The sequence below is a fragment of the Salvia hispanica genome, chromosome 3 (assembly GCF_029641045.1).
Source record: "Salvia hispanica isolate PSC_SH4W2 chromosome 3, Shi_PSC_v1, whole genome shotgun sequence".
In the NCBI taxonomy this organism is placed as follows: domain Eukaryota; kingdom Viridiplantae; phylum Streptophyta; class Magnoliopsida; order Lamiales; family Lamiaceae; genus Salvia; species Salvia hispanica.
In genome coordinates this window covers 17,289,301-17,339,995 of record NC_142694.1, presented here as the reverse complement: position 1 = coordinate 17,339,995, position 50,695 = coordinate 17,289,301, and the positions used below count along the sequence as shown (strand labels likewise).

Here is a 50,695-nt window from a genome sequence, read left to right as displayed (position 1 = left end):
GTCAAAATTGAGATATTTATTGAAAGACGGAGTAAGTACTAGTACAATTTAATGTGAATTTCTGGATAGGAAATTGTCAACTAGTTAAATGTAAAATATAAATTCATAATTATTGTATATACTAAACTTAGTATAGTCTATATAAATGTATAAGTGCATAGTATAGATCTTATTTACAACATTATCAGTTTACCGCTATACTTAATGAACGCATGAAAAACCTATGTTAAAAAATCTAAGTGTGTGCCATATCATAATAGAGCAACGTCACTACATTTATATTATGATATGACATACATTTAGATTATAAAAAATCGAGATGCAAAAACTTATTTTTTAATGAACAAAAATCGAGATATAAAAAATATGATAAACTTATTTTATAATGATAAAAAACGATTTTTGTATCATCAAAAACCTATGTTAAAAAATCTAAGTTTGTGCCATATCATAATAGAGCAACGTCACTACATTTATATTATGATATGACATACCTTTAGATTATAAAAAATCGAGATGCAAAAACTTATTTTTTAATGAACATAAATCGAGATATAAAAAATTATGATAAACTTACTTTTTTAATGATAAAAAACGATTTTTGTATCATCAAAAACCTATGTTAAAAAATCTAAGTTTGTGCCATATCATAATACAGCAACGTCACTGCATTTATATTATGATATGACATACATTTAGATTATAAAAAATCGAGATGCAAAAACTTATTTTTTAATGAACATAAATCGAGGTATAAAAAATTATGATAAACTTACTTTTTAATGATAAAAAACGATTTTTGTATCATCAAAAACCCATGTTAAAAAATCTAAGTGTGTGTCATATCATAATATAGCGACGTCACTACATTTATATTATGATATGCCATACATTTAGATTATAAAAAATCGAGATGCAAAAACTTATTTTTTAATGAACAAAAATCGAGATACAAAAAATTATGATAAACTTATTTTTTAATGATAAAAAACGATTTTTGCATCATCAAAAACCTATGTTAAAAAGTCTAAATGTATGTAGTGACGTGTCACTACAAAAACTTACTTTTTAATGATACAAGAATTAAGATGCAAATTATTTTAGAAAATTATAAAGAATAACATAATTTAGGAAGAAAAAAAAATTATGAAATTAAGGATAAATTAATTTAATTTTTTGCTTTTTAGGACGCTTTCATTTACGTCCTCTAATTTTTGTTAGAACACCAATAATAAAGACTCATTTTAAAGTGTTAGTGGCATATTTAGAAACACAAATTAGTGTATTTAATTGCATTAAAAATATCCTTAACTAAAGAACTACTCAACTACCTTGAGGCAACATGAAAAGAACGATTTAGCTAACTTGGGATCGAAGGAGAGAGTGTAACTCTATGTGTCAAAATATTGTATACTTGTATTCATTAGCCAAATATACATGAATTCACTGCCTTTTATTTCTTGATATTCCAAGTGAACAAATTTTCAGCAAAAGCCAATTACTCGAATGTCGACCCCATACTATCTGCTCGGCCTAGTCTGCATTTGTATAACTGTGTACCACCATATGCCCTCAATCATAATAACTCCATGTCCATAAGTGCTCTTCAAATATCTCACGATCTTAAACTGTAGCCTCTAGATTATCAAAATGTCGTCGATACACAAATTTATTAATCATATGTATGTTATATATAAGGTTTAATGCGAGATATATAAATTAAATTTCCAACTAGACGTTGATATCTTCTTCAATCAGTTATTTATGCTCGTTGAGTTTGACCTAAAGCTCATATACAACATTATAGAGTATAACAAAAGTCGATCTTAAACATCTGAAATTTTAAATTAGCCGAACTAGAGCCCGCTAGTATTCGACAAACTTTAAGGCCCAAAAAATTGAAAGTGACAAAGGTCGGATTTCTACAATGAATTAAATGTATATTCGGCCCATTCTAAGGCCCACGATTGATTTTATTTATTTACCAAACATAAAACCGTCCAATCAATTTAATTCCATGCCGATTTCAATACCGAGGACCTGTGGTGTAGAAAACTAAATTGTAATTGTATAAACAAATTGTGATATTCAAATTATTATGCAAAGAATTAAAAAAAGCGCACACACAATTGTTTGGATTTTACCCATTTTGAAATTTTGAAGTAGTTTTGCATGAACTAAAAAAATCAACTTGAACATTTTTATTTTCGATGTGCAAATAGATAAAAAGTTTTTCAAATAGTTGGGATTTGAGATCTTATATACTGAGCATTTTTATTTTGGTCCAGCCGATGGTCTAATCGGTCTGAACTAAATTAAATTGTGAAACGATAATTTTGCCGATTCACTTATTGAAATGGTTTTTAAAACATTGACCCAAACATTTGAACTCGCAATTGAACAACTCGATTTTTTACTAAAATGACGTGTCAAATATGATTCAATTTAGTATCATTTTTCAAAAGTCTCACCAACAAAATGGAGATGAAGAAAAGAAAATTGAATTATTGTAGTATCTAATATTGATTACAATTTGGAACAATGTCAACCTCTATTATGTGTAAGAATTAATCGCCTATATAATGTAGAATACTAATCACCAAATTTCCACCATTCATTTTCTTAAAAACCCTAGTTTCTTGAGAATATAATTTTATTATTACTTGCATACCTGAGATCAACAAGAGTACATAAACCACCCTTTCGCATATTCAATGTTATGGTTCCCAAAATGAACCGTCACATTTAGGTAAATTGTTAAGATATGATTAAGTTCATCCACAAATTAAAGCAACTATGATCCAACACGTAGGTGGTGTTCGATTTGCTAGATAAAATAATACTAAGATATAATTTAGGATTAAGTTATGAGATTATTTTAGTTGGAGAGGGTTGGCCATCACTAATTATCACATGATTATCTACATGACTATGCAATCAGGCCATGGAACTCGAACTAAAAGATACTCCACTGAATTTCATTAATGCTTGATTATGAAAATAATAAAAGTGGTAGTATATATAGACTCTTCTAGCAACCCTATACGGTTCTGACGTATTTGCGATTCGGGAAAGAACCAACAAAGAAAACCCGAAAATGAGCTTATATCATGCTCGACTCTATTAGGACGTACACATGGGCTGCTCGGCGAACGAGTAACCTTAGATACTATTACAAATTCCAACATAGGGAAATTATTTTCACACACAACATTAATACTTACTATGACGGATTAAACATAACATTTCATTTATTGTACAGAACTCTTATTCCTTCAATGTCATCTGGATGCAAGTTCTTAGTCTGTCCAGCTCCGATCGACGGAAACATGATTGCTCCATTAACTGAACTGTGCCCAAGCCCTAAAAGGTGTCCGATTTCATGAATTGCAACGGTTTCAAGGTGAAAAGCACCCGGAGCTGGCGCAACGGACCACATCTCGTCGCCGTCGTAATGGAACCTTCCATCTGTTGGTGAAAATGCATGAGCTAGAGTTCCGCCACGGCCATCAAAAGGGGCTCCATCTCCGTGATTACCTCTAAAGAACCCTATAAGCAAATCAGAGAATTGATTGGTTGGGACTTGTGAAAAGGAAAAGTGGGTTGCAGCATCCCACTTTTGGAAGGCACTTACCACTGGGGGAATAGCATTTGTGGGATAGTTGGACACAAATCTATAAGTGAGATGGCTTTTAGGCCATCTAGGGTTTCCTGGAAAGAAACTGTAGTGAGATACTATGTGGAAGTTGCTCGAGCTCGCCTCATGTTTATTGTCACGAGGTTGCATGTAGTTGGTACCGTCAACAATATCAGGCACCCCGCATCGTGGGGCTGTCATTTCCGATATCGTTTCGTCATCTATGATACCTGAGGGTTTGATGTGGAAGTTTTTCTGGTAGGTTTTGATGGCTGATTCTAGGGTGTCATCGAAATCATCCTCAGTGGCATGGGTTTTGTTTGGATAATTGAGATAACCGAATTTCTCGAGGTAGGCTTTGAGCTCGTGGATTTCTTTTGTGTTGTTTCCCTTGTGACAACCTTTTAATGACTTGATGAAATCAAAAGGTGATGAGTTTTTGTCACTTGGGATGCTCCTATTGGCATGGCCAATTGGAGCAAGTAGGATGAAAATGAGGAAGATGAAGGAAATGGGATGAAAGATCTTAGAAGCCATGAACGAGTGCTGAAAAGATGTAAGACTGTTTTCTTTTGTGTGTGATACATGTAACTGCTAATTGCTCCTATTTGTAGACTAAAGTTTGGCAAAAGATAAGAATAGATATAGAAGAAGTCAAGGTGTAGAATTTATGTGGGTTTGTTTTTCCATTAATTGAATGGCTTTTACTTGGAATATTGGTGTAGAATATATTAATTACTTCTTCCTCCGTACATAAAAAATAGTCTCATTTATAGATGACACGGGCAGTGGCGGACGTAGAAAAAAATTATGGTAGGGGTTGCACTGTATATACTTTTATGTTTGTGAGTAATTGTCCCATACTCTTATTTTCTTTTCCAGTTTTCGAAGGATAATTATTTTATTTATCCACTTATACTTTCGGTAATTTGACTCCACATTTTATTAACTTCTGTCACTCAAATTTTATTACTCTCTTCATCCACCAATAATCGGCCCATTTTACTATTTTCGTTCATCCACCGAAATATCATATTTGATTTTTTTAATATTTTTTGTAATAAACCCCATAATCTATTAAGTCTATATCATTCATATTTATTATAAAATTAGGACTAACCTGTCACTATTTTTTTCATTCACTTTTCATTAAATTTGTTAAATATCAATGCCCAATAAAACTTGGTCTTATAATCATGAATGGATAAAAGTACTATTTCTAATTAGAATCGAAACACCTCAAAACTATAATCCTAAAGTTACAGACTCTAACCATGACTTCTTAAACTTAAATTATGTAAAAATCAATTATTTTGCAATCAATCACATCCGATATGAATTAAAATACACATCCAATCCATGACATTTTTTTTCATAATTTCATTCTTATAAAATAAATATTTGCTTAATTGAATTGAAACGAAAAAGAGTAAAAAGATGAATTAATCACCAAACTTACCAAATAGAAGTAACCAATTTTAAAATGTTAAACACGCATGGCACTACTTTCAGAACTAAAACAGCATTATTTATATATATACATGCAGTGTCAGTAACTTACTCCATCTCATTATTCTTCATTTGCATCAGTAGATCTTCCATCTGTAAATTCATTTCAGCCCTTCTACCATTCAATCTCCAAATATTTAATCTTCAGACTTCAATAACATTAATTTGGCAGGGGCTAAAGATTGTTTTTTTTTTTTATTTATTTCAAATACTCCTGCTGTGTCCGCCTAATGGGGAATTAATTAAAGTAAAATAGAGAAGAAAAAAAGTATATAAAGTATGAAAGAGAACTAAAATAAGTAAGAGAAAAGAAAAAAGGAGGGATAATGTATTAGAAAAAAATTTCATTATTGGAATGAGAGACTATTTTTTTCGTGAAGGCACAAAATAGTAAAATAAAATTATTTTTTATAGACGGAAAGATTAATAAGTAAAACAATAGAACAAATTCTTTTGATCAATGTTTTAGAACCGAGTCTGGAATCAAATCTAGTTCGCTTCTAACTCATCGGACTACTCGTCCACAAGTTGAGGTGGGGAGTACTATATAGTCCTGTATCCCATAAAAATAAGAATATTTGGGATGACACTAGAATTAATGCGTAATTGGTGTATGAGAAAAGATGAGTAGTATCTTAAAATAGTGCTAGTGGATAGTGAAACTCATATTATTGTATTGTTTAATGGTGGGTCATAGTCGTATAAGTTGTAAATAAATTGATGTATATAGGTAATAAGTTGGGCCGAACTTTCCATAAATGAAAATGCGCTATTTTTATAAGACGATCAGAAAAGGAAAGTGTTCTTGTTTTTATGAGACAGAATGAGTAGCATATATTACATGCGTGTACAAGTAGTATATAAAACATTAAACTTTAGTGTATGATCAAACACTTTACAAATTACATCAAATGTCAACAGTTATATGAGTTTACAAATAAATTTATAAGAAATAATGAAAAGTTAATTGGAGTCATCATTTACAAAAAATTATAACTGCGATATCCCTAACCTTTTAAAAGTGATGCACTGTTTCCTAATTATTTATTAAAGCTAACTACTTTTATCTAAATTAAAGTTCGATTAGATTAATAATTAAGACTAGTCACTTTTATTAAGTGAATTGAGTTTAAAACTTAGTGTAATTCAACTTCATTTAGCCTAAATTTTTTAATTAATCAACCAATTAACAAATTCCGTAATATAGAATACTTCATCGTTTCTTAAATGCAGAAACTTTTTAAACGACATAGATTTTAACGTAAAATTGATAAAGTAAGAAAGTGGATGAGAAAAAATAGATAAAATAAGAGAAAAGAAGAGAAAAAGCATGTAAAATTATTGTTAGTGGACTGTATGGTCCATTTCGTAATTGAAAATTTTCTATTTTTAAAAACATACTAAAAAGAAAAGAGTTTCTATTTTAAGAAATAGAGGGAGTACTTATAATTTTTAAAATGAAGGCAAAAATTACTGACATAGCCTTTTAAGGAAAAATATAAAGAAAATGTAAAAAATTAAAGTCTAAAAATAGTGTAAAATTAAGCACATCAAATAAAATTTAGTCTTTATAATAATATATTTATTTTTATGAGGTGCTGAAAAAAATGCAAACACCATTCTTTACAAACATTTTTTTATAGTTACTCAAAAAATTAAAATTAAAATATTAATTCCGATTTTTTATTTTATAAAAAATACTTAGCTTCATATAAAATGTCGTATTCATATGTCAAATACATGAATCGGTTCCAGTTTTTCAACCTTGATCATCTATTATTGTATGTGCTCATAAAGAGTAACATTGTTCATGGTATGAGTAGTACTGTACTAAAAGTATACTAACAAAAAGTTTGGCATATAGGTAGATATTTAATTATTACTACAATTTAATGTGAATATCGGGATAGCTAGGAAATTGTCAACTAATAATTAAATGTAAAACTTAAATTCATTACTATTGCATATACGAAACTGAATACAGTCTATATGGAGTATATAAATGCATAGTTTTGATCGTATTTACAACATTATCCGTTTACCCCCAAATTCAATAAATGCTTGAAAAGCCTACGTTAAAAAATCTAAATTTAAGCAATATCATAGTATAGCAATTATTTACACCATTACTCGTTTGAGAGTGATTCAATTAAGAAATCTCTTAATTAAAATGAGAACTTGAGAATTTATCAGTTGGAAGCACAAAACATATCGGTTTTTAATTACTATATATTTAGTTCGATTCCAATACAATAAAAATGTCATTAAAAATTTTAATTTTACATAATTCATAAAAGTTAAAGCTTCATTTATTGTTTTATTAATTTGTTTGAAATCATAGAGAAAAAAAGAACAAATCGAGCTTTGATATTTATGAATTTTGTGAAATTAAAATTTTAATAACATTTTTTTAATGTATTAGAATCAAACTAAATATTTCATCAGTCTCCTAAAAAAGGGATGTCAATCCAAACAACCCGATAAATTACATGGTTGAGGCTGTAAAATCATAACTCGAATACTAAATCAGGCTATTCGGGCCAGTCGATTCAGGCTATCGGGTCAGCTAGGCTGCCAAGTCAGATTGCGGGTCTCGCATGCCATCAGGTTGTACATATGGATGTCAATACGGCGAACCCTACTCAACGTTGCTGGTTGAGTTGTGATTTTATCGAGTTATGCATATTCAATCCTAACCGTGAAAATATAGGCTTCGGGATAACCCAGTGAACTAATCGGGTTGCAACCGATAAAATTAACATAGGATTAATCCAATATATAATGATGAAACTTCCTTCCAAAAGAGAGAAATAACTCAAAATAGGTTCAAATATGTCAAAAGTCTTATACAAAATGTTCTCATTGTTCCTTTTACCCTAGGATAGGAAAGAAGATGAAAAGACTAAAAAATGGCTAAAATCTACTGACTCTGTGAATTCCAAAGGTCGCCTCCCTCTTAAAGAGAGAGGCTTCGATCCATATTTGAGGTGTAGTGTCAATCAACTGTGTAGAAGTAGTCGTGGTGTTTGAAGTTGACAACCCATGGCCTCTTGTCCGCGTCCCATTAACCTCTTGATCAATTTTTGTTACTATTAATGTTTTGTACAGAGTGAAAATCTTTGCTGGCTTAAATGAATAATAAGTAGGAGGATGGGAAACAATTGAAAGCATCAATTGTTATGTATTAATATGGAATTAACACATATCAAATCCACAAAGTAATAAAATGGGTTTATTCATTTTCCAAGGAAGATGAGCGACAATATTTTAGAAGTATAGAGAAACCGTGAGTTTAAGGAGAGATAATAAACATTTTTTATTTCTTCATTTTTGTTTCTTATCAAATACTCTATACATATATATAATATGTAGTAGATACAAATGAACATCTGATACTCGTATCAGAGATTGGAGAAGATAGATCGCGGGTAGGGTAGTAGTTCGTTAGCGGGAGATTCCCCGTCAAGCAACCACGTTTTGCCCTAGCTAGGGTTTTGAACAATGGAAATAATGCAGGAAAGGAAAAATACGGAAAATTTAGGTAAATTTTGATGTATTGATTGATTTCTCCCAATGCACAGATTCCTAGACTATTAAAGACCTTAAGTTTGGTTTGACTCGATCATTTCGGGAAAGAACCAACAAGAAAACTTGAAATGGAACTTATAATTACGCTCGACTCAATAGTTTAATGAAAATGATTCAGAGACAATAAGTAACAAAAATACAATAAAATAATTAAAATAACTAACTTCAGCGGGAAACAAAATCCCCAAACTTGACGGGTTTCTTCGACACTTGTTTCGGACGTCCGACCTTCTTTATTCCTTCCTCTTGTCACACTTCCGCCATGGTGTCCTGCTGTAAGAGTGTCCACAATAATGTGGCACAACCACGAAGGTGCCAAAGGAACAACCATAAAAACTCTTCCACAGCCACAAAAACTTGTCCAGCCCCATAGTGGACATGCCACAGCCATAAATCACATTATTTTATCAATTGTTGGTATATTTTAATTCAATTTAGAATAAAAATTATCGGACTAAAAATAATATATAAAAAATATAAATTAATTAGAAATAAAATTAAAACCAAATATTCGTTGAATTATAGATACGAAAAAATTATACAACGAAAATTTACTAAAAACACAAAAAATAACACCGCCATTGCCTACTCGGTGGCATCATCGGAATCCGCTGCATCTTCTCCATCACCATCGTCGTCGCCGTCATGGCCGCCCGCCGCCCCCGACAACCCTAGCTACTACCTCAACCTCTGCATGAGTTCGAAGTACACCCCCTTGGTGACCGGGTCATGAGCGCTCTCATACGCTCTGGCATTCTCCTGTAGTTGCCTCATCATCTGGAGGTCCAAGTTCCTGTTCAACATCGAGATCGAGGCAGACATCAACGTGCGCGATCCAGTGCGACCGCAGAGACGCGGGAGGCTCTAGCCTCTCGGATAATGGATTGTTGGCCTTAGGGACGTCGGCGAAGGGAGAGTGTGGAGGGGGGCTCCTCATCGACCTCTTCGTTGAGGTCGATGGAACGTGAGCCGCTGCTGCTATTGTAGTTCCCGGCGACGCCGAGTCTTATCCGCTTCGGCCCACACCCACGCTCTTCCTCGCAGATGGCCCTGAATTTTGGACAACCCTGGAGAATGGGAAATTCATCACAGTAGTTGAACCTAGGGAACCCATCAACTCGATACATCTCTAGCGACAATGCCTTTACGTCGGCTTCACTGCGGCCGCTCTCAGCTGTGCGGAGGTTGTTTTCGTATATAACCGAGAATCTCTTGACGTCTTTAGTAATTCTCCCCCCCCCCCCCACTTTTTGGGGATCTGGTCCGGTTTACGCGGAGTAGCGTTGTGCGGCTTGAAGGTGTTGTAGGTCACCAGGACGCGGGCCCAAAAGTCTTGTTCGGTCTGATCGTGTCAATTGCGGCATCCGACGTGACAGCGTCCCGGGCCTTTGCCACAGCAACGAACTCCGTTGTCGAGTAGTACACGTACGACCCACCACCGTCGCCCTCGCTGCTCCCCACACCATCTCCATCGCCGCCGCCCCCGCCTCTCCCACTGCCGGTCCCTCCGTTGCCTCCACTGCCGCCCCCGCCTTTCCCACCGCAACCGGCGCCCATGACTCTCGTGGGAACCGACACCTCCACGCGTTCATGTACAGGGACGGATGATGGGGTCTCCGATAGGTCCAGACATAAAAAACCCATTATCTGATCCAATGTGAATCTATCAAAATCAGACAGAGGAGATTGGGTGGGTTGGAAGTTGTGAGAAGGGGTATCAGGATGCGGATAGTTGATCGCATCCATGTTGGGTCGGTAATCCCCGAACGCCGATTGGTGATGACCCACGTTCCTCTGAGAGGAGGACTGACCCCGAAACTGGGGTGTATGTTGCCATGGCGGGGATGTCGGTGCCCACGACTGGGATGGAGGGGGAGGGGGATTGGATCTCCACGGCTGGGATGGGGGATAGTTGTCATATCCCGAGTCTCCAGGGCCGGGGAAATCACTATCTCCACTTTGCATATTGAGACAACAAAAAATATAGAGAGTTGGAAAAGGGGTGCATATGTGTGTAAGGTGAAAAGATGAAAAAATGGTGTATTTATAAAAATAAAATCTGAAAATTCCAAAAAAATCAAAAAAAAAGCCGTGGTAAGCGCTGCGGCGCTGGACCCACCGTCGCGACCTCACCGTAAATGCGGCTCATGCCCGTCCACCCCCCACGGCCGCGCCTGCCCTCGTCCCCAGACCTCAACAATAGGGAGCCGCCGCGGCTCCACTATTGTGGACACTCTAACTCCTCCGTCTCCTTATTACCGCCGGTATGACTCGGAGTTGCCTCATCGGGCTCTGGTATATCTGTATCCGTATCAATATCCCTCTCAAATTAAATATATGCAAAAAATAATTAAAATAAGACTAAACAAATCAAATCTTACTAATCTATGAAAATAAATAATAAAGGTATGACCATTATACGGTTTAATAATGAAAAAAACTCGTACCTGAGATCATTTCAAGACCCATAAATAATTGTAGTACTACTAAAATTTAAAGTATATTGGACCGCACCAGTCACCACAGTCGAAGGCTAAGCCACATTTGGTGGAACGGGTTTGGGCAGAAACAAACAAGCGCTATATAAAAATGGTATCCACCCGTTTTCAGATTTGAAACCGGCAAAGAAGTGGGAAATTCCCAACACTCTTCCTTCATTCTCTGCTTTCATCTTCTTTTCTCCTACCTAAATAATGGTGAGCAGTTCCAAGGGAGGATCCGCCAGCGACGCCGATAATTCTTCTGCCGACGCCCCCGAATCTCAGTCCAACAGCCTATTCTCCGAGGGCGAGAAGGTTCTCGCCTTCCACGGCCCCCGCATCTACGAAGCCAAAGTACTCCCTAATTCGATTTCTTAGGGTTTTCGTTTTTACTGATTCCACCATTTTTTTTCTTACTTTCTGTAATTAGAGCTCATTAATTTGCTATTTCTTAGCTCCTTTAATTGTTACTTGAATATAATTTCAAATTTGAATTTGTGTATCAATGGAGTTTGCGGATGTTGTCAACATCTTTATATCGAGCTTGTTTCTGAGTTGGGTTAGATGTGTTTTTCTGCGAGGATAACTGTTACATTTGATTTCTTGGGATGTATGTGAAGCTCCCCCTACTTGTTGTGATAAAACTTATAAGGAGGGCTTAGATGCATATTTAAATACACAGAATTCTTGATAGGAAAAATAAATGGAGGATAATTGCATCCGAGATTCTGTTTGTGTAATGCCATTTTGTGTTTGCTTTCCCAATTGCATCCCTAACTCACTTTCTAGGGGAATGGTTTTGAATAATTACCCTTCAGGTGTCACCCTTTCAAGATTCAAATTGATTTTTCGAATATATTACCCCTTTGGTTGTGCTCTTCTTTTCGAAACAAGTCTGCTCGTACTAATGGGGCTTAATGAGTTTAATATCCACTGTTAAAACCAGAGAACTGGGACAAGAAAAATCATTCAAGCACGAAAGATAGAACGAGAAACTGTGCTTCCTTGCAATATTCATAATTCACTGTCTTCTGCTCCTAATACTTCCATGACAAAAAAATCTAGGAACCACTATCTTGGCACCTGAAGTCACAAATTTAATGGCAAGATAATTCATGCCTGCTCTCATCTTTGAATTGACGGTTTAATTTTGTTCCTTCTATCATTTCAAATCATGTGTTACTGGTACATTACTCAGGATCAGTTTATTTCTTTCTTTTTTTTTTTGTTTTTTTTCCTACAACTAGGTTTTTGCTACATATTATTTGATCTTTTGCAATTTTCTAGTTTTCTTTAGTCATGACAGTATTTTTCATTAGTTTCTCTTTTGTGCGTGTAAGGTTCAAAAAACAGAGTTCCGGAAGAATGAGTGGAGATATTTTCTCCATTACCTTGTAAGTTAAATTTCCTACTTTTCTCTATTTGCTCCTAGTTGATTTTGATTGACCATTACCCAATGTGTTTGTGACTTTCTTAACAAAGCCCTTTCTATTAATTGTGTAGCCTATCAATAACATATTTGCCTGGTCTTATTTGTCAAATGGTATACTACTATATATATGCACTCTAATACTCTAATTGGTATATTATCTTGTGCAGGGTTGGAATAAAAAGTGAGCACGCTCCCATCCCTTCACTTCCTTCTTTATTTATCAGACTTGAAGGTCCTATCTCAGTCTCTCTTTCAGTATGCTTTGTAGAACACTTTATATGTGTGTAATAGATTTACCAATTTCTTATAATGCAGTGACAAAATACCCAAATAGATATCAATTATTCAATTCTTGATCACTTTTAATTGTTTGGGTGTTTTCTGTAAATAGAATACATGGCTATTGAATGTCATTGTTTTACCAATTATATAGATTACCTTTCTTCCCTCGTGGAGTCGTGGTTCAGAATTTTGGAATCAAATTAAATATCTTCTTTGGGTAAACATATATTTGTTTTGGCCCTATGATTGGTATGTTAATAGCTGCAACTTTTTCACATTGCCGATACTGGTAGTTCTTTGGTATCACTAACTAAATGTTCAATATGTTGCCAATTAGTTGGGATGAATGGGTGGGCATGGATCGGCTGATGAAATACACCGAAGAGAATATCGTGAAGCAACAGGCCCTTGATAAGAAAGCTGGAGTGGACAAGAATTCTAAATCAGGACGTTCGGGTCAAGCAAAACCAAAAAGTTCAGCTGGTATGGCTCTGTCTTTGATCAGCTAATATCTTAGGGACTCTTCTTGACTCTGTATTTCTTCATCAGATAACATTTTATGTTTGGTGAGCTGTTTTTTTATATGGTATTGACTTAAGTTCTATTCCTCATGGATTTTGTAGATGCTAAAGTGGATAAAGAGGAGGCAAAAACCACAGGTAACTGTTTCCAGATTTCTACATTGTGTGTAATTTCCCACTTGCCCCCATCATATACTCTTCAAAAAATGGGACTTCATCCTGGTCAGTAGTTGAGTAAGCAAGTGGAGGCTAAACTAGGTTGAAAACTGTATTCTCTATGTCAATATTTGATGTAGTTAACCTCTTGATGAAATGAACTAAAGGAAGAAAAATATGGGATTTAGCCGCATAGCAATAAAAATGTATTCTGGACATATTTACCTATTCCATGTCATGAATTTGCAGCTACAAAGGGGAAAAAGCGAAAGGCTGATTCAGGGATTGAGGTTTGTTCTACACTCTCCTCTGGTTGATAGCTTGCAAATTTCACCAAAACAAATTGCGGATTTTATAACAGAAAAATAAATAAAATGTTGTAATTGCAACAATTCAAAAGCGCTGTTATAATTGCAGATTATGTTAAATGTTGTGTTATTTGCGGCATTTACCCTTAAGTATTGATCTCCCAAGTTTTTGGTCTTCTCATTTAGGACAACCCTGCAACAGAAAAACTCATCAAAATTCAAATCCCTCCCAGTTTCAAGAAGCGATTAGTTGAAGATTGGGAGTTTATTACTCAGCAGAACAAGGTAATTGTGCTTTGTTGCTAGAGGATACATTATGTAATTTAAGTAAAAATTTCAGAACAAGAGAAAAACTAACTCATTGCTAATGACAAAGTGCTAATGAGTTGGTACTGACTGCACAGATGCTAATGAGAGCAAAAAAAGTAACTCATAAAGGTTCATGCATACTTTTGCTCTTTTTCTCTTCAGCTAATGAATTAGCAAGTACTTACTCCAGGGTTGCTGTTCATTCTAATCCTTGCTTAAATAGTTGAAGTATCACATGTGAGTGTGATTATAGGGAAAACTTGGGATATCCAGTACTATTTTTCATAACAATTTTGAATAATGTTCTAACACAATCAATGGAAGCATTGCTGAAGTGTGGACCAATTAGGATATCCAGTTATTTTTCCAGGACAGTTAAAAAGAAATGAAAACCTAATATTATGCCCTTTTTCTTTATCAAATTTACAGCATTGGACCTCTTTTTACTTACGTCAAATTCAGATAAGAATGTTATCAAGAATCATGAGCTTTTTACCTAATGCTGATGATTTTTTCTTCTAGACCTCTGTCACCAAATGTCCATCAATCATTCATGTTTAAGGTTTAGTCCTTGATTTCTGATGGATATTGCTGCCCATGTTGTTTCTGCTTCCTGAATTTTGTATTATATGTCTCACTGCAAGTAAACCGTACATATAAACGTTTTCTTTGCTGCAGCTTGTGAAGCTCCCCAGATCACCAAATGTTGACGATATATTGACAAAATATCTTGAACACAGGTCCAAGAAGGATGGCATGTGAGTTTGTTTTCTCATCTGATGCAAACAACTATCTGCCATGTTATACTTTGTGAGTGAAATATGGATGAGTTATTCCTGATATCCAGTTTCAATTAGCTGACAAAAACCATCAGTTTCAGTGAATGAATGGCCCAGCAAAAAACTTTGGTACTCTGTTTGTTAATTGTAGACCATTTATTTTTGTTTGATGGATGGATACTTATAAAGATTGCACGGTCGTGATGGAAGAGAATGCATGCTTTCCCTTCAGAGGAGATGCATTAATATATAATACTCCTACTATAAAGCATGCCCAATGTTTTTTATTTCACTTTGCTTTCTTTTCAGTAATAGACTCTGAAAGTCCACTTGTTAACAGGTTGATTTGTTACAACAATGAGTGGTAATTATCTAAATATCATTTCCCGAGAATTTATTTTATCCTCTTGGTTAGTTTACCCCCATAAATCACAGTAGTTTGACTTTCTGTTCTTGACCATACCCTTAAAAGGTTGGAGCTGCAAGTAGTTTGTTTGTTAGGTAGAATCTTAAGCTATAGATATGTGCATAGTTGGAAATACACCTACTCATATGTTAACTTTAGTTGCATGGTTTTATGTTTTAGGAGTTACATTGTTTAGATCTCAGGGGAAGCAAAGAGAGATTGTATCCTGAAATGTTCAATTTTACATGGCTAATTATACTTTTCGTTTGCATGAGTGCAGGATGACTGATGTGGTTGGAGAAATTTTGAATGGGTTAAGATGTTATTTTGACAAAGCATTGCCAACTATTCTTTTGTACAAAAAGGAGCGCCCACAGTACCGAGAGGCTGTTTCAGATAATACATCTCCATCAACTATATATGGAGCTGAACATTTGTTGCGCCTATTTGGTATGCTTATTGTCAATAAGAACTTAGCAAATCATTGTCAAATATTATTTCATTTTAGTATCATATTAATACTCTTGTTTTGCCTTAATGGAATGCTTATTGTGCTGAAAATGTTCTTGTTGGACTTGGAGTTCACCTTCCTTAAAACATATTTTGACTGTTCTTTTGGTATCTGATTTGGATTGTATGTTTGTGTACTATTATATGCAGTGAAATTGCCAGAGTTGTTGGCTTATGTGAAAATAGATGAGGAGACTTTGATTCGGTTGCAGCAGAGATTGCTCGAATTTCTCAAGTATGCTGTTAATCTTATTGTTTGACTTCATGACATCTCTACTGCTCTATTTATGTGCTTATATGGTGACAAGAAAATAATTATGATCCACATTGCAATTCAATGTGCTGCAATAAGGTTGTCAACATAATGTGCGATGAATAAAGCTAAATATTTGATAGTTTCTCCTCTCTGTCTTGCGTGTTTTCTTGTAACCCCTGCTTATTGTGATATGGGCAAATGCAAGCAGCAACTGACTTGCGTGTCAACGTGCACACTGCTTATGCATGTTGCTTCTTTTTCTGATAATGAAAATTGTCGTATCGTGTATCATATATATTTGTGTTTCACTTTCAATATCTATTCCTATAGAATTCCTTATCATCAAAATATTCTACATCAATTCTTCTGGTCACTTGATTTGAGTAATGCAGACATGGTAAAACATTCACTTGGAATTCAAAGTTGGGACTTTTTATAGTATTTCAGATGTAAACCGTATTTGATTTTCCTGTACTTTACCTTACTACCTATGGTGGTGTTTGATGTAGGTTTCTGCAAAATAACGAGAGCACTTTCTTCCTCTCCGCTTATGATGGTCCTAAAATTACTGAAGGAGGTAGCAAGGGGAAGGATAGCTGACCTGATAATCAATGTGTTCTTGTCATAGTTGCTGGCTTTAATATACCGGGAGAAAAGCATCGGTATGTTTGGGTAATCATGTTGTTGTTTATAGGCAAAACACATTCTTAGGTCCTTATACTTTAGTTAAAATGTTAATTAGGTCCTTGTACAATTTTTTCGTTTTAATAGGTCCCTATACTTTTCACAATATTTTTATCAGGTCCTCGTACGATTTTTCGTTTTAGTAGGTCCTCATACTTTTATCATAACTTTCATTAGGTCCTTGTACAATCTTTTATTTTAGAGACTTTTTACATTTATCTTGGATAATAATCTAAATTTTATTAAACTTAATGAACTTTTTAATATTCCATTATTTAACTTAGCATAGTCTATAAAGATAATATCATCTTGTTATCCAATAATCTCAATAAGTTGTAGACAATAATAAAAAGATTAACCGTGATGATTGAAGATTAAAATCAAAGATTTTTTTAGAATAACTATCCGAATTTTCAATTGATTATTTATATTTATATTGAAAGATACGTTTCCCTGAATATTTATAATCATAAGATAAGTTAAATAATAAAATTAAAAGGTTCATTAAATTTAATTAATTAAATATAAATTATTATCTAAAATAAAAGTAAAAAAATATCTTAAAATAAAATTTTTTATAAGGACCTAATAAAATTTATAATCAAAGTATAAGGACCTATTAAAACGAAAAAAATGTACGAGGATGTGATGAAATTTATGAGAAAGGTATAAGGACCTATTAAAACGAAAAAATTGTACGAGGACCTAATAAATATTTTGATTAAAGTATAAGGACCTAATAATGTGTTTTGCCTTGTTTATAGGCTCTTACATATTGTTGTAGCAACATAGCACTTTATTTAGAAGAGGGATGCATAGTTTCCATTTTTCACATTCTATTTGTAAAACAGCTCCACACCATCAATTTCAACTGTAATATACTTTTTACCTAAATTTGAGACATGCCCTTGATCTTGATGTCCTTGTTTTATGATTTTAGCTCATTTTAGTGCATGCGCTCTAACACGTTTAACATTTTTCATTTGTCATGTTTAACATTATTTCAAGAGAAAAAGGGGAATAAGCTGGGTCCCATGCGCTTTGATGATTGTTGAGACCGATGCATAATGATGCAATTAAAAAAAAAAAAAAAAAAAAAAAACAATCACATAGATCAATCAATGACCATAAACCTGTAAGTTTAATTAAACTAATTTACAATAATTGAATTAAATAAAAAGATTAATTGCTGTAAAAATCTATGGTTTAGGACAATAAGCATCTGTCTCGTTCGTACTTTGGATACCAATATAACCATGGAAGGTTGTTTGAAGTGACTAATTCCTAGCTAGATCTATAGGTCAAATTCTTGAATATTGGAAGTTATAATCAAAATAGTTATTTTATGACGAAATGAACGAGCTTCCATTTTACTGGAGTACAATTAACACACAGCAATACGTCAACAATGATTGGAGGAATGAAACTTCCATTCCTAAAACAGAAAGAAAAAACTAACATGCATATCAAAATGATGTATTCATTAGATCTGAGCTAGAACAAATGAACAATGCAGAAATTGAGTTGTAACCAATATTTGTATTTCTTGTAATCTAAAAACAAAACATCTGATCTAAGTGTAAAACAATGGCTGGATCACCACTCTAAGAGAGAGAATGCTGTAAATCTCATCCAAGAGCAAACATCGATCATGAAAGAACACAGATGGAAACATCTATCATGAGTACAGAGTGTAAGGAATGCACCAATTTGGCTATTTCAAAGAGACCATCCAGTGCCCGAAACAGAGTAGCTTCATCACACTCGATCAAAAACATCTTGCCCAAATTAAGTCCACCCCTACTTTCAATGTATAGAAAATTGCTGCATATTCTTCATAGAAGCCGGCTGAGAGACTTAATTAGCAGTTTCAAGTTCTTTCTTGTGGCTTCATCCCCGGTAAATCCCAATATATCGGAGCTTATGTTCTGCACACATGGTTGCTGGTAAATAAAACAATAATTTTGCAAAAAGTATAATGATAATAATAATACGTTCTAAGCATCGCGACCAAGACAGAATCTAGTTAAACATACCTCAATGTTCTTCAGTGTGAAAATGAGAGTGTAGATAGACTTCTGAATTAGTTCTGTGTTCTCTGGAGTTAATATTGATGATTGGACCTTTCTGCATAATCCACATATTATGCATCATTAGCTGATTTTCAAAGAACAGATGATGAAAAACCTCAATGCCATAAACATCATCTATAAGGATAAATTATTTGGCAAGAATCTCATGAATTTTGAAGCAACTTATAGTTTCAAGTCATGGGATACCTATGTCAAAAAGATTTGTAGACTAGGTTAAGTAAATGACACGCAGGGAAACGTGCAATCATTTTCTTTTTGATTCGATTCATTAAAACAAAAGCTGGACACAGCTTCAAGGTGTATAAAAAAAGAATAACATCTATTGGACTATCAATGGTTCAATGTATAAAGTATTTGCGTAATTTTACATATAATATTTCTTCTTCATCTCAAAACCAAACTGAAGACTAAAGTCTACCTCAGATCCTCAGAAGCTCGTGTAAGGCTTTTGGTTAAATTCTTGGCTTCTTTCAGCAAACCACTATCATGAACTTCAGCCAGTATAGGTTCTACATCTTCAGCTAGAGCTTGAATCTGAGAAATCACTACATCAGAGACCGGATCTTGCATGAGATACATTCCATGTAATTTAGATAGAATAGAAAAAAATATTTTAAGATTCAGAGCAAGATATTTGTTACTTTTGCAGTGTCACAAATATTAGTATCACTAGTCTATCAATTCTAAGATAAAAGATTGGCTAGTAGTATCTAACTGAGATGGCACACTGTAAATTTTTAATAGTGAAAATGCCACTAAGCAAGCCAAAAGAAGCTGACTGTTGCGATGATAATAGAGCAACAGTAAGGTAACAAAAAGCACGTGGACTGTACCTTTGTAAGCAAAGGCCTCGCCTCTTCAACAACAGCAGCAATCTGCTCAGCCAAGGAATAGGTATTCGCCACACCTATTCCTTCAACTTCACGCCCGATGCGAGTAAATATTCCAACCAATGCATCCAAGCTCACCCCCTGGCGCCCCTTCAACTTTTGCCTGTCACACACAATAAGACCCTCTTTAACACAACCAGCATGAAGAGGCCCAACCGATGGCACCGGAATGGGATCTTTTGGTGTGATATCAATGAGTGTTTCCATAAGAAGGCCGGATTGATTGACTTCAACCACCGAGTTCCTTGGTATTATTACTTTATCATCTTCAATCTGTAAGTATCAACATCAATAAAACCTCAGTGATTTTCAGTACACACATTGAAGCCACAAGTGGAAAACAAGCCTCACCTCAACTATAGCCTCAATATTCCTCAACGAGGGGTTCACACGAACCACATTGCCAACATTAACCCCTCTAATCCTGACAGGCGTTCCGGTGCAAATGCCAGAAGCCTGATCGAACTCGAAAACAGCCAAGTACTTGTTAAACTTTGATCTCAACTGAAACCCCCTCAACCAAGCCAAGCTAAATGCCAACAGAAACGCCCCAGAAATGAGGAACAAGCCAACTCCACCCTCCCACACGCTTTTCCCCCCAAAACCGAAATCACTCAAAGGCCTCAGAGTTTGCTTCCAAATTGCCCTAGGAACATCCAGAGCCAGAGAGAGGAGGCTCTTCGATTCACTCTGAAGGTTATGATCCGCATCAGCAGATGATGAGTTGGCTCTGATAGTAAGAGCTTTCCTATTCCTATTTCTAAGAGGAGTAGTCAGACAGGGCAAGGAGCTCAATGCAACATACTCTGAATTAGGTTTCACAGAAAAAGATCTCAGAAGCAAGGAATTCGTTTCCATGTTCAATTCAACTTTAGACTGAGAACTTATAATTCAATCCAATAGTTGACGATTGTGGATTTCTGGATACTATCCTCAATCATTGACATTGATCAACCGCTAAAAGAGTTGCTGAAATGAAAATTCACGGCGTGCATCAACCAAAATGCAGTAGAAATTAGTGTAAAGTAGCTGGTGAATGCAGAGGAAATATTAAGAATGATTAAATTATGGAAAGCTACAAAGGAAGAGATACCATATAGCTATTTGATTGAGGTTGGAAGCTCCGGAGAAACCAATCCCTAGCCTGAACCCCAGTGAGTGATAGAGAGAGAGAGTAGTGAGAAGGTCGCAGTGACGAGAGCTAGAGTGAGATATGGGCTGGGCCGTTTCGATAAGTCAGAATTTTGATTTGAAGCCCATATGCGTGATACTACTTTAATAAATAAATTTAAGTTAGAGAGTTTAGTTTTAGTTGATTATAAACTTCACTTTTAGATACTCTCTTTTCGTCTATAAAAAAAAATTTCATTTCTGAACTACATGAATTTTAATATATAATTAATAAAAATATGGAAAAAAAATAAAAAAAGTTGGTAAATAGGAGTATGAAAGAAAAAGAAAAAGTGATAAGAGATTAGTATTAATTTTGATGGACAAAATGAAATAGAAAACTAGGATTGTTTTTCGGACGGGGGGGCATATTAAATTTATAATGAAAGGTGAATTAAGTGAGTTAGAGTAATGTGAACTCATTTACTAGTAAAAGTATAATGAGATTCAACAGAATGAAACGACAAAAACAAATTCCTATTATCATATAAAGAGAGTAAAATCTCATCTTTAAAACAATGGTAGCGATTTAAATATGACTTTTTATAAATTTGGTTAATTTATAAATAGTTTCTCATCATACAGATTTTATGTAAAATCGATGGCGAAGTGGTAGCCGACTCGACATGAGGATTAAGGTGGATGAGTATCCATGAAGTGCATTGGATAATATACTTATGTATTGGCCTAAAAATGCTCACCTAGGATATAGTATTATGAAAATTGTCAACCAATTGGCATGCAATTTGCTCCGATCAAACCGGCCTAGCCCAAAAACTCGGGTTCTTATCACGAGCTTTAAGAATATGATAATTACTTTTAAATTACAATTTTAAAAATAAAATTTATTTGAAAATTTTGGTTGGGTCGAGTTTGGACTAGGCCCGTTTGATAGAAGCAATTTAACTAATCGCACGGCGACGAGTGATTATTATTATTATTATTATTATTATTATTATTATTATTATTATTATTATTATTATTATACATTTACTGCAAAAGAAATAGAGAAAAAAAGTCAAATTAGTTGGTCAATATTTGAGGTTGGATTTTGTATTTGATGACGAATTCTCAATTCCGGTATTTATAGTTATGGGACGTTGTTTGGTCCTACACGATTACTAAATGCTAGTACTACTATTCTGTGTTTACTGCAAGATTATTTTATTAATTAGTCAAAAAACTATACTACTACATATTATAAAGCAACCTTAATTAACATTATTAATTTAATTATACATGTGAACCCTTACCGAGTTATGATATATCCAACCTCGATTAAATAATAACAGCAAACAGAAAATAAGAAAACGAAAAATAATGTCATTAATTACAATAAAGGTGTTGTGATCTTGGGAAAATCGATGTGTCTTTTAGTTGCAAAGGTGTAGTGTGATGGATTTGTAAATTAATCTCATAGTTTGAATAGATTTATCAAAAAATCTTATAGTTTGATTCGGCAGTGGTGCATTAAGTGCATTGCGATGTGTTTACTGCAAGATTATTTCTTATTGTTGTTTGTTTGATTTTAGCTTGGAACTAGCCTGCTCGTTAGCAAAAAAAAAAAAATTTAAAATAAAGCTCAAATCGACGTATTGTGCTATTTCGGTAATTTCGGTAATAACTTTCACATTCTTTTGAATGTGAGAGCATACAATTATTGAATAAAGGATAACAAAACAAAGAATTCTTCGCTAAGAAACTACAGAAAATAATAAATCAAAGAAAAAAAAATGATCGAATTGAATATGTGGTTAAAAATAATAAATAAATAATAATAATAAATGAGCCTTCATATGCATAGATCTTAATTTAATGTCCAGCCCCAGGGCTCGGACCCGAATCCTTGACTGCTCCGAGCGGTTTAGCATCTGTATACTTGTTTCCTTCCCCAGGGCTCGGACCCGAATCCTTAATTCCTCCGAGCGGTTTAGCATCCGTATACTTGTGTCCTGCCCCGGGGCTCGGACCCGAATCCTTAACACCTCCGAGTGTATATCCATCCACAACCGTGTGCCCTGCCCCGAGACTCGGCCCATCCTTCACTACGTCAGGCGAAGGCACCGCACTCAGACGACGCGCACCGCTCACCAACACGATCGAGCTAGCCAAAAGGAAGAGGACCAATATGTTGATCGCTTTGATTGCCATTTGAAATATTGAATGCAATAAAATTATTTCAAGTGATTTTAATTTGTTGTAGTGATGATCGATATGGTAAAATTGATCGTGGATGCAAGTATTTATACTAACGATTTATTGACTAGGAGTGACGTGAAATAATTTTTGGGAAGTTGCATGGGAGTTTCATGAGTTTTGAAAATTGAAAAATTAAAATAAAGAGTCTAAGTTGGGTACGTAGCATTTGTCATTGGAAGAGATGAGTTTTATTTGCTTATTGAGGTTGCATGTTCTCAATTCATGCTATATGGATTATTTTGGTTTCTATTTTAGGGACCACGACCAACATGTTTGAATTCAATTTTTTGGAATTTAATTTTTAAGGTGGAATTGAAACTGTTGCATGCTTACTTGTGCAATAGTATTGTTGAATAGTATAGGTTGTCGTTCAAACTAATTCTCCACGTGTGCAATTGAGATTTCTGGCTGCTATGCATTAGGCAATACTTATTTTCATAGCGGACTAAGTTTGGTCGCCTCAAGTGAAAAAATACTACCTATTGAGTATCATATTTAGTGTGGGTACAAGTTTAAAGAAATGTAAAAAAAATAGGTTGAATAAGTTAATGGATTATGAGTCCTACTTATATATATATATTAGTTTTATATTAAAAATGTGAGTAGAATTGGTTGGTGAAATGTGAGATCTACTTACCTTTTATAGTAAAAGTAAAATGTGACTCTTATTGTGGGACTGACACATATGGGACGGAGGTAGTATTTAATTGTACATTGGTTAATAATAGGAAAGAAGATCGATTTTGTCATTGTTTAAAATATTTATTAGAAAATATTTCTTCATTCATCCTATTCTAAGTAACGTATTTTTGTTTTGAAATATCTCATTTAAACGCCACATTCATCAAAATAGAAATGCCACCCTCACTCTTTTTTTCTTTTCACTACTTAACTCATAAAATAACACTGCATAAAATTACATGACAAATAAAAAATGTTCCATCTAAAATGGGACATAGGAGTATAATGTTGAGATAACTCTCATTAGGTACCCAATTTTTAAGAATAAAATTTCCACAAATTTTTTAGAATAAGTATAATGGCACGATAGCTAATATTTCACCTCAATTATTGACGTGGTCATGAACATCTAAGGTGTAATCTCAGTTGTTGCTTCCTCGTTCTCAATTAAATATCTCATATTTCATTATTTGTACGATCTCCAATAAATGTCATTCCATTTTTAGTAAGTGGATTACATATTCCACTAACTCATTAATGTTACTCACGATTAGTATATGAGTGAACTACACATTTAGTCTCTAGCTTTTGGACTTGTAACACCACTTACCACTGACAAAAAAAAAAAACATTACCATAAATTCCTATAACAGTGAACTACGCATTCTAGTTTCTATTTCATTCCATAAATTCATCGTTGTTTCACTTTCAATTTATCATCCACTCTATATTACTTCATATGTCCGCCGTTATATGTTACTAGTTTTTGGGAGTTGTCGGACCTCACATTCCGCTAACTCATTATCTCTCATATTTTATTGTAAAACTATATAAAATTCATATTTTATTAACTTTTTTCAACTTACTTTTTATTATATTTCTTAAAATTGTGTCAGATCAACATGACGTGTAATGGTGATCGGTGGCAGAGGGAGTATGATCTATTTTCGGTAGCATGCTTACTTATGTAATCAAAATCTTTTCCCGACTATTTATGCAGATCATACCATATGTTTCGTATGCTAAATTATTTGCGAATTTTTATTGTATTTTCTCTCATCAATATGATTTAGGATCGATTTGTGAGTATGTGATTTGAGTTTTGAGGTGTTTTTCCATTAGATGGTTTTCTTACGTCATATACAAAGATTATAATCTGTGTAGGTTTATCATTAATTTACTCGTTGCCTAGGATGAAAAATCAAATAATCTATGTTGTACTAAATGTTGCGACAACTTATTGAGATTTGGTCTAAATTTGATTTTCAAACCTAAACAAGTCAAAGCTTAAGAAATGAGAAAACTAAATATGACATGTGCGAGTGGATTTTCAAGCCGACTAATCTACACCCATCAATTGGCCACATATGGCCGCACCACACATTCTCAATACTTAATCTAGAAGTCAATCATAAACAGTAACCAATTGCATATTAATGTCAAATTTCCAACTTTTATTATAGCAAGATTCACCAACCCAAATGGTGGCTGTTGAATTGCTTTAGTTGAACTTAGTGTGTACCAATTACAAATTGTGTTCTCCAACTAACTAACATCCTAATTAATTAAATATGTCCAATTAATCAAAACCCAAATAAACTCAGTCCACTTAAAACGTTTTTCCTTCAATTATTATAGGTCCAAAGTTATCACTTGAGTAAATGGAGAACCACTATTGGTGCTCTTACAAAAACAAACAAATCAGACATTTCCTCTCTCATCGAATGAAAATTGAAATGGACATCGTGGAAACTTATTGGTTCGATTTGTTGAGCTTGGCTGTGATTATGTTCAATATGTTGAGCTTTGTGTTCGACCTCTTTAGTTGATTATGATAACGTGTTCGATCTATTGAGTTTGGTTGCCAATAATCCAAATTTCATTCTATAGATTTTGGATCACCAGTATAAAGTTCATCAACAATGCAATGTATGTGGTTGTTCCAACTTCATTTTTCAGGCTGTAGTATATAGTGTTAAATTGCCCCTGACCAAATGCTTGTTTACTTTTAAGGAATATATGGGAGTTGTCTTAAATTTATCAGCCTCACAGGCATAGATCTATAAACAATACTCGATTCGTTCTTAGTAGAAATGGTTGGAACTTCCAAATTGCTACAATTCATGAGATTACACAATACAAAACCATGAGGCACAAACACTAACCATATCATACATAAAAAACCAGTTCCAATATAGCACACATAAAAACCATGAGGCAACAAGCACTAGACAAATTTTAAAAAAAAAACAACAATACACCATGAGGAACTTAGTGTCACCTCCCTCCATCCATATCCAGCAATAAAAACACCTCACTCCCATTAGGCAGGTTCGAAGCCACACCGCTGAACGATCCACTAACTGAGTCGTCCCCCTCAACTGTGAAGCTATCCGTGGGCAGCCGCTTAAGGACCGGCATGGCCACGCCCCATGACACCTCGGTCGTGGTGTCCTCATACGGCTGCCTCGGCACGGCCGAGTGCTGAAGCTGGCGGCAGTACTCCAAATCCCACAACACATCCACCATATTAGGCCTATCAGCCCCATTATCCTGCAAACACTTCTCCACAATCTCACCAAACTTCCTTAAAGAATTCGGATCAATCTTCCCCTCAAGACAAGGATCCACAACCTTCTCCAACTCCCCCTTCTTCTGCCAAACCATCCCCCAATCCGCCAAGTTCACCTCCTCCCTCGGCAGCTCCTGATCAACCGCTGGCCTCGCGCATAACACCTCCAGCAGCACCACCCCGAACGAGTACACATCCGATTTCTGCGTAAGCTGCAGGCACCTAAAGTACTCCGGATCTAAATACCCGAAGCTGCCCTTCACCTCCGTACTCACATGAGTCTGATCAAGCGGCCCGGAATGAGACAGCCCAAAATCAGCCACCTTCGCCATGTAGCTCTCGTCCAACAAGATGTTCGTCGACTTGATGTCTCTATGAATGATCGTCCCGGTCAATCCAGTATGCAAATAATGAATCCCCTTTGCTGCCTCACAGCATATCCGCAGCCTCTCGTCCCACGAGAGGCTGCGTATCACATCCCCATACAAATGCTCCCTCAAAGTGCCATTCTCCATGAACTCATACACAAGTATCATCTCGCCCTTCTCGTCGCAGTAGCCAACGAGCGAGACGAGATGCTGGCATCGTATCTTCGACAAAACTCTTATCTCCGTGTGAAACTCCTCAAACCCCTGCCCGTGCCCTGCCTCACTCCTCTTTATAGCCACTCTGTTTCCATTCCTCAGCGTCCCCTTGTATACTTTCCCGAAACCCCCCTCTCCGATCAGCAGCTTCGTGTCGAAGTGATTCGTCGCGAAGAGGATCCCGGACAGCGGGATCTTCAGCCCGAGGTTCAAGTCAGCAAATACCGATGACCGAGCAGTAGTCCTACTATAAGAACTCCCCAACGGCCAATTCAAATTACCCTTCCTGAAACGAAGAAACATCACACCGAAAAATACTCCCAAAACCAACACCAATCCACCAAGACAAGAGCCAAGAATGACAAACAATCGTTTCCCAGATGAAGCACCATCTTCAGAATCAGAGGCCTTGTCTGTAAGCAGCTCCATTATCTCCACACCATTCAACATTGCATTTCAAACAACCATTTCTAAGTCGGGGCCAACGCTTACATTCATAAAAACGGAATCATCCGATTCCACCACATGATCTTTATAAAAGGGAGCTGCCCCCTGAGAAATCTCACCCCAAGGATACACATTATAATGATAATTACCATAGATAAACAGATAGAATTTAAAGAACTCATTCGAGGTATCACTAACAATGTCACAAAAATGCAACCTCAAGAGATGGTTAACTCCCTTCTTAACCTCAAACCGCCACGAAATATTATCGGAGCTGTTAGTATTCTTCTCTTTCGCAGTGTTGTAAACATTATCAGGAGCAATGAATTTCGTAGCTGCACCATCCAGTCCATCCTGATACTTAATGTCATCACCATAAGTATGGGGCTTGGAAGTGTTTCCGGAGAGCAAATACGGATCATCGGGAGCCCAATACCTCATCAGCGTATCCGTCCCCCTCGTAACGTTTTCCTCTCCGACGTTAATCCTATGAACAACCCTGAAATTATCCAAAACGCCCGTAAAGTTTCCGCGACTTCCCTGCCTAGTCACGCGAGGAGTATGAAGAGTAGCATAATCAGGAATTAGCTCCGGGGGCGCGAGGAAGACCTCGATCGCGTTGACGAAGAATTTGATCTTCAGCTTCCCTGCGGTTGCCTTGATCAGGAACTCTTCCACGAGAGGGAAGCTGCTGCTCTGGGCGGTGAAATTGGATAGGAGGGAGAAGCCGGCGGCGGAGACGTTGAAGAAGGGGTTTCCGAGGGAGGGGAAGGGGAAGAAATGCAAGCGCACGACGTAGGTGCCGTTTTGGTACAAATTGAGGTCGTAGGAGGATGGTTCTGTGAAGATTCTTGCGGTTAAGTAGAGTGGGAGGGTTTGATTTGAGGCAGCGGAGGTGGTGGTGGTGGTGCCGGTCGAGGAAAGTGAGAAGTTGGAGGGGTTCTCGTCGCTGGTGAAGCTGCGGTTGTAGGTGAAGAGGGAGGAATGGGAGCCGCAGTTGATGAAGTAGTAGTCGGGGAGAGTGTAGGAGGATGAGGGGAAGAGGAGAGATGAGAAGTGGAGGAGAAAGATGAGGGAAAGTGATGAGAGTATGTTGTTGTTGGGATGAAGGGACTCCATGCACGATTGACAATTATTGCAGTCGAGTTATGGAATGGAAGTAGCAAATTATTTGATTGAAGGAGGGTAGAAGATAAGTGGAAGAGCTTGACTTGAAGTTGATTTGGCCCTCACAATTATGGAGAGTTACTATTATTCTACCCTTATTCGTTTGATTTTTTATTTTTAATCGTTGCTACATACTCCCTTTATTTAAAAAAATAAAATAGGTAAGTTATAAATGACACGGATTTTAATTCGCAATTGATAAAGTAATAAAAAGAAAAAATGTGATAGAATTAGTATCATTGCAATTTATGGTTCATATTTAGAATGTTGTATAGAGTTAGTATTAGTTTTAAAAAAATTATTTTTAAAATTAGTCTAATTTTGATGAATATTTCAAAATAGCAAAATTAGGTTATTTTTTATCGAAGGAATATGATTGTGAGACCAAGCAAGCTCCATTAATTAGAAAAGTCTTCCATGTCGGAGTAACAACATTGACCATGTCCAGAATGAGCATAAACATACTAAGTGATGTGTTTATTAGTAAAAAAAAGTTGTTGCATTTTTTAAGGGAAAAGACACACGATCCTTCTCTCCCCAACCCCAATTGCCAATCATTGAGGAAAAATCGGGACTATCATTTACGTTAAAAGGGAGGTGTAAAGTAGTAGTGGAAATTAAGGTGTACCTACCCTTTGCAATAAAAGTGAACTAGAATTTTTAATAATGGACAGACTAAAATGATAAATCGGGACTCCTAATTAGAGCATCCGCAATGGTCGGCTAGCGACCGGCTAGCCGATTCGTCGCGCTAGCCGATCGGCTAGCCGAACCATTGCGACCGGCCAGCGCGAAATCGGCGAGCGCATCGGCGTGGGCTGGCCGATCGCTCGTCGCTAGCCGATCCGCTGGCCGATCGGCTAGCCGCCATTGCAGGGGCCCGATCGGCTAGCGATCGGCCAGCGGTGTTTTCCGATTTTTTTTTTTTTTTAAAACCTATATAAACGCGATTTTCGTTTCATTTTCATTTGCACCACTTGTTTTAACGAGTTTTCTCTCTCTCTAACTTTCTGTTCAAGAGCATCATCGAGCGATGGATCACGCGGGTGGTAGCGGTAGCGGTAGTGGTGGGGATCCTGAGGAGTACGAACGGAGGATGAACGAGGCTATGGAGGCCTACATGAACCGCGGGATGGAGCGGTACATGCGTATGGTGGAACAGCAGGCGATACCTCGCCCTCCTCCACCAGTTGTCCACCACCGAGCAGTGATTGATCGGGATCACGTAGCTGCACATCAGCGGCTGTACGAGGACTACTTTGCAGAGTACCCGCGGTTTCCCGCCAACATGTTCCGGCGGCGTTTCAGAATGCGCAGGGAGTTGTTTATGCGCATCGTTAGGGCATTGGAGCGTCAATATATGTGTTTCCGCTTCAGGCACGATGCGGCTGGCAGACCCGGCCACACCCCTATCCAAAAGTGCACGGCGGCAATCAGACAGTTGGCCTACGGAGGCGCGGCAGACATGTGGGATGAGTACCTCCACATCGGTGAGTCGTCAGCCCTGAAATGTCTGAAGGAGTTCTGTGGGGGCGTGATCAGCATTTTCGGTGAGCAGTACCTTCGAAGCCCTACTCCCGAAGATTGTCAGAATTTGATGCAGATGCACGGGGAGAAGCATGGGTTCCCCGGGATGTTAGGCAGCATAGACTGTATGCATTGGGAGTGGAAGAACTGTCCGACTGCCTGGAAGGGGGCCTACACGACCGGCTACAAGAACCCCACGATAATCCTCGAGGCCGTAGCTGATTACCGGCTGTGGATCTGGCATGCGTATTTTGGGGTAGCCGGGTCGAACAACGACCTCAACGTCCTGAACTCGTCTCCCCTCTTCAACGAGAAGTGCCAGGGCGTCGGTCCAGCCGTCTCATTCGTGGCCAACGGCAACCGGCATGATATGGGCTACTACATGGCGGATGGGATATACCCTCGGTGGCCGGTCTTTGTGAAGACGATCCGACAAACAAGTGATGAAAAGAAGGCCTACTTTGCGCAACGACAGGAGTCGGCGCGCAAGGACGTGGAGCGCGCATTTGGTGTGCTCCAGTCTCGATGGGCGGCAATCAAGGGCCCAACGCGTTTGTGGGATGTCGGATGCGTTTCCGAGATAATGTACGCCTGCATTATCCTGCACAACATGATCGTCGAAGACGAAGGCGTACAACTGACTAGTTGGGTCAGTGACGATGAAGCCGGTCCAAGCCACGGAACGGCCACCCCTAGTGTGCGACAGGGGGTACCCCTCGATGAAGCCGGCCGACTCAAGGAATTTGCCAGCATGCGCCAAGTGGATGCTCATATTCAACTCCAAAAGGATATAATTGAAGAGTTGTGGGCACGGAGGACTGCACGACGATAGTTTTTTTTCTTTATTATGCATGTACTTTTTTTTTATCTATGTAACTTTTTAAAATGCAATTAATGAATTTTCCCGTACACGTGTCTAAATTTAATTCCGTATTTTAATCGTAATTTTAATTCCGTAAATGTAGTATATTTTGAATTGTTTTTATTGCGGCTGGCCTATGGCTGGCCTAAATCTGACGTGGCAGGTGGTTTTTTTAGTGTTGCTGACGTGGCAGAGGAGAGAATGGCTGGCCTATGGCTGGCCTACCGACCATTGCGGATGCTCTTACGAATGAAGGGAGTATCATTTTCTCAAAACACGTGCAAAAAAACGTATTATTTTAGCTGGAACGGATGGAGTAGTACTATTTTGTTCCAGAGGAAGAAGATAAACGGTAAAAGGTATACAAAAATAACTACCACATTTATTTTTTCTGTGAAAAAGATGTAAAAATATTTGTTTAAAATTGATGGAGATATAAACATTCTCAAATACCCTTCCTATTAGAGATGGAGTTTTTGTTATAAAAAAAAGAAGAAGTTAAATATGGTATCTATTTATCTTTATCTTTCTATTTAGCGCATCTCTTGAAAATGCTCTTAGATCATCCACAAAAGTACTCTTAGCAACAAGCTCTTAACTATTCGAAGGTCTCACACCACTTTTAACCATTTTTTATTTCATCTCTTAGCTAAGTGATAAGGCCTATAACAAATAACAATTCATCTCATCTTTTAATTACTCACGGATCTCACTATTCTATTCTTCAATTCAAAAATATAATTAATCAAAACATTCCTTCTGTCCCACCCTAAATAATACTTCCTTTGTCCCTGAAAATTTGTCACCTATTTTCTTTTACGTCCGTCCCTAAAAATTTGTCACCTTTCACTTTTACCATTTTTGGTAATGGACCTCACATTCCACTAACTCATTGATACGCTCAGATTTTGCACTGTTTTAAGGCCTTTATTTGGTCCGTTTTGAGTGTCAAAGTTGCATTACATGTCCATTATTTGCATATTTTATCTATTTTGGTATTTTGACGTGTTTTGTGTGAAATGTGCAAAATATAGCAGAAAAAGGGCATAAAAAGGTGAATTTCCGGAAGCAGGAGCTGAAGGGCAACCCAGCGGTCGCTGCAACGAGTCCAGGGAGTTCTGGAGCTGTCCAGCGGCCCGCTGGGAAAACGCGGTGCACGACAGCTGTGTTCAAAATCAATTTTTTCGGTGATCCTAAAGTCCGATCAGGGCGTTCTACACACCATTCTCTTCGTCTTGAAAAGAGCTTCAAGATGGTACCAAAATCACCTCAATTGGAGTTCTATGGAGAGAGTTATGGAAAGTCGCGCAAAGCTGTCAGTTGTAGTCTAGGCAAAAATTTAAAGAAGGAAAGAAGATATTACCTTGTGAAGCCAAATCTTTTTCTTCTACTATGGGGCACGAAAATTCCATCTTTCCTAATGCTTGGAGGAAACTTATTATCAAATTTAAATCATCCTCAAGCCTATATATATCCCATAACCTCATTCATAGAATTCACCCTTCCATAGCTCCCAAAAGGGGAGCTTTCATAAGCTCCTCCCCGACCCTAATCTTTCATCTTTCACCCTTCATCTTCTTTTTGCCAATAAATTCCATAGCATAAATTTGAGAGTTCTTCATTGTGCAAAGGGTTGAAGAAGGAATCAAGAGAAGATCAAGGCTAGAAGGATTCACCCTTTGGGTTTTATTTGCTTTAGTTCTTATTTTCTTTATGACTTCCTTACAATCTATGTTTTTAGCTTATTCTTTCATGTATAACTAAATTCATAGGATTTTCGGGATGTGTTAGTAATTATTGGTTTATACAGTTCTGTTTTCTATTTAATATCCGTTTTGTTTTTACTTCGTTTCTTTCCTAAGTTGTTCCGTAATACTTCATGCTTGAGTGACACATTCGACGAAAATTTAATATAACTTGCTACATAATCGTGAGAGGAGGTTGGCGAGTTAGATCCACTGACACTACAGTTAGCTTCCCTTAAAACGGCACTGTTAATTGAGAGTGAGGACTTTTCAAGGGTCTTAAGAGCTTTTAGGAGTTACGGATCTAGGATTGACAACCCTAGTGTTAGTAATCTACGCTTGTACCGCATGGGCATAAATATGTGACTCGTTCTATCGAAGTATAAACTGTGCTAGGGTATTATAGTTGGAATTTGTATAGCCATGATTGTGAATGCACATCCCTATAATTCTCTTATCTCTCATACTTTATCTTTGTGATTTAATTGCATTTAGTTGTTTACTAGCTTTGAATTGTTTTTATCCAAAATTCTCTTGTTTCTCTAGATAGTATTTGACGCTTAGTACATAATAGCCAGTTGCAATTATATTCCTCGTGTTCGATATCCCGGAACTGACCTTTAGCTATACTAGATCTACCATGTATACTTGCAGATATTTTTAGTGCTAATAAAAAGTGCATCACTCATTCTCACTTACATTTTATTTTAAAACAAATGTATAAAAGTAGGAACTTTATGTCACTAATGTTTTCAACTCACTTTCTGTTACATTTCTTAAAACCCGTGTCGGTTCAAATGGTGATGAATTTTGAGGGACGGAGGGAGTAGAAGTATATTTTTCTTTTTGGGATGTCTCATCCTAAATGACACATTTCTTAACTCTCTCTCTCTCTCTCTCTCAGTTAAGTGATAAGATCTATAATAGTTCATCTCATCTATTTTTCAACCCTAGGTAATAGGAGTGTATTTTCCTTTTTGGGATGTCTCATCCTAAATAACACATTTCTAAGTAATAAAAATGTCACTTTCTCTACTTTTTCTCACTCTTACTTTACCATATCTTCACTTACGTTACAAAACAACACTTCAAAAAATCTTGTATCGAAAAAGAAATGCTTCACTTAGAGTGTGATGAAGGGAGTAAGTTTTTTCATGGCATCTCCTAACTTGGGGAATGAAATTTTTGTTCTTGCGTAGATAAATTTAGGGTTGATAGATATATAAAACACGAAATTTGATCAAATTCAGATCTGTCTCATGAATTTTGAGCAAAATTTAGAATACTAAATCACGAAATAATTTTATTCTTATTTTCTCATCTATGCATCAATCAACGTCCTTTTATGATACTAAAAACGACAATATGTTAATACAATAAGAAGAAATATATAAAAGAAGAAAAATACTTATATTGATAAACACGTTGTTTTGAATATGTTAAACAATAATTTTTTGTGGATGGATCAGACAATTGAGAAAAATTGAAACTTTATAATTTAGAGTGAATTACATAAACGGTACCCGATCTTTCACTTTCGCACATAAATGGTACCTGATCTTTATTTATATCGTTTTTGGTACCTATTAATCACATTTTTGGTACCTGATATAATTTTCATCTCAAAATACCCCCTAAACAAATTCATTTTTCCATTTATGTCAAAAGTGATATTATGATACATTCTCTCATTCTCCTCACTATTTATAGTACTATTATGATTAATCAATATTAATATTATTATTTTGATGTTATAAATTAATAATTAATTTATTTTTTAATATATATTTAATCATAATTATAGTTATAATTATATTCAATTATTATAATAATATTACTATTATAATAGTAAAAACTAATAATAATTAATAAATAATAATTATTATTTTATATTAAATTAATAACTAATCAATGTAGTCTTAGTCAAAATTTAAAATTGTGAATGAATTCATAATGGTAAAGAGTTGAATATTTTTAGTTAGGTGTTTCAACCCTAAAATGAGTATAAATAATTTAATTAATTTAATTACTTTAAATAATTAATTTAATTAGGTGTTTTGTTATTGATTTATATTATGAATGCAATTAGATTTATGTATAAAACACTAAAAAAAAGAAGAAAAAGAGGAAACATAAACTAAGGGAAAAAGAAATAAGAAAGGAAGATAAATACTAAAAAAAAGAAGAAAATGAAGAAAAAAGAAAGAAGAATAAACTAAAGAATAAAAAAAGAAATAAAAATTACATATTTGGTTCTATTTGATTGAAATTTCCAAAAATATCCTCCATAACAAAAAAATCACATATTTAGTATCTAGAGTTATTTTTGTCATGAGGTACCAAAATGATATAAAATAAAGATCATGTACCATTTATGTGCGAAAGTGAAAGATCAGGTACTGTTTATGTAGTTCACTCTATAAGTCAATACAATTTCAAAATTTATAGGACATATTAATGTTTGACCAAATTTTTAAATTTTAAAAGGCTGTTAACAAATAAATTTAACATACTTGTCATACTACTACTATTTATGAAATTCTTCTTTCTAGTTTTAATTGAAGTGAAAACACATCTGTATTTTTTTTTAACCAGAAAATAATCGCATGCTTCAAAGATATAAGTATTTATTTCTAGTACTCCTATCATACTTCATGGATTGTGGTGCCCTTAGCTACCCTTGTAAGTGTAACTTGTAAGAGATGTAGTGAAGACACAATTAACCAATTCATTGTTATTAGTAGGAATGGTTGGGTCTTCCAAATTATAATTCATGAGACCATATATTCCACAAAAATACATTTTATCCCAATTCGAAAGACACACATACAATACCATGACTATGAGGCAACAAACACTAGACATATTTAACAAAAAACAACACACCAAGATGAACTTAAGTCTCACCTCGCACCATCCATATCCAGCAACGAAAACACCTCACTCCCATTAGGCTGACTCGAAACCACACCGCTGAACGACCGACTAACCGAGTCGTCCTCCTCAATCGTGAAGCTATCCGTTGGCAGCCGTTGAAGGACCGGCATGGGCACGCCCCACGACACCTCGGTCGTGGTGTCCTCATACGGCTGCCTCGGCACGGCTGAGTGCTGAAGCTGGCGGCAGTACTCCAAATCCCACAACACATCCACCATATTAGGCCTATCCCCCCCATTTTCTTGCAAACATTTCTCCACAGTCTCCCCAAACTTCCTCAGTGAATTCGGATTAATCTTCCCCTCAAGACAAGGATCCACAACCTTCTCCAACTCCCCCTTCCTCTGCCACACCATTCCCCAATCCGCTAAGTTCACCTCCTCCCTCGGCAGCTCCTGATCAACCGCTGGCCTCGCGCATAGCACCTCCAGGAGCACCACCCCGAACGAGTACACGTCTGACTTCTGCGTCAGCTGCAGGCACCTAAAGTACTCCGGATCCAAGTACCCGAAGCTGCCCTTCACCTCCGTACTCACATGAGTCTGATCAAGCGGCCCGGAATGAGACAGCCCAAAATCAGCCACCTTCGCCACGTAGCTCTCGTCCAACAAGATGTTCGTCGACTTGATGTCTCTATGAATGATCGTCCCGGTTGATCCAGTATGCAAATAATGAATCCCCTTCGCTGCCTCACAGCATATCCGCAGCCTCTCGTCCCACGAGAGGCTGCGGTTCACATCCCCATACAAATGCTCCCTCAAAGTACCATTCTCCATGAACTCATACACAAGTATCATCTCGTCCTTCTCGTCGCAGTAGCCAATGAGCGAGACGAGATGCTGGTGTCGGATCTTCGACAAAACCCTTATCTCCGTGTGAAACTCCTCGAACCCCTGCCCGTGCCCTGCCTCGCTCCTCTTTATAGCCACTTTGTTTCCGTTCCTCAGCGTCCCCTTGTAAACCTTCCCGAAACCCCCCTCCCCGATCATCAGCTTCGCGTCAAAGTGCTTCGTCGCGAAGAGGATCCCGGACAGCGGGATCTTCAGCCCGAGGTTCAAGTCAGCAAAGGGCGTCCCGGTCACCGATGTCCGAGCAGTAGTCCTACTATAAGAACTCCCCAACGGCCAATTCAAAACCCCATTCTGCTTCACTTTCCTCTTCCTGAATCGAAGAAACACTACACCAAACACTACCAAAACCAAAACCAATCCACCAATACACAAACCAAGAATCAGAAACAAGCCTTTGCCAGAACCATCTCCAGAATCAGAGGCCTTGTCTGTGAGAAGCTCCATTATCTCCAGACCATTCAACATCGCATTTCGAACACTCGATTCCGAGTTGGGGCCAACGCTTACATTCACAAAACCGGAATCATCCGTTTCCACCAACCGATCTATATAAAAGGGAGCTGCCCCCTGAGGAATTTTATCCCAAGGAAACACCACAATAGGCTCATCACCATCGACAAACAGGTTGAATTTGAAGTTCTCATTCGAGGTATCACTAACAATGTCACAGAAATGCAACCTCAAGAGATGGCTAACTCCCTTCTTAACCTCAAACCGCCACGAGATATTATCGGAGCTATTAGTATTCATCTCTCTAGCAGTGTTGTAAACAGAATCAGGAGCAATGAATGTCGTAGCTCCACCGTCCTGATACTTAATCTCATCAGTGTAAGTGTGGGACTTGGAAGTGTTTCCGGGGAGCAAATACGGATCGTCGGGAACCCAATACCTCATCAGCGTGTCACTTTCCCGCGTAACGTTCCCACCACCGACGTTAATCCTGTGAAGAATCCGCAGCGTGAAATCGCCCAAAACGCCGTTAAAATATCCGTTATCTCCCTGGTTACTACTCACGCGAGGAATGGGAACGGAAGCGTAGTCTGGAATTAGCTCCGGCGGCGCGAGGAAGACTTCAATTGCGTTGACGAATGCGGAAGATCGGTCTTTTTGAGCAGGATTGAAGTTGATCTTCAGCTTCCCTGCGGATGCCTTGATTAAGAACTCTTCTACGATTGGGAATCCGTAGCGGCCGGCGGTGAAATTGGATAGGAGGGAGAAGCCGGCGGCGGAGACGTGGAATTGGGGGTTTTCGAGGGAGGGGGAGGGGGAGAAATGGAGGCGTAGGATGTAGGTGCCGGTTTGGTCTAAATTGAGGTGGTAGGAGGATGGTTTTGTGAAGACTCTTGCGGTTTGGTAGAGTTCGAGGGTTTGGTTTGCGGCGGAGGAGGTGGTGCCGGTGGAGGAGAGGGAGAAGGTGGAGGGATTTTGGTCGCCGGTGAAGTTGCGTTGGAAGGTGGGGAGGGAGGAATGGGAGCCGCAGTTGATGAAGTAGTAGTCGGGGAGAGTGTAGGAGGATGAGGGAAAGAGGAGAGATGAGAAGTGGAGGAAGAAGGTGAGGGAAAGTGATGAGAGGATGTTGCTGTGGGAGTGATGGAGCTCCATGGATGATTGGATTTTGGGAGAGGAGAATTTGCAGTAAGAGATATGGAATTTGTAAAATGGTTTGATACTTTGATTGGAGGGGAGGCGAAGATAGAGTTGATGAGATTGACTTGAAGTTGACTTGGGCAAGTGTTGTGTTGTGGCCCGCACAATTATGGAGTTATTATTCTACACTTATATGCTTTTGAAGGTTCTCTTTAAATTGATTTTTCAAATTTCATTAATTAGAAATGTCTTCCATGTAGAAGTAACAACACTGACGAATTCCATAATTAATTGATGTATTTCCTCATGACACACAAATATAAGTAATAGTACTAACATAGCACTCTATCTGTCTTATAGTAGATGTCACCCTTAAAAGATGACAACGAATTTTTGGAGATGTTATTTTATGTATTAAATAGTAAGAGAAAATATAATTTTATAATTGATGTGAGAGGAAACATTTTTCAAAAGAAGAAATGTGACATTTTTCTGTGGAACAAATTAAAAAAAAAAAAAAGTGTGACATCGACGAAGGGAATAGTATAAAAGTTTTTGCATCTTTTTTAGGGAAAAGATACAAGATCATTCGATAGCCGATACACTCTCTCCCTATTGCCAATCATTGGGGAAAAACTTCTGTCCAATGCGCATATGTCGGAGTGGCAAGGAGAAAATTATTTAGATTAAATATAGTAGAGAAAATAATGAGAGATAAACTGAAAGAGAGTGATTATATTGAAAATAGGTTTTCTTTTCCTAAAAGAGAGATCCACTTAACAGTTTTTAAGTGATGTATTAGGATATATAGTAGGAAGTGTATTTGGTGATCTTGATCGTCCCTATAGCGGATGTTGTCTTCAAGAAGAAGTTCAATTTGTTTTTGTTTCCTTATACTTGTGTGTTATTTTGGATGAATGCAATTGTGTCAACCTGTCATAGTTTACATTGCTTTGAAATGTCTTCAAGATAGATATCACACTTCTCCCTTGCGATTTTTAGAATTTGAATACTTCCTACGTGAAATCGATTCAGTTTTGGGATTTCCTTTTAATCCTTAAATTCTTTTCTAAATTTGTTATAGGTATCAAAAATAGTGAAAAATCTAAGAGCATTCGCAGCGGTGAAGAAGCGCCTGCTCGTCCGTCCGTCTCACTGAGCACCGGCTCGTCCGTCCGTGCCAGCGGCACGGCGCTGCTCTTAGCTAAGAGTACGTCCGTGCCGCTGAGCAGCACACGTGGCGTCGCCTTATTCGCCAACGGCATAGCCGTTGACTTATTTAATTTTTTTTAAATGCGAAATTAATTAAAAAAAATGTTTTTAAATAAAAAAAAAATTTCCCACTTCCCAAAAAAATATATCCGTTTTCTCCCCACTTTTAATTTTTTTTTCAATTTTTTTTTCCCCAAAATTCACATTTTCATCTATAAATACCCCCACTTCAACACAAAAAAATCACATTCTCATCTATTCTATCATCATCTACATTCTCTCATCTTTTTTCCTCATACTCTCTCATCTAAATTCCCACCACACTACACAATGTCCGGCTCCGGCGATCACCCCTCCGGCAATCGCGGTTGGAACCACGATTGGTTCGACTCCGAGGCCGGATTAAATCCGGAAACGCAATTTACGGCCCCTCCTCAAATCCAAGGTTCGCAATTTTCGGGTGGCTACCGTCCTTACCCGGTGCACGACCAAAACGCCTCCGGGTTCGGGTGGGCACCCGAACCCGGATCGGGAGGGAGCAGCAGCTCTACTCTTACTCCTACTTCTATTCCTACTCCTACTCCTCCTGTTCGTGGCACCCGCACCCCGTACACTCCGGGTGAGATGATGGCGATGTTCAAAGCCTACTTGGCAGTCTCCGAAGATCCGGACATTAGCACGAACCAAACCGGGGATACGTATTGATGGCGCATCACTCGCTTTTACAATGAAACCGGGCCGGGGGGAACCATCCCTCACAATGAGAGTATGGTGCGCAATTGCGTCTACAGATACAACTTATCAATCGGTAAGTTCCAGGGGTACTTCCAACAGGTAGAGCGGGCGGCGGGGAGCGGCACAAGCGAGCTCGACATCATCAGTGCCGCCTTGGCGACCTACCAAAGCTTGGAGATGATACCGTTCAAGTACCTCGATTGTTGGCAGGAGGGGCGCCGACATCCGAAGTATGAGGGCGGCATAGTAGCATCGTCCTCCAGCTCATATAGCAAACGGTCGAGGTCGGTAGCCCTATCCGATGGCGCCTCCGATGATGTGGCTACCCAGCTTGCCGGAACTAACTTGGGTAGCCCCGACGCTGTCCCGAGCAGTTCCCGTCAGCCGCAAGGAAGGAAGAAGGCGACGGCTACCCGTCGTCGCGCCCCGACTCCAGCCGCCCCCGCCCCCGCTCCCGCTCCCTTTGTGCCTCCTCCACCCCCAAACAACTCGTTGTGGACCCTCTTGGGTCAACTCTATTTGAACGATACGTCTAAGATGACTCCGGATCAACTTGCAACACATGAGCAAATGATCCGGGGTCTCAAGAGGCAATTGGGGTTAGAGGACTAGTCTTCCACGTGTGTAATTTTTAATTTGTAAGATTTTAATTATGTATTTTTTATTTTCTAGGATTTTAATTATGTATTTTTATTTTTTAGTATTTTAATTATGTAATTTTTGTTTTTTAGGATTTTAATTATGTAATTTTTATTTTTTAATGTATTTTTATAATGTAGAAATGTTTTTAATAATTGGAGTATTTAAATTGAATAATAGAATGGTGAGACTTTTGAGCTTGTCCTTAGCTAAGAGCATGGATGTGGGTGTTGTGCTCTTAGTTAAGGACAAGGAGTAAAAGTGGGTCTGGACCTACTTCCGTGTTCTTAGCTCAGAGCACGGATGAGGATGCTCTAAAAGAAAGGAATTAGGGAATGGATTGGATTGGAAGAGAAATATGAGTCAATTCAATTATATCAATTTCTTTGTCTTAATTGGACTTGGACTTGGGCTCTGCACAAAAGATTGGGGATTCAATGTCTTTTTCTTTCATTTGTAATTTTTTTTGTAATCTTTTTCATTTAGATATAAATGGTTCATTTCGTGGCATTCCCGACTTAGAAATGATATTTTTGTTCTTGAGCAGATAAATTAACATACGTTACTTATTTGTCATACGACTACGAAATTCTTCTTTCTAGTTTTATTGGAGTGAGAAGACATCTTCTTATTTTTTTCAGAAAAATACAAATATTATCTTCGTCCACAAAAAATAGTGTAGTTTATCATTTTGGACCGTCCATTAAAATTAGACGGATTCTAAATATAAAAAAATTTAAACAACATTTTAACCCCACATCATTTTATAATATGGACCTCACAATATTTTCACCACATATTTCCCTCATCTCTCTTATTTTACCAATCGCACGTTAAAATCCATATGATTTACAACTTTGTCTATTTTTTGGATGGTAGTATTATTTTTCATATATCAAATAGGTCATGAGTAATTTAATATAGTACTCCCTCTGTCACAGGGAAGATGACTGTGCCTCGAGACGACACGAGATTTTAGACACTACCCCCTTAGTAGTGAAATCATTTTGTCATTTTGGTACGTTTCATAGTAATAAAATCATTTCTCTTTTTAGTAAAGTCAATATATTTCTTCTCACTTATTTTACTTTCTCTTACTTTATTCATTCTTCACCTCTCTCTCTTTTTTATTTGCAATTTACATCTTCTTTTACTTAACTCACTTAACACATTTTATTTTTTTTCTTTTAAATTGGTGTCTTCTTTCCAAACTTTGTTATGTGGCATCAGAGTTTAAGCCATGGCCAATATGGGTCATTTTGTTATGGGTTGCAAACTATCACAATAATTTGAAACTTTATATTTTAATATTTCAATTTCAAAATTTGTGGGACATATTAATGTTTGACCAAATTTTTAAATTTTAAAAGGCTATTAACAAATAAATTTAACATACTTATCATACTACTACTATTTATGAGATTCTTCTTTCTAGTTTTAATTGAAGTGAAAACACATCTGATTTTTTTTTTTTGCCAGAAAATAATCGCATGCTTCAAAGATATAAGTATTTATTTCTAGTACTCCTATCATACTTTATGGATTGTGGAGTAACTTGAAAGAGATGTAGTGAAGACACAATTAACCAATTCATTCATTGTTATTAGTAGGAATGATTGGGTCTTCCAAATTATAATTCATGAGACCATATATTCCACAAAAATACATTTTATCCCAATTCGAAAGACACACATACAATACCATGACTATGAGGCAACAAACACTAGACATATTTAACAAAAAACAACACACCAAGATGAACTTAAGTCTCACCTCGCACCATCCATATCCAGCAACGAAAACACCTCACTCCCATTAGGCTGACTCGAAACCACACCGCTGAACGACCGACTAACCGAGTCATCCTCCTCAATCGTGAAGCTATCCGTTGGCAGCCGATGAAGGACCGGCATGGGCACACCCCACGACACCTCGGTCGTGGTGTCCTCATACGGCTGCCTTGGGACAGCCGAGTGCTGAAGCTGGCGGCAATACTCCAAATCCCACAACACATCCACCATATTAGGCCTATCAGCCCCATTATCCTGCAAACACTTCTCCACAATCTCACCAAACTTCCTTAAAGAATTCGGATCAATCTTCCCCTCAAGACAAGGATCCACAACCTTCTCCAACTCCCCCTTCTTCTGCCAAACCATCCCCCAATCCGCCAAGTTCACCTCCTCCCGCGGCAGCTCCTGATCAACCGCTGGCCTCGCGCATAGCACCTCCAGGAGCACCACCCCGAACGAGTACACGTCTGACTTCTGCGTCAGCTGCAGGCACCTAAAGTACTCCGGATCCAAGTACCCGAAGCTGCCCTTCACCTCCGTACTCACATGAGTCTGATCAAGCGGCCCGGAATGAGACAGCCCAAAATCAGCCACCTTCGCCACGTAGCTCTCGTCCAACAAGATGTTCGTTGACTTGATGTCTCTATGAATGATCGTCCCGGTTGATCCAGTATGCAAATAATGAATCCCCTTCGCTGCCTCACAGCATATCCGCAGCCTCTCGTCCCACGAGAGGCTGCGGTTCACATCCCCATACAAATGCTCCCTCAAAGTACCATTCTCCATGAACTCATACACAAGTATCATCTCGTCCTTCTCGTCGCAGTAGCCAATGAGCGAGACGAGATGCTGGTGTCGGATCTTCGACAAAACCCTTATCTCCGTGTGAAACTCCTCGAACCCCTGCCCGTGCCCTGCCTCGCTCCTCTTTATAGCCACTTTGTTTCCGTTCCTCAGCGTCCCCTTGTAAACCTTCCCGAAACCCCCCTCCCCGATCATCAGCTTCGCGTCAAAGTGCTTCGTCGCGAAGAGGATCCCGGACAGCGGGATCTTCAGCCCGAGGTTCAAGTCAGCAAAGGGCGTCCCGGTCACCGATGTCCGAGCAGTAGTCCTACTATAAGAACTCCCCAACGGCCAATTCAAAACCCCATTCTGCTTCACTTTCCTCTTCCTGAATCGAAGAAACACTACACCAAACACTACCAAAACCAAAACCAATCCACCAATACACAAACCAAGAATCAGAAACAAGCCTTTGCCAGAACCATCTCCAGAATCAGAGGCCTTGTCTGTGAGAAGCTCCATTATCTCCAGACCATTCAACATCGCATTTCGAACACTCGATTCCGAGTTGGGGCCAACGCTTACATTCACAAAACCGGAATCATCCGTTTCCACCAACCGATCTATATAAAAGGGAGCTGCCCCCTGAGGAATTTTATCCCAAGGAAACACCACAATAGGCTCATCACCATCGACAAACAGGTTGAATTTGAAGTTCTCATTCGAGGTATCACTAACAATGTCACAGAAATGCAACCTCAAGAGATGGCTAACTCCCTTCTTAACCTCAAACCGCCACGAGATATTATCGGAGCTATTAGTATTCATCTCTCTAGCAGTGTTGTAAACAGAATCAGGAGCAATGAATGTCGTAGCTCCACCGTCCTGATACTTAATCTCAGCAGTGTAGGTAGGGGACTTGGAAGTGTTTCCGGGGAGCAAATACGGATCATCGGGAACCCAATACCTCATCAGCGTGTCAATTTCCCGCATAACGTTCCCGCCACCGACGTTGATCCTGTGAAGAATCCGCAGCGTGAAATCGCCCAAAACGCCGTTAAAGTCTCCGTTATCTCCATGATTCGTCACGCGAGGAATGGGAACGGTAGCGTAGTCTAGAATTAGCTCCGGCGGCGCGAGGAAGACTTCAATTGCGTTGACGAAAGCGGAAGATCGGTCTTTTTGAGCAGGATTGAAGTTGATCTTCAGCTTCCCTGCGGATGCGTTGATTAAAAACTCTTCTACGATTGGGAATCCGTAGCGGCCGCCGGTGAAATTGGAGAGGAGGGAGAAGCCGGCGGCGGAGACGTCGAATTGGGGGTTTTCGAGGGAGGGGGAGGGGAAGAAATGGAGGCGTAGGATGTAGGTGCCGGTTTGGTCCAAATTGAGGTGGTAGGAGGATGGTTTTGTGAAGATTCTTGCGGATTGGTAGAGTGGGAGGGTTTGATTTGAGGCGGCGGAGGTGGTGGTGGTGCCGGTGGAGGAAAGTGAGAAGTTGGAGGGGTTCTGGTCGCCGGTGAAGTTGCGTTGGAAGGTGGGGAGGGAGGAATGGGAGCCGCAGTTGATGAAGTAGTAGTCGGGGAGAGTGTAGGAGGATGAGGGAAAGAGGAGAGATGAGAAGTGGAGGAAGAAGGTGAGGGAAAGTGATGAGAGTATGTTGTTGTGGGAGTGAAGGAGCTCCATGGATGATTGGATTTTGGGAGAGGAGAATTATTGCAGAAGAGATGTGGGATTTTTAAAATGGTAGGAAATGTTTGATTGGAGGGGAGAAGAAGATAGAGTTGATGAGCTTGACTTGAAGTTGACTTGGGCAAGTGTTGTGTTGTGGGCCTCACAATTATGGAGTTATTATGCTACACTTATATGCTTTAGAAGGTTCTCTATTAGAGCAACCGCAATGGTCAGCTAGCGATCAGCTAGCCGATTCTTCGCGCTAGCCGAATCATTGTAGGCGGCGAGCGGTATACCGGCCAGCCGATCGGCGTGGGCTGGCCGATTGGTGGGCACTGGCCGATGCGCTAGCCGATCGGTTAGCCGCTATTGTGGCGGCCCGATCGGCCAGCGCCTATTTTTTTTTTTTTAAAAAAACCTATATAAACGCGATTTTCGTTTCATTTTCATTTGCACCACTTGTTTTAACGAGTTTTCTCTCTCTCTAGCTTTCTGTACAAGAGCATCATCAAGCGATGGATCACAACAACGAGTCCAGTCCAGCGACGATGGCCGGTGCGCCGGGGGCGCAGGGGGGTATGCCGTGGGGGATGCCGGACGGCGGGCAGGGGAGCGGCGGGCAGTCAGAGCCCGGGTGGGGGGGTATGCCCCAGATGCAGCAGCAGATGATGCTGCAGCAGATGATGGGGATGATGTGGCAGGGCGGGATGCAGGGGGGGTTGCAGGGGTCACCGGGAGGGGACACGGTATATCGGCCCTCGCTTGATTTTTTGACGGCTTCGTCTCACACGTCGACTCCAGTGGAGACGCAGTTCACTGGCGATGACCTTCTGTCATTCCATGATATGGGGATCGATCTCGGGGAAGATGATACTCCCGTTCCAGCGAGGCGGGCCGCGCCGAAGAAGAAGACGAGGGGGAAAGGGAAGGCCAAGGCAGTCGGCGAGTCATCGCAGCCCGCTGTTGACGACACCACTGGTCGGAGGAAGTGGACGGAGGATGAGTACGCCGGGGTGGTTGGAGGTGTGCGACGATCCGCTGGTTGCGAAGAACCAGCGGATCGTCAACATGTGGGCGAAGATCAGAGCTGCCTATAGGAAGCACTGCCCGCACGGGAAGGACTTCAGCCCGGAGGAGGTCCGGAAGGGGTGGGAGCGCACCAGGGCCGCGGTGGGCCGTTTTTCGAATTTGTACGCCAACGCCCTCCGTCAGCTCAGGAGTGGGCAGAATGAGGACGACGCTCGGAGGATCGCTGCGAGTCAGTTCCCCTTGCAGGGGAAGTATAAGGAGTTCACCTTCTGGGAGTGCTTCTTGTTGCTGAAGGACTCCGAGAAGTTCCGGGCGGGGTGCGATGCTGGGTGGCCGAAGAAGCAGCGACTGAACTATAGCGGCGACTACAGCGGCAGCAGCGGCGGATCCCACGACCTCCCCCGGGATGCTGAGGAGTTTCCATCCCCTCCTTCATTTACTGGTCGCCCCCGCCCGGTTGGACAGAAGCGGGCCCAGCGGGCTGCGAGGGGCGGATCCCCCCTATCGCCCCGCGAGGTCCAGTCCTCCGCCCTCCCACCCGCCCCACTCGAGTACACTCTCCATTCGCGTAACCATACGCGAGATCAGATGTACAAGGTCTTCCAAGAGTGGAAGACCGCCACTGACCCCACGGAGAAGATGTTTCTTCACGAGATGCTCGAGAGCATGCGGGTTGATTTGGAAATCGCGAGGGCACGGCTAGCGAGTTCCGACGTGGGCTCAGATACCACGGGCGGCGGCGGCGGCGGCGGCGGCGACGGCGACGGCGATGAGGAGTAGAGAGTGGCGGGGCTCGTGTGTTGAAGCCCTTTTTTTAAAAAAAAAATCATGTACTTTTTTTTTAAATCTTTGTACTTTTTTTTAATGGAATGGATTAATTTTCCCGTATATGTGTCGTAAATTTAATTCCGTATTTTAATCGTAATTTTAATTCCGTAAATGTAGTATATTTTGAATTATTTTTATTGCGGCTGGCCTATGGCTGGCCTAAATCTGATGTGGTAGGTGGTTTTTTTAGTGTTGCTGACATGGCAGGAGAGAGAATGGCTGGCCTATTGCTGGCCTAAGCACCATTGCGGATGCTCTTATTTGATTTTTCAGATTTCATTAACTTGAAAAGTCTTCCATGTGGAAGTAACAACACTGATGAATTCCCGAATGATCAGAGCAACTTCGGTAAGTTGATGGTGGTGGAAGATTCAGAATATTAATTGATGTATTTCCTCATGACACGCAAACATTAAGTAATACTCTCTCTGTTCCCTCGTAGTTGAGGCAGAACTTTTCGGTCGAGTTTAAGAAATGGATGTTAAGTGTATTAAATAAATAGATAATAAAGTAAAGATAATAAAGTAAGAGATAGTAAATTGAGAGTGAGAAAAAGTGTTACAGAAATAACTCAACTATGAGGAAACTTTTCGAAATGGAAAAATGACTCAACCATGAAGAAACGGAGGGAGTGCTACCATAATTAATACTCCCTTTGTCCGCGAATAGGAGTCTCGTTTTCCATTTTAGTCCGCCCGCGAATAAGAGTCCTGGTTCACTTTTACCATAAATGGTAATAAGTTCATAACTTACACTAACTCATTCCACTCACATTTCATTCAAAACTAATATATACAAGTGGGACCCTTATTCCACTAACTTTTTCCACCCACTTTTTTTAACATTTCTTAAACTCATGCCGCCATGAATGGGACTCCTAATGGCGGACGGATGGAGTATAGCAGTAGTATAAAAGTTTTTGCATCTTTTTTAGGGAAAAGATACAAGATCATTCGATAGCCGATACACTCTCTCCCTATTGCCAATCATTGGGGAAAAACTTCTGTCCAATGCGCATATGTCGGAATGGCAAGGAGAAAATTATTTAGATTAAATATAGTAGAGAAAATAACGAGAGATAAATTGAAAGAGAGTAATTATATTGAAAATAGGTTTTCTTTTACTAAAAGGGAGATCCATTTATCTGTTTTTAAGTGATGTATTTATAGAAACTTTTCAAAACACAATATTAATATAATGTTGCCACAGTGTAAAATTTCAAGATTTTGATGTTAATACAATGTCGACACAATATCAATGTAATGTCAACACGATGTCAACCATTAACTGTGTTGAAATTTTCTGTTGATGTTAGAGCTTGTACAATATTTAGAGTTTGCATTTGATTACATTCCCGTATTATGATACTCCCTCCGTCCCATAAAGATAGTCTCACTTTGACCCGGCACGGGTTTTAAGAAATGTAATGAAAAGTGAGTTGAAAAAGTTGGTGGGTTGTGGGTCCTACTTTAAAGTATTAGTTTTATAATAAAATGTGAGTATGAATGAGTTGGTGGAATATGAGGTCCACTACCAAAAATGATAAAAGTGAAATGGGACAAACTTTGTGGGACAGACGGAAATGGAAAAATGGGACAATCTTTGTGGGACGGAGGGAGTATATAGGAGGAAGTGTATTTGGTGATCTTTATCGTCCCTCGACTGCCGATGTTGTCTTTAGAGCATCCCCATCCGTGCTCTTAGCTAAGAGCACGGAGGTGGGCCCGGACCCACTTTTACTCCTTGTCCTTAGCTAAGAGCACAACACCCACATCCGTGCTCTTAGCTAAGGACAAGTTCAAGGGTCCCACCATTCTATTATTCAATTTAAATACTCCAATTATTAAAAACATTTCTACATTATAAAAATACATTAAAAAATAAAAATTTCATAATTAAAATCCTAAAAAATAAAAATTACATAATTCAAAAATACTAAAAAATAAAAATACATAATTAAAATCCTAGAAAATAAAAAAATACATAATTAAAATCCTACAAATTAAAAATTACACACGTGGAAGACTAGTCCTCTATCCCCAGTTGCCTCTTGAGACCCTGGATCATTTGCTCATGTGTTGCAAGTTGATCCGGAGTCATCCGAGATGTATCGTTCATGTAGAGTTGACTCAAGATGGCCCACAACGTGTTGTTCGGGGGTGGAGGAGGCACAAAGGGAGCGGGGGCGGCCGGGGCAGGGGCCGGGGTGGGGGCTGATGGAGTCGAGACGCGACGGCGGGGGCGGTTGGCCGCCGCCTTCTTCCTTCCTTGCGGGCGGGAACCGCTCGGGCCAGCGTCGGGGCTATCCAAGTTAGCTCCGGCAAGCTGGGTAGCCATATCATCGGAGACGCCGTCGGATAGGGCAACCGACCTGGACCGTTTGCTGGAGGAGCTGGAGGAGGATGCTGCTATGCCGCCCCTATACTTCGGATGTTGGCGCCCCTCCTGCCAACAATCGAGGTACTTGAACGGTTTGAACTCCTCCCGTTGGTATGCCGCCAAGGCGGCAGTGACGATGTCGAGCTCGTTCGTGCCGCTCCCCGCCGACCGCTCTTCCTGGAGGTAAATCCCCTGGAACTTCCCGATTGCCTCGTTGCATCTGTAGATGTAATTGCGAACCATACTATCATTGCGATAGATGGTTCCCGCCGGCCGGGTTTCATTGTAGAGGCGAGTGATGCGCCACCAATACGTATCCCCGATTTGGTTCGTGCCGACGTCCGGATCTTCGGAGACTGCCAAGTAGGATTTGAACATCGCCATCATCTCACACGGAGTGTACGGGGTGCGGGTGCCACGAACAGGAGGAGTAGGAACAGAAGTAGGAGTAGGAGTAGAGCTGTTGCTCCCTCCCGATCCGGGTTCGGGTGCCCACCCGAACCCAGGAGCGTTTAGGTCGTGCAACGGGTAAGGACGGTAGCCACCCGGAGCTTGCGAACCTTGGGTTTGAGGAGGGGCCGTAAATTGGGTTTCCGGACTATATCCGGCCTCGGAGTCGAACCAATCGTGGTTCCAACCGCGATTGCCGGAAGGGTGATCGTCGGAGCCGGACATTGTGTAGTGTGGTGAGAATTTAGATGAGAGAGTATGAGGAAAAAAGATGAGAGAATGTAGATGATGATAGAATAGATAATAGATGAGAATGTGATTATTTTTGTGTTGGAGTTGGGGTATTTATAGATGAAAATGTGAATTTTGGGGAAAAAAATTGAAAAATAAATTAAAAGTGGGTAGAAAACGGATATATTTTTTTGGAAAGTGGGAAAATATTTTTTTTTTTGTTTAAAAACATTTTTTTAAAATAAATTTCGAATTTTTTTTAATAAAAAAAAAAAAAAACGAAATTGCCAACGGCTATGCCGTTGGCCAATCAGAAGCTGCCACGTAATTGTGCTCAGCGGCACGGACGTGCTCTTAGCTAAGAGCAGCGCCGTGCCGCTGGCACGGACGGACGACCTCCAGTGGCGGACGGACGAGCTTTGTCCAGCGGCACGGACGGACGGACGCGGTTTTCCCTACCGCTGCGGATGCTCTCAAGAAGAAGTTCAATTTGTTTTTGATTCCTTCTCCTTGTGTGTGATTTTGGATGAATGCACTTGCGTCAACCTGTCATAGTTTACACTACTTTGAAATGTCGTTACTTAAGAGTGGGAGAGAAAAATAGAGAAAAGTGGGATAGATTTTGAGATCTTCAATAATCATTATCATCACCAAATTCACCTCTGATTCTCCTAAAGATTTGAATCCAAAAAAAAAACCCTCCCTCCGTCTTCCATTAAATATCCCATATTTGATCAGTACGGGTTTTAAGAAATTATTTAAATTTATGAAGTAAA

General features: G+C 38.8%; 2 protein-coding genes and 4 pseudogenes across 4 annotated transcripts; 1 reads left to right on the top strand and 5 right to left on the bottom strand.

Annotated features, from left to right (window-relative positions):
* Positions 1-2,951: 2,951 nt before the first annotated feature.
* Positions 2,952-4,208, bottom strand: LOC148930284 (metalloendoproteinase 3-MMP pseudogene; annotated as a pseudogene).
* A 7,060-nt stretch (positions 4,209-11,268) lies between these two features.
* LOC148930283 (protein MRG1-like) lies at positions 11,269-17,775 on the top strand. 2 transcript variants are annotated; one of them, XR_016136996.1, is made up of 12 exons: positions 11,269-11,568; positions 12,555-12,608; positions 12,814-12,827; positions 13,266-13,411; positions 13,552-13,587; positions 13,855-13,895; positions 14,100-14,198; positions 14,901-14,980; positions 15,688-15,857; positions 16,068-16,152; positions 16,683-16,867; positions 17,622-17,775. XR_016136996.1 is itself a non-coding variant. In XM_089068148.1 (11 exons), the coding sequence occupies exons 1-11, from the start codon at positions 11,428-11,430 to the stop codon at positions 16,771-16,773; spliced, it is 957 nt and encodes a 318-aa protein (XP_088924274.1). In that variant the 5' UTR covers positions 11,269-11,427; the 3' UTR covers positions 16,774-17,113. The 2 variants fall into 2 exon arrangements, 1 of the variants encoding a protein (XP_088924274.1); XM_089068148.1 differs by lacking the exon at positions 17,622-17,775 and having other exon boundaries at positions 16,683-17,113.
* A 546-nt stretch (positions 17,776-18,321) lies between these two features.
* Positions 18,322-21,084, bottom strand: LOC125212262 (protein TRIGALACTOSYLDIACYLGLYCEROL 2, chloroplastic). 2 transcript variants are annotated; one of them, XM_089068146.1, is made up of 6 exons: positions 20,934-21,084; positions 20,192-20,809; positions 19,784-20,113; positions 19,369-19,484; positions 18,894-18,984; positions 18,322-18,785 (listed from the first exon to the last, which is right to left on the bottom strand). In XM_089068146.1, exons 2-6 carry the CDS (start codon positions 20,696-20,698, stop codon positions 18,693-18,695), a joined length of 1,137 nt encoding a protein of 378 aa, XP_088924272.1. In that variant the 5' UTR covers positions 20,699-20,809; positions 20,934-21,084; the 3' UTR covers positions 18,322-18,692. The 2 variants fall into 2 exon arrangements, with proteins under 2 accessions (XP_088924272.1, XP_088924273.1); XM_089068147.1 differs by having other exon boundaries at positions 20,192-21,038.
* A 4,883-nt stretch (positions 21,085-25,967) lies between these two features.
* LOC148930282 (putative receptor-like protein kinase At5g24010 pseudogene) lies at positions 25,968-28,661 on the bottom strand (annotated as a pseudogene).
* A 6,897-nt stretch (positions 28,662-35,558) lies between these two features.
* On the bottom strand, positions 35,559-38,254 carry LOC148930281 (putative receptor-like protein kinase At5g24010 pseudogene; annotated as a pseudogene).
* Positions 38,255-42,325: 4,071 nt separating this feature from the next.
* LOC125214092 (putative receptor-like protein kinase At5g24010 pseudogene) lies at positions 42,326-45,077 on the bottom strand (annotated as a pseudogene).
* Positions 45,078-50,695: the final 5,618 nt, after the last annotated feature.

Bases quoted from the DNA above. Each gene is read 5' to 3' on its own strand.
- LOC148930283 (XM_089068148.1), top strand. From the start codon at position 11,428: ATGGTGAGCAGTTCCAAGGGAGGATCCGCCAGCGACGCCGATAATTCT. The intron at 13,588-13,854 runs GTAACTGTTTCC...ATGAATTTGCAG, and splicing joins AGAGGAGGCAAAAACCACAG to CTACAAAGGGGAAAAAGCGA. The intron at 16,153-16,682 runs GTATGCTGTTAA...TGTTTGATGTAG, and splicing joins AGATTGCTCGAATTTCTCAA to GTTTCTGCAAAATAACGAGA.
- LOC125212262 (XM_089068146.1), bottom strand. From the start codon at position 20,698: ATGGAAACGAATTCCTTGCTTCTGAGATCTTTTTCTGTGAAACCTAAT. The intron at 20,114-20,191 runs GTGAGGCTTGTT...TGATACTTACAG, and splicing joins ATATTGAGGCTATAGTTGAG to ATTGAAGATGATAAAGTAAT. The intron at 18,985-19,368 runs GTAGACTTTAGT...TGGATTATGCAG, and splicing joins CGAGCTTCTGAGGATCTGAG to AAAGGTCCAATCATCAATAT.